This window comes from Cucumis melo, chromosome 2 (assembly GCF_025177605.1).
Source record: "Cucumis melo cultivar AY chromosome 2, USDA_Cmelo_AY_1.0, whole genome shotgun sequence".
Lineage (NCBI taxonomy): Eukaryota > Viridiplantae > Streptophyta > Magnoliopsida > Cucurbitales > Cucurbitaceae > Cucumis > Cucumis melo.
Window position 1 is genome coordinate 15,144,958 of NC_066858.1, and position 72,089 is coordinate 15,217,046.

General features: G+C 34.2%; 3 protein-coding genes and 1 non-coding gene across 11 annotated transcripts; 2 read left to right on the forward strand and 2 right to left on the reverse strand.

The window, feature by feature from the left end:
* The first annotated feature begins 1,640 nt into the window (after positions 1 to 1,640).
* LOC103487429 (uncharacterized) lies at positions 1,641 to 6,735 on the forward strand. Of its 6 annotated transcripts, XM_008445749.3 has the most exons (6): positions 1,641 to 1,809; positions 3,118 to 3,225; positions 3,315 to 3,390; positions 3,864 to 3,960; positions 4,533 to 4,645; positions 5,105 to 6,735. In XM_008445749.3, exon 6 carries the CDS (start codon positions 5,195 to 5,197, stop codon positions 6,314 to 6,316), a length of 1,122 nt encoding a protein of 373 aa, XP_008443971.1. In that variant the 5' UTR covers positions 1,641 to 1,809; positions 3,118 to 3,225; positions 3,315 to 3,390; positions 3,864 to 3,960; positions 4,533 to 4,645; positions 5,105 to 5,194; the 3' UTR covers positions 6,317 to 6,735. The 6 variants fall into 6 exon arrangements, with proteins under 6 accessions (XP_008443971.1, XP_008443970.1, XP_050937573.1 ...); XM_008445748.3 differs by lacking the exon at positions 4,533 to 4,645; XM_051081616.1 differs by lacking the exon at positions 3,315 to 3,390.
* A 742-nt stretch (positions 6,736 to 7,477) lies between these two features.
* Positions 7,478 to 7,551, forward strand: TRNAN-GUU (transfer RNA asparagine (anticodon GUU)). Its single transcript has one exon. It is a non-coding gene; the product is annotated as a tRNA-Asn (tRNA).
* A 2,376-nt stretch (positions 7,552 to 9,927) lies between these two features.
* LOC103487430 (uncharacterized) lies at positions 9,928 to 35,131 on the reverse strand. 3 transcript variants are annotated; one of them, XM_008445751.3, is made up of 20 exons: positions 33,848 to 35,130; positions 32,626 to 33,130; positions 30,665 to 30,752; positions 30,299 to 30,480; positions 29,928 to 30,064; positions 29,617 to 29,683; positions 28,671 to 28,803; positions 28,131 to 28,239; positions 23,541 to 23,616; positions 23,265 to 23,447; positions 22,487 to 22,647; positions 21,731 to 21,830; positions 21,180 to 21,363; positions 20,765 to 21,051; positions 20,437 to 20,558; positions 11,761 to 11,905; positions 11,594 to 11,686; positions 11,227 to 11,300; positions 10,916 to 10,969; positions 9,928 to 10,830 (listed from the first exon to the last, which is right to left on the reverse strand). In XM_008445751.3, exons 1-20 carry the CDS (start codon positions 34,843 to 34,845, stop codon positions 10,527 to 10,529), a joined length of 4,002 nt encoding a protein of 1,333 aa, XP_008443973.1. In that variant the 5' UTR covers positions 34,846 to 35,130; the 3' UTR covers positions 9,928 to 10,526. The 3 variants fall into 3 exon arrangements, with proteins under 3 accessions (XP_008443973.1, XP_050937575.1, XP_016899808.1); XM_051081618.1 differs by lacking the exons at positions 9,928 to 10,830; positions 10,916 to 10,969; positions 11,227 to 11,300; positions 11,594 to 11,686; positions 11,761 to 11,905 and adding an exon at positions 15,995 to 16,194 and having other exon boundaries at positions 33,848 to 35,131; XM_017044319.2 differs by lacking the exons at positions 9,928 to 10,830; positions 10,916 to 10,969; positions 11,227 to 11,300; positions 11,594 to 11,686; positions 11,761 to 11,905 and adding an exon at positions 17,304 to 19,966 and having other exon boundaries at positions 33,848 to 35,131.
* A 29,827-nt stretch (positions 35,132 to 64,958) lies between these two features.
* LOC103487432 (umecyanin-like) lies at positions 64,959 to 66,413 on the reverse strand. The gene is made up of 2 exons (XM_008445753.3): positions 66,122 to 66,413; positions 64,959 to 65,418 (listed from the first exon to the last, which is right to left on the reverse strand). Exons 1-2 carry the CDS (start codon positions 66,300 to 66,302, stop codon positions 65,114 to 65,116), a joined length of 486 nt encoding a protein of 161 aa, XP_008443975.1. The 5' UTR covers positions 66,303 to 66,413; the 3' UTR covers positions 64,959 to 65,113.
* Between the last annotated feature and the right edge of the window lie 5,676 nt (positions 66,414 to 72,089).

Genomic DNA, 72,089 nt, shown 5'->3' on the forward strand with positions numbered 1-72,089 from the left:
TGAATATTTTTATTAGGTATGTCATCTTGCACATTAACATATGCAAGCTTGCTAGTTCCCTTTTTGTTTTGAATGTACTATATGGGGGTAAGACTTATCATCATACCTTCATACCCACGAGGTATAAGATATTAAAGCTTGTTGTCTCTTATTACTTATAGTCGTATAATGTCATTTCTTTTCTCAAGCATTCATTCAAAAGTTTGCTAAAACCTTTTCCTCTAAACTCGTTTTCTAAAATCTTTTCTCAAGAATGGGGTGGAGGTTACGAAAAATGTCCATTGTACCACCAACTGTTTAAATTTAGATTGGCTAACTTGTTCTCAAGTGGGAACATGCGCGACATGATCACCTTGTAACACTTCTAAAAGTGCAACTATGACACTTTTGGAAGTGGCGCTGTAAAAAAATGTCAATTTTGTATTTTAGTGCTCTCCTTCAATGACAGTTTTATAATTTTTGGCTATTTGTGCCTAATTGTTTCGTTAGAGATCCGAATTGGTCCATTTTAGCTCCATTTTCTCCCTAATGCTTCATTCTACCTCTTTGTTACTCAAAACCTATAAAATAATCGGGTAAACACATAAAATATAAGAACAACCTCAAATTAAGTGAAATTAGATCGTTTTTGCCATAAGTCCCGCATATCACAAAGAAAGGATAGACAAAATTTCTCCCCAAGTTTTTCTTTTATTATAAATATGCTCCTCTTTATCACGTGAGAGTCAAATGTTTAATCCTATGAATAATAATAAATTAAAAAAAGGGGCTGACCTACAAGGATTCAATTGAGCAAATTGAAAGTTCATATATGTTATTGTAACTACCTTGTAGTTTTAAGACGACTGTTTTGTGCAATTTTCTCTTTCTAAATTTCACACTATAGATAAAATTTCAAATAAAACCTTTTTTGTTTATTATATATTATGTTGTTAACTAACCATTCAAATGTAAGAAATGATTTCAAAACAAAGTCATTAGGAAAAAGAAAAAAATAAAAATAAAAAACGACAACGGTTATATTAATATTTTCACAAAAAGATCCCTTAGTTCTAACTTAAAACTATTTTTAATATAAACAACTCGATTAGTTAAATCATCGCTAATTTTCTTTAGTTAGATATTTAAATTCTAGATCGCTCGTTTTTTTGTTAGCTATCTAAATCTCTGATTTTTTTTTTAATCGAAAAAAAAAGAGAGATTCAAAATTTCAAGAGAGACAATAATACATGATTTTATTTATTTTTTAATTTTTGTTACAAATTTTGAATTAAACAATTCAACATTCTCACATTAAAAAAGAAGTAGATTATTAATATGTAATAATTTAGTTTCATGTAATTGGCTAATTAGTCATGAAAATGAAAAAAGGCCAACAAACAAAAATATAAACACAACTACACAAAGGAAAACTTATAGCAACCCACTTTCTTTAACACTCATAAGTTAAATGATTAAATTACACCTTTTTATGGTATCTAAATAGAACACATAGAGAGTACAATGTCGGACTGTTTGAAGAAAAAACAGATCTTACACATTTGTTCGCTCTACAATGTCGGTCTTCGTCTGACATTGTAGCTGACCTTATTTCGAAAACTTTCCTACATTTTCGCGTGTATCGCAGACACTAATTTTATATTGTCCGTTTGACTTTTTTTTCTCCAATCAACCTAAACCCCTTTTCCTCCTCACACAGCACCCTCTCTCTCTCCAACCCACGATCTACAAAAAGATCCACGCCCACCGTCGTCTCTCTCCGACCAGCGCTAGAGTTTCCGGCTATCGATCTCCGTCCGCTGCTGCTCGGTACTTTTCCATCTCCATATTTTTCCCGTTTTCTCTCTCCACAGCACCCTTTTTTCTGCGGTCTTTGGATATTATAAAATTTTCGTTGGATATTAGGAAATGATTTTCTCAATTATTCTGTTTTTCTTCCTTTTGGTTTTTTTTTTCTTTCCTTGCCGGAGATTTCAAGACAAGGGTTGACCATTTTCTTGCCCACCAAAGAAAACCCAGATAATTCGATTCTAAGTTGTGCCTGTCTTATGGGTTTTTTTATTCGCTAAGGAAAAAAGGGATCATTTCACTTAATCTCTGAAATGGGGTTGTGATTCAAGTATATCTTTTTCCTCTTCGGTTTGTGAATAATCGATTTTTTCTTTATGTTTGCTGGTTTGAGTGGAAATATGGCCTTCAGGTGCTTGTTTAATGTCTATCTCTTTGTTTTTTCCTGTTTTATAACGTTGGTTGCTGTGTTGATTGACCATTTAAATGGAATGTCATTGGACCTGATCTGGGTTGTGCTCTGTTTTCAATTTAAGATTAATGTATTGGAATTGTAAGGTATTGGGAATGTCTTCATTATTATGGGTTGATTTGTCAGCTTTTTTCTTGTTTCTTCTCAAACTTTTTTAAGTTTGTCTGGGAAGTAGTAAGATTTTTTTGCCCTTGTGCGAGCTTGTCTGTTTGCAGCATTGCCTGTTCCATTTGTTTTCCGTCCTCCATTTTTTAGTTTCTTGTTCTTTCTTATCTCCCGTCGGTTTTTCTATACTTGTTCAATTAGGTTGCTTGTTGAAATTCATCTTAGTGATCTTAGTGTAGTGATTGGTTTTTTTCTTGATAATGGCGCATTCTTGATGTTTTCGATTGATGAATGTGATGCAATGGAGCTAGTCTGAAGATCTCGGTATTGGTTTTTGAAACTGGCTCAAATTTGATATCTACGCTTTATAAGGCTTTGGAATGACACTATTGTAGAGCCACCACACAATGTTCATGGGGACACATATTAGGCTCCAATGTCAAACCTATTATGACATGAATGAAATATTAAATTGCCTACATAATGTCCAGTTGATTATTGTCTATATTTATAGAAAAAATAGTACACAACAAAGTATGATTGAAGAAGTCAATTAGTTGATTGATCATTTTAGCACTTTTTTTGTGGAAGATCATAATTCATTCCATGTTTTTTACTGGAGTTAAAAGCTGCACTCTCCCCCATTCTTTCGGCGAAACACCTCTAAATGTTAACCCATGTTGTTGTTATCTTTGGTTTGAATCTATTGGTTGTATTTGCCAAGCATTTGGATATTAAAATTAAATTTACAGGTGAGGCATGCCCAGGTACTTTATAATGTGGCAGGGGACAAGAATGCGAACGAATATCAATTTTTTGATTGTTTCGATGCTTAACTTACCTCTTTAGGATGGATACAGGTAAGCGTTTTTTCTTTTTCTTTTTACTTTTTGAATTTCTATTATTATTATTATTATTGTTATTATTATTTTACTGGGAATTGAAACAGGTTGGCAACTACAGAAACATGTATTATTATGTGGGCTTTAAGAGAATTGAATTAGTCATTACATCCCCTTGTTCAGGTATCTCAAAAACGAATATATCTTTTTGAGAAATAGGTTTAGATATGAGTTATGGGGTAGATATAACTCTTGGAACTCATTTGATGGTTAGGTAAATTTCTATGCATTCGATTAATATCAAGATGTAGAGACTTAAACTTGGTCAATATCAACAATGGGTTTTCAATTCATCCCCTATTCTTAATTTACTTTTCTGGTTGGATTTCAGGACACCTCCTAATAAGAACACACTCAAGAACATATATAGAAATATGCTATGATATCATTAGAAACTTAACAAGCTAACCACTAACCATTCGAGAGGGCTAGACTCTCAAATTCTCCGATGGAAACTCCATAATATTCTTCACACTCTTGCTCCTAACCCATTCACTCTATTTATAATTAAAAGCCCTAACCAACTTACTATCTAATTACTAATATGGCCCTTCTAATTAATATTCTACTACTAAACCTGCTATCTCCTTAACTAGGGGTCTTACATTGGAGCACGAAGGTATTTTTGAGTTATGAGGGAAGTATTTTGAGAGATCAAGAACTTCTTGCAGAAGAGTTCCATTAATGGATAAGGTAAACACCCCCCCCCCCCCCCCCCCCCCCTCTTTACTTCTTTGGATTGTTCATGTACTTGAGTTTTGTATTATCTTATGAGTAGAAAAGGAAAGAAAGGCCATAAACTATATTATTGGTTGCAGCAGAATACTATGAGTAGAAAAGGAAAGAATGGTCATAAACTATAACATTGGTTGCAGCAAATCAAGTTTCATTATTATTTTACATCACAAGGTTTGGAATATGTACATTAGTCTATATGCTTTTAGGGTATGAAATTTATTTTCTAACTTGCTTTTCCATTTTCTCATATTGGATTCTCAATCTAACATGTATCTTATTTATCTGCTTGCTTTTGTTTTACTGTTCTTGATTTCTAATGTCATCTATGAGATGTAGAATTATTATGTTGGTCTTAAGTGCTTGTTATTTCTTAAAGAAGAGTGTTCTTCTTATTCTTCTTTATATATATATATATATATATTGTTTTTTTTTTTCTTTTTCACTATTTTCATTCTTCTCTAAAATATTATTTGACATAAAAGTCGGATGAAGTCGTTTTCTCATTTGTATGATTTACATGGGGAAAGATTGGACTGAGGCTGTATACTTCAAAAACGAAGAAAAAGGGACCAAGGGTTTAAACTGAACTGAACCGACCAAAACTGGCCAAGAGTGGTTCGGTTAAAAATCTGAAACCGAGGTACATTTGGTGTTAGTTGTTTCATCATGCCTTAAAACTGACCAGTTCAGTTTGATTTATGGTTCTGTCCAAAATCGAATTGTGAACACTCCGAGTTTCTACTACTTTTTTCACATCTTGTATCTGACAAGATTTTTACATAAACACTGTATTTGTTGGGTCTTTTCCATCTTATCTCATTATTTCGTTAGTCATTTTTCATTAGTTTTTCTTTTTCTTTTTGGTACTAATTTTTCACCCTGGATTTGTCCTTTCCCTAGCTAAGTTTGCGACAATGCTATCAACTAATGCCCTAATACTACTGAAATGGAACATGAAATTCAACATTAATATTTTATTTCAACATTAATATTTTTCCCACTTGGCATCTCCATTTATAAATGTTGTGCCCCATCTATTTTTGTTTAATATCCCTATCCCTTTCCTTCTGGTATGTAATATGGTGGTCAATTTTCTCAGGTAACCAACGGTGGTGAGACCATGACTCTATCATCTGTACCCAAAACACTCTGTCATTAGCTTCCTTCCCATAGTATTCTCCCTTAAGAGATGGCTACACGATCTCTTCGGGTCAATTCTAGACGATTACGGCCTAAATATCTTCTTTTTATGCTTCTTATGCTTGTCCCGATCAGTGTTATTACCATTTTCAATTATGGGCAAAAAATTTCTTATTTCTTCCGCCCACTTTGGGACAAACCTCCCCGCCCTTTTGTGCGCCTACCACACTATTATGCAGAAAATGTGTCTATGGAACATCTTTGTCGCCTCCATGGCTGGTCTTTGCGATCTGAACCTCGTCGTGTTTTCGATGCCATCATCTTCAGCAATGAGTTAGATTTGCTTGAAATTCGATGGCGGGAGCTTTACCCATATGTTTGGAAGTTTGTAATCCTGGAGTCACATACCACTTTTACAGGCATACAGAAGCCATTACTATTTGATGCAAATAGAGCTAGATTTGCCTTTGCAGAGAATAAGACTGTCCATGATGTGTTTTCTGGAAGAATTGCACCTCGTGGTTCGCATAGAAACCCATTTGACCTTGAATCCCACCAACGTGTAGCTATGAATGGATTACTTAAGCGTGCAGGGATTTCAAATGGTGATCTTTTGATCATGTCCGATACTGATGAGATACCGAGCCCACATACAGTGAAACTACTGCAATGGTGTGATGACGTGCCTCCTATAGTCCATCTTGAAATGAGGAACTACATGTATTCTTTCGAGTTCCCCGTGGACTACAGCAGTTGGCGAGCCACAATTCACATTTATGGCCCACATACTCACTATAGACATTCGCGCCAAAGCGAACTTATATTCTCCGATGCAGGATGGCATTGTAGCTTTTGCTTTAGGAATATTCAAGATTTTGCATTCAAGATGACAGCTTATAGTCATGCAGACCGCGTAAGGCGGCGAGACTTCTTAAATTACTCCAGGATACAAAAGCTCATCTGTCAGGGAGATGACCTCTTCGATATGCTTCCTGAAGAGTACACCTTCCAGGAGTTGATTAAGAAGATGGGATCAATTCCGCGCTCTTCATCGGCTGTTCATCTTCCTGCATACTTAATAGAGAATGCAGACAAGTTCAGATTCCTACTTCCTGGAGGCTGTGTAAGAACCTCTGAAGAAAACATCCCAGGGTTGAATAGGCAACCGTAGGGTCCACGGTCAGTAGTTTGCTAATTTCTAATCTTGTCTAGCTCATTTTCGAAGTTCAGCTCTGCCAGAGAATGTGAATAGCACTGCAGGCTTCTATTTTTAGCTTACTCGCAACAGTAATAGATAGGAGTAGACTGATAATTGATAGTTGGTGGATATAGACACTTGTTTTTGCTATTAGGAAAGTGAAAATTGTTAGCAAGAGCGAGTGATGTTGTGGCGGTTGATTAATTGTTTCGTGTATTGAATTTTGCATTAGATTGCCAGACAGCGGTAGATTGTTGTGCTGTAATGGCCTGTACCTCTTCATTGTTTATCAAAAAATGATATACATTTCATTGTAATGGTATTGAATCCACTTTTACAGGATATGTTATGAGATCTTCCTACTGTTAGTAGATGAAGATATTTGTGTTCAACTTTATGACAAACTTTCGCTTATCATATTCACGACGAATAATAATCTTTTCTGACTAAATATTAGACCATTCTGATAGAGAACATGCTTTTTAAAACTTAATATATATGTATATAAACAAGAAGGAAATTCAATGAATGAATTTTTATATTAATATGCTTGAAGATTTATTTTGATGTCACTCTTAAATATTGTTATTTTTATTACCTCACATATGTGTCGGTCATTTCATTAAGTTAAGGCTATGACTATTTTGCAATGGGTCAGCCATCCTTGACGTGAGAAGAAGTTCTAGATAGTAGAGTGCTCTATAGAATAAGGAGAAACTTTTCACTAATTTTTAATATTGAGTCATTCTATGCTAATCTTCAAGATAAGTTAATTTTACAAATTTTTTTAAAATTTTACTATCTTTTTAAAAAATAGAAATAGAAAAAAAAAATTATTGACATAAAACTTGTTATATTTATTTTGTGGTTAGAAGTCCTCGCCCTAAATTAATTAATTTAGAGAAACAAAACTTTGATCATATTGGAAGTCAAATATTTTTAATAAAATGGGGAAAAATTTATATTGATATTTAATTATAAAATGGTTGCCAACACAGGAAGTGAAGAAAAACATTTGTGAAAATATCAGTGCCTAAATTCTAAGTTTCATTGATCAAAAATTTGATGTAATTAGTGAGTTAACAATTGATATTAATATTACTTTCAATTAAAAAGCATTTCTATATCATGAAAGCTGGAATAGCTCAGTTGGTTAGAGCGTGTGGCTGTTAACCACAAGGTCGGAGGTTCAAGCCCTCCTTCTAGCGTTTTAGTTCTTTTTTTTTTTTTTTGCAGTCGTCATGTCCCGCTATCCTTTTATTTATAAATAAATGGCATGCACCACTAAAAGCAAATTTTTAACAGAGAAAATGAAAAAACTCCTCTACTTTTTTTGGAAAGTGTTATGGAATGTGAAGAGTGTAATAAGTATGCATAGCATAGCGAAAAAATCAGTAGAGTTTAGGAATTTGTTTAGGTAATTAGGCTTAGATTAACAATTTACTGTACTGCAGAACATGGATCTTTCCTTCTTTGTTTGGTAGAGGTAGGTTGCGTTTTTTTTTTCTTTTTCAAATGGTAAGCTTCTTCTGCATTTCTTCGTTCACTTAAGTATTTTTTGTCCTGTTGTTGACTCCATTTCTTAGTTTTGCAATCATATATTTCATACGCACTCTGATATATTCTCTAGTGTATTTGATATTTCAAAAAATGTGCTATCTAGTCTAAGGTTGTTTCTATATTTTATATGTTTGATTATTTTAAGTAGAATTGAGCATTGCGAAGAAAATGGAACTGCCACTTAAAGGAGTGTAAAATCGTCTTTTTCGTGATAGCTCCGCAACCCGTTGTGCGGATACAAATCCATAGCTTCGGTTTTTAGGTTTTTAATCCGGGTGGCCGTTTTGAACGTATGACTTCTTTTCTTCACTTTTTCACCCTTTATTCATTTGCAACATTAGTGTTTATGGTTTTCTTTTGTTGATTTTGGAGGAATCCATTGTATTTCTGGGAATATTTTGATAGTATGATTGATATTCTTTTGACTTGTAGGCTTGTGATTTGTGGTTGACAACAAAGAATATTGTTCTATTGAGTTGGGAAAAACCATATTAAATTTCTAATTAGGCTTTTCCTATTAGAAAGTTATTCTAACTTCTCATCTTCTCATCTTCTCATCTAATTAAATTTGATATTTAGGAATGTTGGTTAGTTTTTCTAATCAATTGGACTAACAATAGGTAAAAAGTTAAAATATCAAAATTATACTGTGATTCCATTCCTCTATGCTATAATGTTTTAATTGTTTGCATTTCTATCTTTATTTTTCTTACACTATTCATTTGAATCTCAAACCACACCAAACTCCCTCATTTGTAACTTTAACTAAATAATTAACTTTTGAGAAACTAATCTTTTCGATCAAGTCAGTCTTGCCACTTATACTACTAAGTAGTACAAGTAGTATTTGATTTGTATAATGTAAATTTCATTTGATTGGTCATTTACTGATGACAGTAAAAAGACCACATCAATATTCAATTGACAGATAGAATATTTATAATGTTGTTTTTCAATAAATATCGTACTATTTTACCTTTTCAGTTAATGTATCATGATATGTAACGTGTTTTTTCGTGTATACTATGTTTTCTTTTTCAATATTTTCATATGTAATTAGTTTTTGTAGTATAATTTTCATATGTAACTACTCTTTAGTAGTATATTTCCCAATTCACGATAATCTTTTTTAATTATATAATTTTTAATCTTATATATAACTTTTTTCGATATATATTGTGCTATATCCGCAATAAACCCTCAAGCTTCTCTTTTCATGTAGTTGAACATCTTCCTTAGTCATCTATTTGAAAATAGAACTGTTAAGTAAAAAATAAATTCTAAGTGAATGATTTTACCTTTCTCTAAGAGTGTGTTTTCATTTTTTTCCCCTTTTTTTAAACCCTCATAATTATGATAGAAGTCTATAAGACACTCGAGCATGATATTTATGAAAAGTCTTCACAGATTAAGTCATTTATGAAAAAAAGTAGATTTAAACTATTAGTTAACAGATTAATCTATTTATGAAAAAGAAAATAGTTGGTTTAAACCATTAGTGTAATAAGGTGTATTAAATTAGGTTATTATCGTACAAACCCAACTATTAATTAGCATACAATCCACTTTTAAAGTCTCATACTCCAACTTTCTTATGAAAAAAAATGAAAAAGGAAACCACTTTTAAAGCTGTTCTTTTCATTGTTTTTTCCAAACTGAGTATAATAATGATAATTGACATAACACTCATTTTTACAACATTTCTTTTTTGGAAGTTTGATAAGAGAGGTAAGGATATAATATCAAAATACTGCCCACTTGTTGAAGTGAACAAAAATTACATATCCAATAGGAAATACGCATACACATTATTGTATCACATTTTTACTTGGAGAGCATTACTCCCACAAATTAAAACAGGGTTCTCTTCCTTTTGAAAACCACACAAGAGCCATTAATCAAAATTTAGATGTATGCAATAAAATATCATTTTTAACATCAACGATAGAAGAAAAATTGCGAAGCGAAAACATCATAATGGATGGAAAACCACATGATGAAATAACTCTGAAATCCATAATAAATTGTGAAGAAAAGAAAAAGGAATAATCAATTGAAATAATTTGAATGGACATTCTAGGATGTCCGATCATCAAAGAACACTTCTTTTACAATCCTACATTTCTGCAAAACCAACACAAAAATCTGTTTGGTATGTCCAATTCTCATGGAAATACAAGATTCCTATCAAACTGATTTCAAGCCATTCAATCCTCCCCATGAATTGTTTCTGTTATCAGCATCTTTTATATACAACAAAAGGGATAAAATATATTTTTTTTTCTTTTTTCTTTTTTGTTTTTCTAAGTGAGGAAATATAAGCAAAACCTCCTCTATTGAATAAAGTAAAAATGTTATTGACAACTCCTCTATAAAGATTTCTAGATGATACAGCCACACTGGAACCCTTATTCTTCGAAGATTTAGCTTTAAGCTCGCCGGAAAAATGATTACTCCCGTGATTTGCTCATTGCAAAAAACCTCCTATCCAAGGAAGCCATTTATGTTCTCATTTCAGCGTACGGCTTTGTGGTTTCATTTCGGGGATGCAACTCAAGAAAATATAAATCCCTGGCGAATTGATTAATCATATCAGACTCGAAGAGAAGTAATTCCACACTCTTCAATCAGAATACGGCAAGGAGTCCATGCAGAGGTGCACAAGTTTTCTCTGGTATTGTCCATAATATTCACCAACTGCGACAACGTCATCGTTTTCGGGGTCCAACCCAGGCAACTTAAGGAGTTTGTTTTTCAAAGCATTTGAGTCTGATTCGTCATCTGAAATTTCTAAATTGGAGATAAATTCTGCATGTATCTCTCGACATGCCAGGATGAACATAGCTGCAGTGTCAGGTTGTTGCGACTCACGAAGTGCTGCCAGTGCCTCTTGTAGTGCACCAGCTGCAACGTACAATATCAGTGCCCTGTAAAGATGCCATTTCAGAACCACCCATGCTAAAGGAAAACCTCTATACAAGTAAAAAGAAATAAAAAGAAAAACGGTGATACCTCCAGATGTTATGTTCGCTATGGAATACATGATTGGCCCACCTTAGCAGCACCCTTAAGAACACATTAAGTCACCAATCAGAGAAACTCACAAGAATAATAGAATAATAAGGTTTGAGATATCCTATTAAAAGCAACAACGTTTCACTAAAACTGTGTTAATTATCATTTAAGACATCTCAAGCAACGAGTCTTTGATAATAATGTGGTGCAGGCGAGATCAGTCATCAAGACAACAGAAAATGTTATAGAAACAGACGTGCAACGTACATGCGAAAAAGCTAACATGAAAATCTTTTAGCAATAAGTACCTAGCATAATCAGACCCTTTTAAATGTGTGGCAGCTAAAGTTGCAGCATCCGTCCAGCATCCGGCATCTTGAAGCTGTATGAGCACGTCATTATAGAAATTGTATTCAGCCCCCCCTCAAAAAAACCAAAGTAACAATATAACCATGATAGAAACATCTATTTAAAGAAACAATGTCCTGGCATCTATTAAGTTCACCCAAAAAATGACATTAAGAGATTCAATCATGGACCACGCAGCCATATGATAAAGAATATGCCATAACATCCTATGAAACAATTCAATCATGGTCCACACGTAATATACATCTGAATTGGAAGAGAATGCGATCAGGATCAATTATGAAAAACATCTTGATATATCCACACCTGAGAACAAGCTTCTTGATATCTTCCTACAGCGCAGAGAAGATGAGTTCCAGACAATGACCGATCAGTTCTCACCATGTTGGCTGCAACAACCTAACAGGAGAAGGGTATTTCTGATCATGTCGAGTTCTTAAACATCCAAAATGCATATTTTTTATCAAACATACCTTGACAGCCAGTTCTAGAAGCGATCTTGACACAGCTGAAGAAAGTGCAACAGCACGTAGAGCATTTGCATAGAAGTAAGAACTCTCTGGAGAAGTGGAAAGCAGTAAACTAACAGCAGCTTCTAAGTTTCCAACAGATACAAGCCTAACGACAAAGATAGTTAGATAAACAAGGGTAATGCAGATTGATTTCTTCAAAAGGAATAAGTAAATTGCGTGAGGACATTGAACAATACAACTCAATTGCAATGAAAGAGCTCCCAAGGCTGAAACCAACAATAAGTGATTATTCCCGATAGTCCCAGTTGACAAGAAGACTGATGAAGAGGACAGTTTGGCCAAGAAATTGTTCAAGCGAATAGAGGCATAAAAAGAAAGCTTCATTTGAGCTAAAAAAATATATAGCCAAGTAATAAAGCACCGTTTGAAGATCAACATAGAAAGAGCAACTTCTTGATAAACTAAACAAAGAAAATAATATAACGAAAATCAACTCAGGAAGAAAGTATACAGGTACATGGGACAACAAAACAGTAATCACTGCATGAAACCTAAATGCTAGCCAGATTGGAGGGTTAACCAATGTATACCGATGACAGATGACGTAATAATTGGTACATATTTTGCAACATTTAGTTTGAGGCCGTTCTAGTTTCTTAGTTGTTGATTGATTAATAGTCGAGTTGTTAAGTAGTTTGTTAGTTTATGTGTGTGAGTATTAGGATTAGAGGGTGGAATCATGGGGGATAATCTCAAGTATTAGCCTACTTTTGAATAGTTGTAAAGATAATAAGACTCTTGCCAAGTATTCTTAGTTTTTTATTCTTTCAATGCAACGTCCAACATATTTAATTTATCTAGATTTGAGGGTCACCAAGAAAGATGGGAGTTCTACTAGTAAGGGATATGTTTTTTTCCTATGAAAACAAGTTTCATCGAGAGAAAAATGAAATAATACAAGGGCATACAAAAAAACCAGCCCACCAAAACCACTCCACTAACAAAAATGGACTAAGTAAAATATTGCCTATAGAATAGTTACAAAAGTTCTTCGAAATCGAAACCCAAAGAGACACATGAAATCTAACTATTGAAAGCAATTAACAACAACCCGAGACTTACGTGGAAACCCGAGAACCGGGAGAAAAACCACGATACTTTAGTTTTTATTATTTTTCTTATGAACAAAAACAATAGGTACAAAGGGAGTATAAATAGAGTACAATAGGAATAAGAAAGGAAAAGATTTAGGAAATATTTAGGAAATAAAATCTTATATTTTATTTTTTCCAAAAGTATATTTTATTCTTTCCAAAAGTACTAATTCTAACACTCCCCCTCAAGTTGGGAGGTAAATATCAATGAGTCCCAACTTGCTAACGCAAAGGTCGAAGTGTGGTCGGAGAAGCCCCTTGGTAAGAACATCAGCAATCTGTTGGCTTGAAGGAATGTACGGAATGCATATGCTTCCACTGTCAAGTCTTTCTTTGATGAAATGCCGATCAATCTCAACATGTTTAGTTCTATCATGTTGCACTGGGTTGTTAGCAATACTAATAGCGGCTTTATTATCACAAAAAAGCTTCAATGGTGTCTCACATTCCTGATGAAGATCTGACAAGACTTTCTGGAGCCAAATTTCCTCACATATTCCCAGACTCATAGCTCTGTATTCAGCCTCAGCACTGCTCCTGGCCACAACACTTTGCTTCTTACTCCTCCAAGTTACAAGATTGCCCCAAACAAAGGTACAATAACCGGATGTAGACTTTCTATCAATAACAGATCCTGCCCAATCTGAGTCAGTATATGCCTCAATGGTCTTTCTATTTGTTTTTCTAAACATCAACCCTTTACCAGGTGTATTTTTCAAGTATCTCAGGATTCTGTTAACAGCTTCCATATGTTTCTCATAGGGAGCCTGCATAAACTGGCTGACAACACTCACAGCAAAGGAAATATCCGGACGAGTATGGGATAAGTAAATTAATTTACCTACAAGGCGTGATATTGTTCTTTATCAACTGGAACTTGATCATCAGAGTTTCCTAGTTTACAGTTGAATTCAATAGGAGTATCAGCAGGACGACATCCCAACATACCTGTCTCAGTTAGCAAATCAAGGGTGTATTTTCTCTGAGACACGGAAATACCTTCTTTTGATCTAGCCACCTCCATTCCAAGGAAATATTTCAGATTTCCCAAGTCTTTGATTTCAAATTCATCACCCATTCTTTGCTTTAGTTGACTGATTTCTGTTTGATCATCTCCAGTCAAAACAATGTCATCCACATAAACAATTAGAATAGCTATCTTTCCTGTTTTGGAAGCCTTTGTAAATAAAGTATGGTCAGAGTGCCCTTGATTGTACCCTTGGGACTTGACAAAGGTAGTGAATCTGTCAAACCATGCTCTCGGAGACTGTTTCAGACCATATAGAGATTTTTGGAGTTTACACACCTCCTGACCAAATTGGGCTTCAAATCCTGGTGGGGGGCTCATGTAGACTTCCTCCACAAGGTCTCCATTCAAAAAAGCATTCTTAACATCCAGCTGGTATAGAGGCCAATCTTTGTTCACAGCAACAGATAGCAGGACTCTAACAATATTCAATTTAGCAACTGGAGAAAAAGTTTCCGAATAGTCAATACCATAGGTTTGAGTGAACCCTTTGCAACTAACCTTGCCTTGTGTCTATCAAGCGTACCATCTGCTTTGTATTTGAGAGAGAATACCCATTTGCATCCTACAGTTTTATGTCCCTTGGGTAGAGCACAGATCTCCCAAGTTCTATTCTTTTCGAGAGCCTTCATCTCTTCCATAACAGCATTCTTCCATTCAGGACACTCTAGAGCAGTGTAGATATTTTTCGGTATTATGGTAGAGTCAAGGTTTGCTGTAAACGCTCTAAACTGTGGAGAGAGATTATCATAGGAAACATAGTTGCAAATGGGATGTTTAGTGCATGATCTGGTACCTTTTCTCAATGCAATTGGAATGTCAAGAGAGGGATCATACTCATCAAGTTTTCTTGTATGACCCTGTTCAGCTTCATCGTTACTGGTTTCTATTCTAACCTCAGTCTCATCATCACGGTTCTTTTCTTCCATATTTTCAAGAACAGCAACATCAGACTTGTCATTCTCACTCATTGTATTATTAGTACAAGGTTTTGTAGGGTTTTCCATACCTTGGTCTCGAGGAGGTTCGAAATTTTGGACTGGAGCCGGCGGTTGACTAGTAGGGGACCCAACTTCCTTTCTGAGATTCCTCCTGTAATATGTTTTCCAGGGAACTTGGTTTGTGGGTAAGATTATGGGATGAGGATCAATGTCAGACACGGTAATAAGAGTAGGTTCAACAAATTCAAAGGTGTTGTTAGACTCTTCACTCACATTCTCCCCCTGAAGATGGCTAACAGGAAAGTAGGGTCGGTTTTCACAGAAAGTAACGTCCATAGTGACAATATTTCCTAGACGGCGGGTGAAAACATTTATAACCGTGTTGGTGAAGGGGATACCCAACAAACACACAGGCCTGAGCCCGAGGGGTAAATTTGGTCTGATTAGGGCCGAAATTATGGACATAGGCGGTGCACCCAAACACACGAAGAGGAACCTCAGAAACAAGACGAGTAGAGGGGTAAGACTCCTTAAGACAATCTAAGGGAGTCTGAAGGTGGAGGATACGAGAAGGCATTCTATTGATTAAGTGAGCAGCTGTAAGAATAGCATCTCCCCACAGGTATGATGGAAGGGAAGTGAAAAGCATAAGTGAGCGGGCTACTTCCACAAGGTGTCGGTTTTTTCGTTCGGCCACTCCATTTTGTTGAGGAGTGTAGGCACATGAGGTTTGGTGAACAATCCCCTTGGAGGCTAGAAATTCACTAAGGTTATGGTTTTGGAATTCCCGACCATTATCACTTCGAAGAATTGCAATTTTTGTATGAAATTGTGTTTTGATAGTATGATAGAAGTTTTGGAAAATGGATGGAACCTCAGATTTATCTGAGATAAGGTAGACCCAGGTGAGACGGGTATGGTTATCAATGAAAGTTACAAACCACCGCTTTCCCGAGGAGGTGGTGACCTTGGAAGGACCCCAAACGTCACTATGGATGAGGTTAAACGGTTGTGTAGGTTTATATGGTTGTGAGGGAAAAGAGACTCGATGTTGTTTTGCCCGGATACACACATCACAAGATAGATAAGAGACATCAACTTTAGAAAAAAGGTGGGGAAATAAATGTTGCATATATGTAAAGTTTGGGTGGCCCAGTCGAAAATGCCACAACATACAGTCTTGTTCAGAAGTGCTAAAGTAGGATGACAGTAAACTAACCCTAGACAAACTACTACATGAGGTATCATCATCAAGGATGTAAAGTCCCCTGCTATGCCGGGCAGTGCCAATCGTCCTCCCCGAGCTCATGTCCTGAAAATAAACCAATTCAGGTAAGAAGATAGCTTTACAATGCAACTCACGAGTGATCTTGCTTATAGATAACAAATTGTAAGACAGTTTAGGGACATGCAAAACATTCTGGAGAGCAAAACCGTCAAAGGGAACTATTTGTCCTTTGCCAGCGATCGGAGCTAGAGAGCCATCGGCTATTCGGATTTTTTCATTACCGGCACACGGGGCATATGAGATAAAGTGTTCTGAAGAACCTGTCAAGTGATCTGTAGCCCCCGAGTCTAAGATCCAGGGATTCTTCCCATCAACGCTAATAAGCCCAAGGGACTGAGGCATACCTGACTGAGCAATGGCACCCAGAGTCGCAGTCTTGGTCTGGCTCACAGTAGGATCAGTTGATTGAGAAGTGCTAGCAGGTGTAGTCTCACTAATGTAGGCACGTCCTGAGTTCTGTTTCTCGTTGGAGGACCGTTTCTTACCTCCTGGGGGACGACCGTGGAGTTTCCAACACTGATCCTTGGTGTGCCATTGTTTCTTGCAGTGCTCACACACAGGAATTGACTTCCCATTATTCTTGTCACTGTCATGATTTGAGGACCGAGCGCTAAAGGCTGCGGAGTCAATGGTAGGGGTAGTCAATACACCCATGGCATTAGTGCGATCCTCTTCCAGGCGGACTTCAAAACAAACTTCCATTAGCGAGGGAAGAGGTCTTTGTCCGAGTATACGACCACAAACATTATCAAATTTGGGATTAAGTCCTGCAAGGAAGTCATAAACACGGTCAGCCTCTTCAAGTTTAGCATATTGTGTACTGTCATTTGGTGTGTCCCAAACTGTCTCTCTGCACAAATCCATCTCTTGCCAGAGGAGAGAGAGCTTGTTAAAATAGGTAGTTACGTCCAGGGTCCCTTGTTTGCAATTATGGACCTGTTTTCGCAGTGTATATAACCGAGAGGCATTCTGTCGTTTCGAGTAAAGGGTCTGAGTTGTATCCCACAAATCTTTTGCTGTGGCTGCATATAGTAAAGGCTTGCCGATCTGTGGTTCCATACTATTAATCAGCATGGACCGAATAAGTGAGTCCTCTCCTTTCCAGAGTCGTTCCAAGGCGTCTCCTGGTGGAGGACGTACAGTCTCTCCAGTTAAGAATCCGAACTGGTATCGACCTTCGAGGAACATCTTTATTGATTGGGACCAAGAAAAATAATTTTGACCATTTAATTTTTCGCCTGAAAAATTCCCTGTAGACGAACCCAAAGAGCCAGTTATATAATTTGACTGTGAATTAGGGAACGAAGTTACCGGGTTCTTGGAATACATCGGCAACTCGGTTGGTTTGGAATGCGTTGAAGATTCGCCCGCTTCAATGTCCGATCTGTTTTGGGGTTGATCAATTCCGTTACCAGAAAACAGCGGTTGCTGTAAAGGGTCAACGTACAGCTGCTGCTTACTGTACTGATTTGACAAATTTACGGTTGAGGGATGCTGTCCGGAGCTCGTAGACGGCGCATGAGGATGCGGATGGCCGGAAGGGTTTGACGGCTGGACATCCGACGGCGCGTAGAAGGGAACGGGATGGGCGGTGACGTGAAACGGCGGCGGCGCGTACGGCTGCGGAACCATTCCCGTTGGGTAGATCGGCGGTTTCTGTAGGTTCTGGAGCAGTTTCTCCATGGCGGCGGCGACGGCGGCGACGATTCCGGCGGCGGCGGCGGCGGCGGTGACGGGTTCAGTTTCGATCTGGGTTTCTCCTAGGTTATTTTCTAGGGTTTCGTTATTGCTTTGCTCTGATACCATATTGAAAGCAATTAACAACCCGAGACTTACGTGGAAACCCGAGAACCGGGAGAAAAACCACGATACTTTAGTTTTTATTATTTTTCTTATGAACAAAAACAATAGGTACAAAGGGAGTATAAATAGAGTACAATAGGAATAAGAAAGGAAAAGATTTAGGAAATATTTAGGAAATAAAATCTTATATTTTATTTTTTCCAAAAGTATATTTTATTCTTTCCAAAAGTACTAATTCTAACACTAACCAAGAACCAAATCTCACTAAGGCTCCCCTCTCTAACCCGGAACACCATCATTCCTCTTACCCCATATGTCTCAAGTAATCGCACACAACTGGCAAGCCATAAAAAACCCTCCTTTATCTTTCAAAGGCGGATGGAGGAGGAACTCCTCGACCGTCGCTACAAACCAACAAAGCTAACGCTGAACTCCTGAAAGAAGGAGCACCACTAGCAATCCCAGAACAGATGATCAGGATCTTCCTACACTTTCGACACATCATGCAACAAAAAGGCTCGACAAGCGAAGTCCTCCTAACAAGCCTATCAACAGTAGTAACCCGACCAAGCAAGACTTGAAAGATAAAGAACTTAACTTTCTTAGGAACCTTCGTCCTCCACACCACATCAAAAACCAAGTCTTTGGGGGGGATCGGGATCTAACAATAGACTAACATAGACTTACAGAAGAAACCCTGACTAGGATTAGGATTCCAAACACGATCATCCCTTCTCCACATTCTAAAAGAGCATCCATCAAGCAAGGAAAGAAGAGAAGCCCACCTCCACCGTTTTCCTATAAGTCAAATTACGACGGAACCCGAAAGAGAGTCACAAAATTCTTACATCTCACCAAAAGATCCGAGACAGTACAATTTTTGGAGAGTATAAATGATACAGATGTGGAAAAATCGAATAGAGGGAATTATCCCCCATCCACCGATCCTCCCAAAAGTAAATGTCCTTGCCATCCCCCATAAAACAACAAGAAAACCGAGAAAAAGAAGGGAGCTCGAAAGAAATATCCTTCCAAGGATTTCGGAAAGTGTCAATAACCCTAATGTCGTCCACTCAAAAGGATGGGGGCCATGTTTGTTCACAATAATCCTACGCCAAAGAGAATCAGATTCAAGATAGAAGCACAAAAGCCACTTTGCCAACAAAACTCCGTTACGAATTCTAAGTTTACCAATCCCTAATACCCTCTACTCACGGGTTGCCTCACCAACTCCCAATTAACCAGATGGGAGCCATAACCCTCCCCTACCCCCTCCTACAAGAAATCTCTCATGTACTTTTTAATACTCTTACACACCAAGCTATAGGCCCTAAGCAACAAAAGATAATACACCGAAATATCACTTAACACGGATTTAATCAGAGTTAATTTGTCAGCTTTCTAGAAGAACCCTTTCTTACACACCGCCAATCTCTTGTGGATTTTCTCACATATTGGGTTCCAAAAGGACTCAAATCTTAGATTATCCCTAAAGGAAACCCAAGGTAAGAAGATGAGAAAGAACCCGCCTCACAATCAAAAACCTCAACCCACCTCTAAATCCTAGTTAGATCAAAATTAATACAAAAAATAGTGTACTCGCTTCTATTGATTTTCAGCTCCAACATCTCTTCAAATAACTGAACCATATGATTGAGAGTGTGGAAAGACTCCTCCTTTCTGGAACAAAATAACATTGTATCACCAGCAAATTGAAGGTGCAGTAAGACCACTCCATCTCTACCAATCTTAAAAGGCTCAATAATGTTTCCCTTGACCTCTTTGCTTATCATCCGGCTTAAAACACCCACCACAAGTAAGAACAGAAACGGGGACAGTGGATCCCCTTGTATTAGACACCTAGAAGCTTGAATAGACCCTTTTGGGGTTCCATTGATGAGAATGGAATACTTAACATTTCTAACACACCCCCACATCCACATTCTCCATTCATAACCAAAGCTTACTAGTAAGGGATATGTTTTTTTTCCTCCTGAAAAGAGTAAAGGATGTGTTAAAATAAGCTTGCAGTTCACTTGTGTCCATTATAAAGATATTTATTTTTCCTAAACGTATTTTCTAGAATTTGAAACATAGTTATTTACTCTATAGTAAAACACCTTATGCATATATGTGTGTGCATGTGTGTGTACACACACAACTCCAAGGGAGACGTTGAAATGCACAATACTATTGACCCCTAATACACCCTCAATACTTCCTCCCAAGAGATGCACATAAACCCAGAATCCTAAAATTTACCTGTGTAATTTAAACTATCAAATATCAGATGATACAATTTCCTTTACAACCAAGCTGTGGGCAAAATATTGCGTGCCCATGTAAATTAAAAACAGTGACCGAATTGTTCACAAATTGTGCAGTCAAGTAAGTTTTCACGCCCATGCAAATGCAAAATACTATTAAGTACAAATAAACAGAACTGAGTTGAGCCAAGCTTACTCATGTACACGGTTTTGAATGACCTCTTCCCCATCCAATTTTTCATGCCAAGGAATGCGTTCATTTGCACTTTCCCACAACTCTTCTTGTTTGAAAGCCATTGCCATAAGTTGGCCTTGACCCTGCAACAAGGAGAGTCACATCATCGGCAATAATGAAATAATAGAAAATCTTGAGACAGCTTATAAAAACTTCTGTAAGCTTCAAAAGAGACGAGTAAGAATAATAGATGGTTCTTAATTTGCAAAACGTATTTGCTCTTTAAGAAGTCTAGCAATGAAACTTGACTTTTTCTTAGAATAAAGAACCAAACGAAAAAGAGATTTACAAGTGCTTCTTTCTTCCCAGTTCTTGGCATTGATTTTCCCTTTGAGGTTATCCTATTCAGCATAGAAGCTTCATCAAGATCCACATTAGACGTTGAGGATTGGCCTCTCTGGGGAGACTTATTTGCTAACTTATTCATGAGATGACTGAGAGCACTAGGCAACTGTAGCCAAAAGAGGGCTTCAGATGATTCACCAAAAATTGCAGCAGCAAAGGCAAACCTCAAAGCAGAGCCTTTATGTACTAACTTGGAATATAATTTTGCCCTTGCATCATCAAGTATGCAACCTTTAACGTTGAAACATTGAGAGTAGGTGAGAAGAATGAATTTCAATGTATCATCACGTGTTTAGAAAGAAGAGACTAGAAAGTTTTCACGGCCATTGGTCATGAAAACATGTGAGACAGAATACAACCTTCTATACGATAAGGTTCAAGCACTTTGAGAAGCATTTCTGGCACCACCGAGTCACCAACAGGTGGTAAGTCAATCATGTGACTCCGAAGGTCATGGCCACCTCTTGAAACTCCAGACACGAGTTGAGGCTTCTTCTTTAACCAGGAGGGCTTTACACCTAACTGCAAGATCATCCGTAATGCCTGCGGAGAATAAAATTAACATAAATTTCTGTTAGATATGTGTGTGTGTGTGTGTGTTCCAAAATTAGCATTTTGATATGGGATCTTTGATTTGTCTACTTCAAATCTGCACCTCTGTTCTCTACAAAAGTTTCTCACATGGAAAAAACTAGAATCTGTTTAAATGCAATGGATAAGAATTGACTGAAGAAAAAATGTAAATAAGAATTGACACTTCCATCTACATCTCTACTCCCAACAAATGCTTCCAACATTGCAAAAACTAGAACCCGACCAAAATGTAATGAAAAAAATTGACTGAACAAAAAATGGAAATAAGTTTCAGTTTTCATCTAACAACCAATGAGAACAGATGAAAAATATTTACCAATGCATGTGGAGTAGGAAGTAACAAAGGCGAACATATAGGCATTGGCCGAAATCTTTCCTTGGCCGTCTTGTGTCCATAGCCATGCTTTTTTTCATTACTGCATAAAGTGAGCCATGCTTTTTTTCATTACTGCACAAAATAAGGGTTACAGAAGCGCAAACTCAAGCATTGAAACCATAGACATTTGAAAGATAGAAAACAGAGCAGCATGCTTGCAACACCCAAGAGGCCAAGCAACTTTTTAAACAGCTGCATATACCAGATACCATATTGTTTAATACTTAAGTCTATGGTTTATGCCCTGAAGAATCAAAGATTGGCTGAGTTTTTCTATTTGCAGTAACCCATATACCATACATCAGAAGAATACAGTAACTATTGTCCTGCCCGGAAAAAAAAGAAGTCCATCGAGTGCATGTGGAATAAGAACCCAAATAGCATGACAGGACAATAACAATGTGACTGGGGACTAATGCACTTCTTTTCAGTTTACGGTCAACATTCAACCTACTTTAGTAGTCTACACGTCTTCATCTGGTTTCCTTGTTAACTACAAAAAATCTTACAAATGTGTACCATTTCAAATATATATGTATATCTCCTTTTAACTTTTAATCTCAATATTTCATTAGGCATTGATGCAAGTAGCAATAACATTTTTAAATAAAATCCTGTACGGAAAGTACCAACAACAATAAACCAAATAATTTAAAAACTAAATTTCTGAAATTCAAAGGGAATTCCAGTACTTACATTATGATCTCAACAAGGCGAAAGCTACTATCAGCTCCTGCAATACATAATACTAGAGGATCTTTTCTATCTGTTCGTAAAGGCAACCAATCAAGTTCCAATACAAGGGTCCCTGGAAATTGATGTTGTAAAATGGAATTAGCCAAGGGATCCTGTGAATCCTGCCAGCAAAAAGTATACATGGATTTATAATCAACAACAAAAACCCCTTCAAATTATCCATGGAATTACGTAATCTGGGAGAAGACAGGCATGCAATCCCTCAAACCTAATATTCAAAGAATCAGCACTCTTTGGATGTCTTATTTTCTTTTAAACTTTTTTTTAAAGAATAGCAGCTTTCATTGAGAAAAAATGAAAGAATGCACGGGGTATCTTGTACCCCGCCCCCTACCGGAAGGGGCTCTAACCAGCACTCTTTGGATGATAAAGGGCCTAATATTAATCTACAATTTTACCAAATGCAGCAAAGGGGGCAAAAATTCGACTAACTTGAAAATTCCAAAAACTTATAATCTACAGAGCAAATATTAAAATGAATATACACACAAACACACACTCATACACATATATCGTATATAAATAAAAAAAAAATACTTTATCCATGTGTTCAAGGGCCTAATATTAAAAACCTCATAAGTTTCTTCTTTGGTACGGAAAGAAATAATATTTAGCATGAACAACTGTAAAGTGCAATAAAATCAGAAATACACGGAAAATGGAGACTGCTTAGTTTAGACCTACATTCACAACATCAAATATATAAAATTAAACTTACGAGATCAAATATGGAAAATGTATTATCATAAAAGAGAACAGCTATACGTCCTCTACTATGGTCTCCAGGAACTACAGGGGAAAATTTGATTCGCCTGATTCCCTCTCTGTGGGTGTTAAAAGATGAAGAATGCCCCGTTGTTACATCCCACCAACGAATGTTGCCTGATCTATCACCCATGACCTGAAAATTGTCAAAGTCAGCGTAATCAGCCCATTGAGCTGAAAGGGACCAAAAATCATAATTTTATTTTACTAAATTCTAAGAGAAACATACCACATGTGGCAAGCGGTAGGCCATGGCTGTAATTAATCCATCAGATGAAACGAAAGAAGATGATGGCCATTTGGGTCTACAGGCATATCAAGAGAAATATTTATGAGATTTTTATCATTTGGATGGTAAACAATTTCGTTCTAGAATCAAGAAAACTTTTACCATGCAGACCTCCCAGTTCAGATATACATCATAAAAACGGCAATAAAACTTTTCAGAAAATTCCATACCAGTTATTAAAATTGTGAACGAGCCTATAGGTCAAATTGAATAAATCTTCTAAATTTTCATCCAAGCCTTTGATTTAAAAATAAATAATAAACCAATTTCTAAATTATCTGCTCATGTAGATGTTTACGTGACTTAACAGCGTACCGCAATCTCTATTGTTAAAAACCAAGAAAGAAAGCAGTATAATTCAATGTAATTAGCAGAAGCTTACTTTGTACGAAAGTGTATGATTGAACGAATAGCAACATTGGATATTAGTTTATTTTGGTTTATGGTCATACTATTATGAAATGAAATCCTAGTATGGCACGTTCTATGTTGTATCCATCAATATCATCAACTTATTTGGCCATTTCATCAAGGTGCTGTTCATTGTGCAAGGCTGAGGATAATTGTACTTTTGCTTGCAACTATTGGAACAGAATTCTCAACATTTTTGTATGGTCTTTGGCGATACCCAAGGATGTGATGGATATCCTAACTCATCTTTTCGGGCTGCTCTTTCAAGGATGCCAAAGCTTTGCTGTGGGGAAGTCTAAGTTGAAACGTTGAAGAGCAAGCTAAACGAGAGTCACTGTCGAAGGAGTCTGTCAAATAAGTACTCCTATTGTAATTGTTAAACTCTTTATATGGTAAAGTTTCATTCCATCAAACACACTACCCCCAAACGTAGGTGATTCTGCACCAAACTGGGTTATCAATTTCTATGTTATTATTTTTCTGCTTGCTTTCGTAACGATCCTATGATGGAAACCATAAGAGGGTGTTATTCCCTTTCAATAAAATGTGAAACTTTGTGAAAGAAGTGTTGTTGGGTTACCAATGTTTATGGTCCGTGTGGTTATAGAGAGAGGAAACATTGGCCAAATCTTAAAGAAAGTTTCAAGAGATTGTTTGATGACTTCCAATGGTAAGCTTAATGCTTGTATTCAAGAAAACTTCATTTGCATAATTCAGAAGAAAGAAGATGCAATCCATGTTAGAGACTTTAGACCCATTAGTCTCGCAACCATCACTTACAAGGTGGTCTGCCAAGGTGCTAGCAGATAGGCTCAAAGGGGTTATGGATTCAATAACCAGCCCTTTTCAAAATGTGTTCATTGAAGGTAGACAGATTTTAGATCCCATTTTTATAGCTAATGAAGCTGTAGAAGATTATCGTGCCAAAAAGAAAAAAGGGTGGATTTTGAAACTAGACCTCGAAAAAGCCTTTGATAGGGTTGATTGGGGCTTCCTTGAAAAGGTTTTGCACTGCAAGAAGTTTAGCCAAAAATGGATTTCTTGGATTATGGGCTGTATCAAAAACACCAGGTTCTCCATATTCATCAACGGTAAACCGAGAGGAAGGATAGTGGGGATTCAAGGTGAATTCGTCAAGGTGATCCTCTCTCTCCTTTCCTTTTTCTGCTAGTAAGTGAAGTACTAGTAGGTTAATGAATAAGCTGCATTTAAATGGTCATTTTGAGGGTTTTTTGGTGGGAAAAGACAGAACACACATCCCCATACTTCAGTACGCTGATGACACCATTTTGTTCTGTAAAGATGATGAAAGCATGCTAATTAAGCTCAAGGAAACCATCAATCGGTTTGAATGGTGCTCGGGTCAGAAAGTGAATTGGAAAAAATCAGCATTAAGTAGAATAAATTTGGGGGATGATGAGCTTTCTCTCATGGCAGGAAAGTTGGGCTGTAAAATGCAAAAACTTCCATTTTTGTACCTGGGTCTTCCATTGGGAGGATATCCTAGGCAGAAATTGTTTTGGCAGCCGGTTGTAGATAGAGTTTACAAAAAACTGGATAGATGAAAAAGGTTCAATATTTCAAGAGGTGGAAGACAAATTATTTGCAACTCAGTATTGGCCAGCCTCCCTACTTACTACCTATCCATCTTTGCCATTCCAGAAAAGGTAATTTCTGATTTTGAAAAGTTAATTCAAAAAATTTTTTGGGAGGGGAATTTGGGCAGCAAGATTAATCATTTGGCTTCCTGGAAAAAGGTCAAGCCTTCTCAATTAGATGGGGTGCTAGGTTTGGGCGGTTTAAAAATCAAAAACAAGGCCCTCCTTGCTAAATGGGGCTAGAAGTTTTTGAAAGAAGACTCTGCGTTGTGGCGTCAAGTAGTTAAAAGTATACATGGCTGCAAAAAATTTGATTGACAGACTTTAAACAAACCAGGAAACAGCCTTAGAAGTCTGTGGATCAGTATCTCTAGAGAATGGGAAAAGCTGGTTGAGTTGGTAACTTTCAAAACAGGGAACGGAAGGAGAGTAGCTTTCTGGACAGATTTGTGGGTTGGTGATCTCCCACTTAAATATCAGTTTCCAAATCTATTCAGATTAGCTCAGCGGCCCAATGATTCAGTTGCTGCCCGCTGGGATTATGTCACTAATTCTTGGTCATTTGTATTTCGAAGATTGCTAAAAGATGAAGAAATTCAAGATTTCCAAAAGGCTATTAACTCTCATATCTCATAAAGGTCTAACAGACTCGGATGATACGAGAGTTTGGTCATTAGAATCCTCGGGCCATTTTTCAGTTAAGTCCCTTTTGAAGCACCTCTCTCCCTCTTCACCTTTGGAAAAGATTACTTTAAAGCACTTTGGAAAACCAGCAGTCCAAGGAGAATAATCCTGGTTTGGATTATGGCAGTGAGTTCTCTAAACTGTTCTGAGACTATGCAAAGGAAGCTTCCCAATATGTGTTTGTTGCCTTCAGTGTGCCCCCTTTGCTTAAAAAGCAGTAAGCTCCTAATACACATTCATTTTCTGTCCCTTCTCATCGAACTGTTGGACTAGCATATTTTCTATGCTAAAAACAGCTTGGGTCTTTGATGGTTCGATAAGCGCCAATATGTTCCAATTATTGAGGGGCCCTATTTATCAAAAAAGTCCTTTCTAATTTGGGTTAATTTGATAAAAAGCACTTCTAGTCGAGATTGGTTTGATCGTAACCGACGCATCTTCCATGACAAAAAAAAGGGATTGGGTTCACATCGTAGACAGTTCTAAAGGACACGCTGCAGCTTGGTGTTCTTCAAATGCAGAATTCAAAGATTACTCCATACAAGATATCTGCCTCAATTGGACTGCCTTCATCTGAAGAGATACAAGGCATTTTCCCCAGATTGCTAGTTCAAAATTAGTTCTTTTGTAGTTTTGAAGGGCTTTAATATGTATTTCTACCGTTAAGTTTTTACTTTTCATCTTTGCTTCTGTCTTACGTAGGTAGATTACATTGTTATTTTGGGTGTTTACTTTGGTCTTTTCATGACCTTAGTATTGTTCTTGTTTTTTGGAGATGATGAGGGTGCTACGGGGGTGTCAACCTAGTTAAGATATCCAGGTGCACCTACTGATCCTCTCTCTCTCCCCCATTTCTAGGCTTCTCTACTATTCTCATTGTATATCTCTCTTGTACTTTGAGTTTATTATTAATAATATAGAAGCTTGTCTCCTTTTCAAGAAACAATCCTATTGTTGGATATATTGTCAGGGACATTGTGCTTGACATTGTGTCTCTGTTAGATCCACCGGTTTTTTTCAATTTACATGAACAGGGCATTTTATGGGTTATTTTGAAAGAGCAAAATCAAAGACGGGTTTTTGTATAAAGAGCACACCTTTGAATTTTTATTTGACCACATCATATATATGCTAGTTCTTGGTGGTGTAAATGGTCTAATCTCTTTGCTTCGCAGTTATGCTTCCTTTCTTCTAATTGAGAAAGGCTTTTGTAACCATCATGGATTAACTACCTCGTTCGTAAATTTCATACAACAATGAAATTGTTTCTTATAAAAGAAACTACATATTATGTAAAAAATAAAGTCCCACTTGACACAAATTTAGTGTTTGGATAAGAACTTTTATTATTTATATATTATATAAATAAATAAATAAATAAAATGTTGTTTTGATAAAAAAGCAACAATACTTGGTTGGATTCGAAACTTGCCATGTACTAAATATGTAGTGAAATATATGAAATGAAATCTACACAGCCATTTGGGACAAGGACTAAGACTATAATAACCACCTCTTGCTACAGTAAATACTATTTAAAAATCCTCAATTAGCTATAGTAAACGCTATTTCAAAACCCCTCATTTGCTACAATTTTTACTACTTTCATTCATCATTTTTTTAATTCTTTGCTACAATGTTTAATATTTCCTTATCAAACTAAAATAGTCTACACACAAAACACTAAAATAATCTACACTCCAAACACAAACTATTACAATCCAACTATAATGACCCAAAACTATAATAACTCACTTCTTGCCTTAAATGCCCCTAAGTATTTTTCTCAACCTAGATTCCTTTTCTGGTAAACTCCATGTAATGAGAAGAACATTACCTGAAATCCCGAATTCTTCGCCCATGAACTTCAAACACTCCAAGCGCACCATTTACCAGTGCGAATGCAAAACTTTCAGAAGTCTCCTCCTGATTTCCTTCTTGTGCCTCTGATACAAAACATAGTTTCACTTAAAGCATGCATAAGGCGAAATATAGAATTACTAGTGTAGGTTTAACCATTCAAAAGCATAAACATGGGTATCAGTTGGGGTGCAAGAAACAAGAGAGCTTTTAGAGGTTTTGAGAAGGACCCTTTGGAGATTTGGACCTTAGTAACATTCCATGTTTCTCTTTGGGCTTCGATTTTGAAGTTTTTCTTTTTTTAAATTATTCCTTTGGTAACATTTTGCTAAGTTGAAAGCCTTTCTCGTACTAGGCTTGTTTTTTGGTAGGCTTGTTTTTTTGTATGCCTCTGTATTTTTTTCATTCTTTCTCCATTTTCATCCAAAAAATAATAATAAATGGTGATAAAGCAACTCATTCTTTTGATGATGAACCAATGGGGAGATGCAAATTACAATGTAGATGACGAGCTTACTAGTATCAGATAATGATGCCTTAGTTGGTGAAGATACAGTATCCGGTGTCATGGTTGTACGCTCTTTAACAGGCCGTGGAACTGTTGGAAGTGTCCATTCCAAAACGGTAAATGGAAGAGCTAATGATCTAAGCTACATGGAGATAGAAAATATCATGAGTAGGTGCATCATGGATCTAAAGATATTAGCAAAATGCTAATTATATTTCAGTCGGATAATAAATTTCTGTTAACCAGAACAATCCAATTACACAAATTGACCAAAATAATTTATATGCCTTTTTTATAAAATAATTCTTAAACTTTGTGCAACACAATATAGTGATGGAAAAACATTACGTCCTCGGACAATTTCAACTAGTTCTTTTGAAAATGTAAGCAGTGAAAAGTCGTAAAATTTCATCTTGATAGTCCATGCAAATCAACACCAAGCACGGAAAAAAGATTATAGAATGAAAGACAAGAAATTCTGTCTACTGCTAGAGAGGTGCCTGGAAGATGAAGCTGGACATTAAGAAAGGAAGGCTATAATATTTCTGAATATTGGTTTTTTTAAAAAAAAAATCCACAATTGATACAAATGGTTTTCTTTTCTTTTTTTTCCTTCTTTTCTTCTTTTCTTCTTTTCTTTTCTTTTCTTTTTTTTTTTATTTTTTTTATTTTTTTTATTTTTTTTTTTATAAGAAAGAAATCGTTCAAATAAAATTAGTTGCAAATCAGGATAAGTAGTCTCCCCACACTAATGTAGAACAAGATTACAAAAAAATATCTGATTGCTTGAATCAAAATATTAGGATAATTAGATAGCTAAGCAACTGAATAAGAAACTATTGTTCCCTCAACATCAAAATGTGAGATTGTTACTAATAGTAAAAATTATTAAACATAATAGTAAAAACTATTGAACATAAATGAAAATGGGCAGTATTTGTAAATGTAGATTTACCATGATAGGAGTCTTTGTCATTGCCCAAACTTCAACAGGAGCATCACGAAACAGGATAAGAAGATACCTAGAATTAAATAGCAGAAGAAAAGAAAGAAGATTCATTACTACAGTCTAGAATAGAGCAAGTATGTGGGGAGTTTAATTCATTATATATCCCTACTCCTACATAACACTATCTGAACTAGCATTGAAGAATGTATGACGGACAGAAGCAAGAGTTTCTTGCCCCAATATTCAAGGAAAAGAATTAGAAGAAAAGACACTATATTAAAAAAATTATAGACACAAAATCTGAGAACAAGGACAACCTTCCAGATGAAGAAGCTCTTAAAGCTCTGATGGGAGCACGTTCAGGCTTTTGCAAAACACGGAAGGTTCTATTAAAGCCACTTCTAAGACAGGTCACAACAAGACGATTAAGGTAACCTCCAGATTTTTCATTCACCTGAGTTCACAAGAGTAGTGCATGTTTGAATGGTATAATAAAATTAAAAATGTAAACAGGTATAAGAAAATTCAGTAAATTTGTTTTTAAACTAGAATCCAGTGTGCTTAGGTACCTAATAGGATAGCGCAAACATACGAGCAGAAAAACATTGAACGTAAAATGAATTGTATCATAAATCTGGAAAGGAACATATTAAAGCATACAATATTAACAAAATGCTAAATTATATACCTGACTGTAAGAAAACGACACCAATCTGGAATTCCCTAGCCACCGTAAACCTCTAACAACACTATTATGTACAGAAAAGGAAGATGAAACAGAATTGGCAGAAATGTCAATGACATCAATGGTTCCACTTTGAGTCCCTAAAGCAACCAATGGTACAGCAACAGCAGGATAGTTTCCTCCACCTTAAATAAGAAAACAGGATAATTTAATTTTTCAAACTAAGAACATCCAGCTCATTCAAATGAATTGAACCACCTCAAATCCCATAAAAGATGGTATTACAACTGCATAACATGTATTTCTCGTGTACAAAGCTTTTTTTTCTTTTCAGTACCCTCATGTACAAAGCTTAGTCATGAAACTTACGAGCTAATGTAGCTATTAAGGATGGAGATGGCACTGCCAACATCGTTACTGCAGAAGAAAGAAGCTGAAGCTGACCAACTAAACTGATCTGCATCAATGATTTCACAGTTATCAGGCATAAATTTCCTGATTGAATGGAGAAAGAGGCAGCAGATAAACCATTTTTTTATGAGAAACCAAACTTTCAATGAATGAAACAAAAATGCTACATGTTACACTTCAATTTGGTGCATCAGTGTAGTTCTGACAGAAGAACAAAAATAAAGAATAATATTAGGGGACCATAAACTATGAAACTATTGACAAGGACTTGAATCCAACAAAATCAAAACTAAGATCATAATTACAAAACATCTAGTTACCAAAGCTCACAGGGAGGTACTAAAACCTCACCTCACCACCTCCCTAACCTCATCGCAATCTTACCACCTCTCTAAAAATCAGAGTTTCTCTCCAGCCAAACTCTCAACAAAATTTAAAAAAAAAAAAAAAAAAAAAAAAAAAAAAAAAAAAAAGGCCTAGTGTACGTGACAAATTTCCTTTCTCCCAAAACAGCTGAGCCCCTCCTCAAAACTAAATAATAATATATCATTTACCATAAACACCACTATGAGAGCAAAACACATAAAAATAGTAAAATCCTAGACAGATCTACAACTTCTAGCCTAATTCAGCATAAATGAAAATCCAATAAGCCACATGAAACATTTGAAAAACTGAAGTTCATTCAATTAAACACAATCTCCATCCATGTTAACAAGTTTCCTGCAAGCAACACTCTCATTCTTGTATTAAGCACAACATTTTGCATTTCCTAAAGCCTTATAAGTAATTATTCTTTTAATGAGGCAAGTTAGGAACTGTAGAAGTCAATTTTTTCCAGATGCTTTAGATAAAAAGCACAACGAAAGCTCGATTTCTTAAGAAAGAAAAATTGAGAAAAGAAGAAGATCAAGAACAAGAGCCACCGGTGAAGGTTTTCAGTGAGACCCGACAACTAAGAAGACAATTCCCTTCATGATGAGAAAGAAATTTCCAGACAGGTAAAATCTAGTAGGGTTTTGAAAGTTCCAACAGGCAACAGCTTTGAAGTTTGGATGGCCCTTCCTTGGGATTCTTAGAAAGATGTTGTAATGCAGCATCAAATTTGATCACCTTGTAATTTTCCAAGTTTTTCTTTGGAAGGAAAGGCATTTGAACTCACCTTTAAAAGACATTTTCATCTACCTAATCTGGAAAGAAGTTGCAGTTTCTAATGTTAAGAAAATGGGTATTGTTGGCTGATTGATCAAAAAGGTTTCTTCCTAGCTTTATTTTTATGTTCCTGCTTGAACTTTTCAACAATAGAGGGATCACTTACTCCATTCTTATCACGAATGAGATTGTGGACGAGTTTTGAGCTTTCAGAATTAAGGCTTGAAACCTAAAAGTCAAATCTTGAAAGGACAAATTAGCCATAGTTGAATGGGATATCATTCCTGTGGCTATGGTGAAAAAAGGTTTTAGTAATACTGTGAGGAACAGATGTATAAGTATCTCTTCAACATTAGATCATTAGATTTTTCCTTTTTGGTATTCACTAGTGGAAAACCAAGAGGGATAATCTTACAACCAAGAGTTTTATCTAAGACAGCAGATCCTTTTTCCTCCTTTCTCCTTGTTTTGCTTTTGGAATTAAAGCCATCCTCTAGGCTCCTTTTGGTTTGATACTCCTTACTCTGAATGCAATGTTCAAGAACGTTTTATTATTCTTAAAAAGATCCCTTTTTTCCTCTCGCTAGTTAAGAGTTTTGTTATTACCTTGTGCACATGAAGCAAATAGCTCAGGGTTGCGGAATGAAGAACACATAAGATATTGTACAAGTTATGTAGCAACCAATATTTGAACCGGTAACCAAAATAAAAATTAAATGACAAGCACAAGCTAAGAATGGGGAGGAATTGTAGAAACATAGACAGACCTTAAATGACAAGTCCGGTTCACTGATTTCAGAGGGTGGACGGCCACTACTGGTATTGGCGTAGTCTAGTTGCTTGCCTGCTTCTGAAGCAAGTGTATTAGTAGAAGAAACCATTTGGTCAGTGTTGCTGTCTGAGGTTCGCAAGCCACCGATGTCAGTGCTCATACTCACACATGTGTCATCCTTCTGAGTGTCTTCGGCAGTTACAAGCCAGTTCCATACTTTTCCATCATCAGAGATGGATATCAAGTGTGTTGAAGAATTAGGATGGCATTCGTCAAAAGAATCAAATGGAGAAACAATATCTGCTTCTGCTTCTGCTTCTGCATCTGCATGAGGAGAAGGAGAATGAGAATGACGTACATCAGAACAAAGCTTGGCAACATTTTGGAGGATGGAATCCGACTGGCAGATGACAACAGCAAGAACTGAAGGAGATGGAACAGATGTGCCAATTGACGGCAGCAACTCTTCCATTGCAGACATTACGTGGACTTGTTCACCTCTGTAAGTATAAATATATAAGTTTGTCTCCTAGAAGTCAAAAAATAAGCAAGATATTTGTGTGTATTACCATTCTTGGAAGTAAAGAATTATATACATCAACAACATTCGTTTATGCAAACTTGTACGTCTAGTTCCTATCTTCGCATGCACAAAGAAATTATTAATACTTATGATAGAAAGAACATTAGACATAGCACATAAATTTTAGTACAATGGAAAACCTTTTCCCCTACTCTGCAACTCAGAATTCAAAATTAAACCTGAATAAATTTATGAAGTTAAACAGATAAAAATGGTCTGGATGTACCTAAAACTTTCTCTATCCTTGAGAACATCCAAGACTTAACAAGTCCATTCACGCAACCTTCCGTAGTTCCCTCCCCAAACCCATCCCAACCACAATGTGACCTCCCACGTAAGTACAATTTTTCATACAATCACAACTTTGCAGCCAATCTTATAAACGGTCACAATCTAAGCATCTTTGGCAGCCATCTGGGATAGTAGTTAGATTCTTCAAAACTCGTTTATACATTTAGCAAATTCTCAAGCAATGATTCAAGCTAAGGTTTCCACGTAACTTTTGTAAAAGGGTAGACAATTGATCCTGAACATACTAATAACATTTACATTTACATGAAACAACCCAGGAACCGTTAATGCTATCCAACCATTTCATAATAAGACCTTGCAGATATCCAACGAGATAACTTACTCTTTTCGGCGCCAGGTACTGAGCCTTCCATCCAGGTGAGGGCAGTAGAGCAACTCACTGTCCGGATCGGGTAGCACATCAAGGAATTTACCACACCCACGAGGCAATGAGGTACTAAAAAGCGTCGCCTCATACTGCAAGTCAAAAACCACCAACTCCCTGGGAAACGTTACAAAGAGAATATGCCTCCATTTAGGCGAAAATGCAAATTTCGCATTATAAAGAGGAAACATGGCAGAGGCCGGCGACGATGATCCGGCAGCTGCATCCCTTTCTAGCTTCAACAATTCGGTGCAGTCGGTTCCAATCCGTAGCTCCTTAATGACAACATCACTTTCCTTCTCCCCAAGAACCTGAACCGAGAGAAGAAACCCTTTGAGACCAATTACGCAAAAATGGCGCGAATCGAAGGGATCGTAACGAATGCAAGACAGATATTCAGGGGAAGCATCATATTTCCAGACACATCGAGCAGTGGAAACACTATAAAGGGAGAGAGCCGAGGCGCCATGAATTGCAGCAAGAAGGTACGAATCGGGTCCAGACCGCACCCAACACAGATCCTGAACACCGAACTTGTAGTCGCTAGTATCGAACCAGATGGTAGGGGACTTCAAACGGAAATCAAGAAGAGCAATGCGACCTTGGCGATCAGCAGCAGCGAGATGAAGGTGAGAGGTGGAGGGCTCTGTAGAAAGGAGGTCACGGTGGAGAGGGAGAGGAGTCCACCGAACAGAGGTGACGAAAGGGGAGAGAGAAGAAGCAGTAGTCGACGGCGGAGGCATGGGAATGGCGGTGATGAGCTGCATAGAACGAGAATCAACGATGGAGACGGAGCTGCCGGAGGGGAAAGCGAGGAGACCGGCGGGGCTGATGTCGGCGGATCCGAAGTTGTTGCGACTGGGAGGGCCTGGAAGCATGCAGTCCCAGGAGTCATGGTGTTGTGTCGGGGAGTGAATCGGAAGAGGCGGCGGCCCCGACGACCGGGGGCTAGTCATTCCGGTCAAAGTAGGATGAGAGAAGAGAATTAGAGGGTGATTGTGGCCAGAGAGAAACTACCAACCGGGAGAGAAGGGATGAGAAAGGAGGAGCATTGAGGGGGTGAGAATCTAGGAAATGGATCTTTGATGAATTAGAGAAATGAGTGAAGATGGCCGGAGCTGACTTATGAGCATCAACTCGGTGAGACTCAGACAGCGGCGCGAACGCAATGTGGTCACCGTTGAGATCTTATTCTTGTTTGTTGTAATTACACAGTAACGTCAGTTTGTCTAAAATTCTTTGAAATATTCCAAATTATGAATAATGGATTTTATTGAGTTATTCAATTTTAATGCATTTAATATAGTCTACGAAAAATAATTAAAATTAAAATTAAACTCCTTCCTTCAATTCCATCAAACTCACTCATTCATTTTTGTACTTCAAAATATGAAAAATTAAAAATAAAATAACTGTCCTTCAATTTTATAAAATTGTCGAAAATAAAATAAAAAATATATATTTCAATAAAAGAAATTGTAATGTCCTGGTTAATTTGAGAATATTTGTAAAATTAGAGGAAGATAGTGAATTTTACAAATACAAAAGATAAAGTTAAAGGGTGTTTTTTTACTAAAATTGAAATTTTTTATCTCAAATTTGATTATGCAAAATTGGAGATCTATCCTTATTTATTATTACATATCTCATCTCTTTTAAAATATATTTATTCATTGACATTCTCCCTAAACTTTATTTTTACGAACTTTATCTTTCGAAAAGTAAAAATAAACGTAACAAAGTTTAACTTTACAATGAGTATGTAATATTAATTTTGATATCAAAAGTTTAGTTAAATTGACATTTGAGTATACTAATCATCACAAAATATGTGGTTCAAATTTACTTACCAATGATTATTGTGTTAAGAAAATTGATGTCTAAAGTTCAATATTCTACAATATATATTGTTTAAAAGTTGTTATGATCAATAAAAATGGTTTAACTGTAAAATGTTTATCGATACTATATATAAAAAGGCCTATAGGAAGAAATCTTTCTTCTAATTTTGTCTCTTTCATTTTAGTAATTAAAACTATAACATTAGTAGTAATTTTGTCAATTTTAAAATTTGTTATACAAAAATTCAAAATAAAATTGTAAAGTCACATAACTTATTAAATTAATTAACAATTAAGAGATAAATATTAATTACATTTAAAATAAATTACCGCTAAATACATTTATTAGATGATACACTTTTTTTTTAATTCCAAAAACCTTTTAGCTTTCCAAATTTTCATTCGTTCTTTTAGAAAATTATTTTCATTATTTTTTTTATTGTTACAAAACCATCCACTAACTATATTAATTAGTCAATTCACACCAATAATAAATAAATAAATTTTTGCATCTAAGGTCTCTTCTCGTTCTACAAATTTAATTTACTATATAAAGCTCCTAATTGAAAAACATCATTCTCTCAAGTATGAAAAAGTTTGAGGCCACACCATTGGAGCATCAAGTCATGTAGAAATCAATCCATTGAGACAAAAACCAAAACAGAGGAATGAGGTACCAAAAATCACTAGCTAGTAAAATTAATAGAGATTTATTTTCATATTGGAGTATTGTTGATTAAGGTAAATATACACAACAATCAATAGAGTAATATCAAGAATAGTTTATTTAAAATTTCTTATTCGACAAATAGTGAGCACAAATTTTTTGTCATGGCGATGCCAATTAATTGCTACTCATGGTAATTTCATTTTGACTACTTATAACGGTTTGATTTGGAAATTGTTTTTGCACTTGTTTTATTATGCAAAGATGAATAAATGATTCTAGGATTTATTTTTATTGTATTTCATAATCATGGGTTGTCTTTAAAAAAAAAAAGATAATTAATAACTTATAATTATTAGTATAAAAAAGATTATTAGCATATGTGAAAAAAAAACACACACTTCCAACAAAAAACACATACACATACACATACTTCCAACAATTTTTTTTCATTTAAAAATTTATTGTTCTAATAATGTACTTTACTTTATATTTGTACTACGTAGAAAATATTATTGTATTTGTATTATGTAGAAAATATTTTATGAAAAATTATACTTTAATAAGAAAATAATGAAAAATATAATACATGTATTTGAAAATATCATTAAAAATGTTTGATTTATTGTGTATATTACGATACTTAATATGTCTATTAAATAAATAATTTATTAGCACAATTTCTATGATACTTTTTTAACTCTAAACAAGTTTATAAAATTAAAAGTAGGTTATAAATAAATAAATAAATAAATATATATATATATATATATATATATATATATATATTATTTTTTAAAAAAGTATATTTTAATTTTTTAATAAAACCTTGCATATGCACATGTTGTTACTAGTACAAAAAAAACGTGTAATCAATGCAAATTTATCTAAATTTAGTGTTTAATTCAATAAAATTAATGGTGTATTTGGATTATATCTTGAAGTGTTTAATTTAAAAATTAAGTTATTTTGAAGAAAAAAATAGAATTTTTTGGAAGTTAATCAAAATAGATTTTTAAGTGTATGTTAAACAAATTTAAAAAAAAAAAAAAGTTCAAGTAAATTCTTGGAAAACAACTTTTTTTTTTTTTAAGTCAATTCAAACAAACCTTAAAAATGTCACACCATGTTTCATTGGAAACCAATTCTATTGCTTTTGTGTTCAAATAAAACTTAGTTCATTGATACGATTAACGGTTATAATCTCATTTTCTCAGTCTTTTATGTTTCCAAATAATTTGATTGATAAAAAATTAAGTATGTCTTATAATTTAATAAAAAAGAACCTACCTTTAAATCATAGGACACCTTAAATTTAAGATTAGAAAAACAATTCTTTTTTATTTCAAATGGCACTTTAATTTAAAAAAAAACTAAAAGAATTTATCTCTACTCTAAAAAGAACAAAATATCCTCTTTATCAAAAAACAAAAATATATATATATATAATCTTCAATTTATGTGTTAATTAAATTATAAGAATTCTCATTTTTCATTAGGAAACTAATTCCCTTTTTCCAAAACCTATAAATTCCAAAATTACTCTCTTTAAATTTAATCAAATTCATAGAATTAATTTCAACGTAAATTCTAATTAATAAAATAACATTGTATAAAATGTCATCTCCAATTCTTTTACCGTCCCTCTTGCCCTTGCCACCATCATCGCTGCCGTAGTTGCACTCACCGATCGTACTTCCTCGCTTCATTGAGGATTTGCTGACACTCTCCATGTTTCTTCTCTTTGTACTTCTTTTAATCATTGTCATTTTATGTGGCAAACAATCCGCCAAATCTGACGGGAAAGAGTCGTTGTCGGAGAATCTGGACATTAAAGCACCGATTTTTCATTACGGTGGAGATCATGAAGACGATGAACAAGAATGTGCGATTTGCCTTTGCGAAATGGAAGAAGGAGAGAAGTGTAGAAAGATGAAGACATGTGGTCACGTGTTTCACAAAGACTGCATTGATCGGTGGTTTACGGTGGAACTCCATTGTCCACTTTGTCGGACGTCCATTTGTGTGGTAGTTGATCGAGATGGAAATGTCATGGCTTCTTGTTCATCCTTTTCAACTCTTTTGAATTGAATTTAATTTCGAGACTGATCAACTTTGTTATCACAACGAAGCAAGCGAGTAGTAAATACTAAAGTCCTTTTGGTCTGTTTTTCTAAATGTTTTGTTTAATGAATTTGTAGCTAATATTGAGTTGAATTAAATAGAATGATGGATTAAAATAGTAGGGGAAATCAACCACCTTGCTTAGCTCATGTCTTACATACACAATATAAGACATAATCCAATATACTACATTAGAGTCTATTTGAATTTATTAATAAAAAGATTTACTAAACAATATACTTCTACTTTGAGTTTATCAATAAATGAGTCTACTAAAAACACTTGACAAGATGAGCTTATAGCTCAACTAGTTTAAGACCAAAAGGATCAAAGTTCGAATTTTTCTTCCATCTTCATATTTGTTTTCGGACGAAAAAGGATATGGATTTTCTTTCTAAATTATTTTTACCAAAATATTTGAGACAAAAAAGGAACGAAAACACTATTGAAAAATCAAACACAAACAAGATCAAAATTTGTAAGTTTTATGTTTATGAAATAAGTTTTTATGATGTCACAATTTAGAACCTAAGAATAGATTGTTTGGTTCAAATACATGTTCTCTCAATTAAGAAGTCGAGGACAAATCTCATACTTCATTTATTGAACAAACAAACAAAATTAAAAAGCAAGACAAATAGTTATCTATAATTAAAACATAGAAATTAATTGTTTCTTTTTTTTTTTTTTTTTTGAAAAACAAAAAATTGATGGTTTAATATTACATATATTTGTTTTTTTTAAATAGATGAGATGATATTGATGTTTGGAGTCCTTGTTTAGTTAAGATTTAAATATTTTTGAAGTCATTGTATTTTTAGTTTTATTAAAGACAAAACTTGCATCATATTGGACAACATGTCAAAAGACAAACATTGTTACGGTCATCGATGGTAACTTTAGCAAAATATTTTTTCCATATATAATGTTGTGATTTGTAGTTTTCGTGGATCCTTTTATTCTTATGCATTATATGACTTTCTTTATTCTTTCAAATAATAATTAGAGAAATTTTCCTAAATATAACAAACTATTGAAATATTTACGACGTAGGTAACAAAAATCATAAACTTAGCCATTTTTTAAATATTTCAGGTTTACCCTTCCATCTTTTTCTTCTCCCTACGATTTTTTAATCATCTTCCTCTGCACTCTTGTTTTTTAGCTGCGATTTTTTCCTTTTTTTTTTTTTTTTAAGATTTGGGTAACCAAATCTATGTCTTTCTATTGTCTTTCTTGTTTTTCTCTATTTTTTAGATGCATGCATGTCTCTCTTTCTTTTTCTTCTTTTTCTTTTTCTTTCATTCACTGCATGCATTGTATCGTCTTTATTCTTTTCCTTTTTTACGTTTAGATTAGGTAACCAAATTTGATGCTGTATAAGAATCTTGAAAAAATTGGTTAGGCATTCAAAAAAATTGTTTATACCAAATTTTGAAAACAAAAAAAAAAGATTTGAGGTAGCCAAATCTAAACGATCGTATATCAAATTTTGAAAGTGTAGCCAAATCTAAACGATCGTGTAGCCAAATCTAAACGATCGTATACCAAATTTTGAAAAAAAAAATCTTTAAAATTTGGAACCCTAAATCTAAACGATCGTGTAACCAAATCTAAACGATCGTGGAGCCAAATCTAAACAATCATGTAACCTAATTAATTAAACGATCGTGTAACAAATTAGTCAAATCTAAACGATCGTGTACCAAATCATGTTACTAAATATATTACGCACATTGTTGACGGGGCATTTTTGGTATTTTACACGTTAAACCTCGAGGCTTTTTACATTTTCGAAATTGTTCTATACAGTGTAAATATTTTGCCGCTTTTTTATATTTTTGAAAAGACCCCTAATAATTACTCTCTTCAAAATATATTTTGAAGGCTAATCATATTTCTATGATGATCTATCTTACTCAATTTTAGGGTTAGTCATTGTAGATACCATATTTTGACCATTTATTTTTATTTTTTATATTTACTTTATTTTTTATTAAATTAAGTTGATTTGAATTTGAATTTATTTTTTTTAAAAAAGAAAAAACGCAAGAAAACAAAGAGTAAATCTCACGTCTCCTCCCTATTTTCTCTCAACCACTCCCTACACAACTCCCACGATTTTTCCCTCTCCCTCTTCACGTTTCTCCCTCTTCACGATTCTCCCCACCTTCTCCACTCTCACAAACACGATCCTACTTTCTTCTCAGTAGTTTAAAAAACTACCATCTCAGTACCCTGTAAAAACAAAGGAGGAGATTTCCTTTAGGAAATGAGGAGAAAAGGAAAAAGATTTTCTTGGAAGAAGGGGAGATCAATTGAGAGGGTTAAAAGAAAAGCGAATAAACTATTCTGCCAATTTGTTCTTCTAAGGTAAGTCTTTTTTTCTTTCCTTCTTTTTTCTTTTGATTATAATGTAGATTTTTTTTCAAATTTGTTTTTGTTTTTTAATTCGTTGAGTTGATTTTATAGTGCCTTTAATTTTGTTAGGTTAGACCAATTGAACGTATTCTTTCATTAAATTTTCTACTTATGCTTTACTTTTTTATTGTGTTTTAATACTTTTTTAATGTGTTTTAATTTTGTTAGGTTTATGGTGTTTTAATTTTATTAGGTTTAGGTCATTTAAATGTTGTTGCATCAAATTATATTTATGCTTTGTGTTTTTAATTTTGTTAGGTCTAGGCTAATTGAATGTTTTTGCATCAAATTATGCCTATGCTTTGTGTTTTAATTTTGTTAGGTTTATGCTAATTGAATATTGTTATATCAAATTTTGCATTGTTTTAACCTGTATTGTGCATCAAATTGATTTAGGCCAACTGATTTCGATGTGCTCTAAATTTGTTAGGTTTAAGCCATTTAATTTAATTTTGGGTTTAATTTGGTTGTAATTTTTGTTTACTGTTTATTAAATATATTGATATTAATTGATTAGACTTGTTGAAAGGTAGAATATTTATTTCACCATCTGCATATTATTTATTTCCCAAACATTATTTCTCAATCTGTATATCATTTCCAATATAATATATTATTTCCAATATTTTATTTCTCAACATGTGTATCTTATTTCCAACCTGTATTATTTGGTAACCTATATTATTTGTTGTATTATTTGCTTACCTATATTGTTTGTTGTATTATTTGCCAAATCTTTTGCCAATTGGCTTATATGTCTATGCCAATGTATTATTTCCCAACATGTATTTTTTCCTATTTCCTAATATTATTATTATTATTATATAAATTTGAGACGAAAAATAAGTAATGTTCATTTATAGATTTTATGGTTAAAATTCCTCAAATACATGAAATTTCTCATTTCTTTAAAAGAATTAATTAGTAAATTATCTTTAAACAAAATATATAACATTTTTATATTTTAAAATGGGACTGAGTAGTGTTTTCTTATGAATTCATTAATTCTTTAGATACATGAAATTTTCCATTAAATGCCTATGATGGAATCAAAATATCAAAGTTTGATATTTTAATATTCTCGAGATAAATAAAAAAAAAATCATCTTTTTAAACAAAAATTAAATTCCATTTTTCTAATGGCTCTAATGCCACCCATATAATCATCCATTCATGCTTAGTTTTTTTCTTAGATATGAATTAATAATCATGGGACATTTAAAAAACACCAGATAAAAAACTTTGTTTTGTGAACTTGGGTATTGTAGGGTGCTAACACCTTCCCTACACACAACTAACTCCCGAACTTTAAATCTGAATTTATGTAGACCAATATTTTTTTTTGTGATCAGTCACACCATAATATGATTGATGGCGACTTCGAATCTTTTATTTATTAAAGATTAAATGAATGAGGATGTTGGTCGCTCCACGTCGCGATCATGTCGCGACAGCTTGGCGACTCCACTGGGGACATTTGAAAAATGTGTAAGAGAGTCGAGTCGTTACATTTTATCTTTTATAATTATTCTATTATAATTCATTGGTTCACTTAATTATTTATTTATTTATATTTAATTTATATAGAATATTTGTACTATGTTATTAGTACATTTATTTTAAATTTGTCATCATGCATTTTTACACATACTCACAAACCCCTCTACCCGGGCTACAATCTTTTAGGATTAGAATTGAGGATGGAGTAGTGCTGACCTTCGAGGGGTTTCGACTCCCATGCAGACACATAAAAAATCCTCGCTCAGATTAATTTTTTTGTTATTTCTTAAAATAACATTGGAATAAATTTGAGGGTCTTTCCCTTCTAGAGTTTAGATGATACCAACACCATGATATTGTCTTTTTGGCATATTTTTTATCTGAAATTTAAAGTATCCAAATTATCTTTATTTTTATTTTTTCTAAACAAAGTTTTGCATTTTTCTAAAATTTTTAAAACATACATATTTCTTTGTTAAAAAAAAAAAGGATTCAATCACAATATTGTTTTGTTAGGAAAGTTTGATTTAAATCATTATTTATCCTGATTGTTGAGTCGTTGGCTTTAATCATATATCCTTTAAAGGAGAGTAGTGTTTATCTTGTAAAGGTACATGAAAACATTTACATTTTCTAAAATTAAATAAATATTTTTTTCTAAAAAATAATAATAAGGAGAGTAGTGCTTACTTTTCATTACAACCCTCGTACAAATGCATGAAAACCTTATTTATTTTTATTTATTTTTATTTTTTTTATTTTTTTTATTTATGTTCACATGAGATTTCAAAAGAAATTTAGTTCGTGGAGTTGAACTTGTGTTGATGTTGTATTTACGTTCATTTAATGCGATGTGGTCCGATCTCTAGAATTTGATCGTTTGCTTCTCTCTCGACTAGATGCTTATGCTTGATTTGAGGAAGTGAAGCACGTGATGTTCTTGGAGTTTGAGTCTTGGAAGAAAACTTGGATTTTCAAAGGAGCTTCAATCTTTGAGGGTGTTCTTGAAGTTGGAGTCTTCGAAGAAAGCTTGTATCTTCAAAGGAGCTTCAATATTTGAGGGTGTTCTTGAAGTGGGAGTCTTGGAAGAAAGTTTGTATCTTCAAAGGAGCTTCAATCTTCGAGGGTGTTCTTGAAGTTAGAGTCTTGGAAAAAAGCTTGTATCTTCAAAGGAGATTCAATCTTCGAGGGTATTCTTGAAGTTAGAGCCTTGGAAGAATGCTTGTATCTTCAAAGGAGATTCAATCTTCGAGGGTATTCTTGAAGTTGGAGTCTTGGAAGAAAGCTTGTATCTTCAAAGGAGCTTCAATCTTCGAGGGTGTTTTCGAAGTTCGAAGTTGGTGTCTTGGAAGAAAGTTTGTATCTTCAAAGAAGCTTCAATCTTTGAGGGTGTTCTTGAAGTTTGAGTCTTGGAAGAAAGCTTGTATCTTCAAAGGAGCTTCAATCTTCAAGGATGTTCGACTTCAGAAGTTGAGGAGTTTTCATCTCTTGGGAGAATTCTCTTTAGAAATTTTTCTTTAGAGCTTCTAAAGTTCAAAATTCTCCTATTTCACAAATGAAGAGAACTCCTATATTTAAGAGTTCTCTGTGGGCTTTTATGGACTTGAGTCTGGTCTGGTCCATGGACTATACCCATGGGCTCAATTACATGGATTGAGTCATATTTTGTTTTGGGTTAAATTAAGGTTATTTTTTTGCCTCAATTGAATTTTAGGCCAAGTAAATAATATTTAATTGAATCAAAATAATTAATTTGATCCAATTGGCATAATAAAGACACGTGAGATTATTATAATTGTCAAATTTGTAAGTTTAATTTGGGACACATGCCAATTTTTAGTTAATCCCAAATACAATTATTTTAGTAAATGATGTGGATAGGTTCCAAAATTTCTTATTCAACAAATGCCCCATTTCGAGATTTATGCACGTGTATGAGTGGGTGAATCTTGAAAAGATAAATTTAAAATTCAAATACGAGCATTTTTTTTGCTCAATTTGACATAAGGGTTGGGATATGGCCAATCCTTAATTTGAGAAAAGTTTAAGGTTTTATCCTGAATTTACTTTAATTCAAGGATAAAAATTTAAATTTGATGATGATTTGATTTTTTTTTAGATAAAATTTTGTAACCATATTTTAGTTTAAGATAAGAATGAGGTTTCTATCATACACTAATTTCTCTTGAGTATGGACAAGAATTTGGAATGATCAATTTTAATATTGGGATAAAATGACCAAATTTAATTTTGAGATAAATATGAAATCTCAATCTTGGGATAAAGTTGGATTTATGGCTCCAATTTAAATTTGAGATAAAACAAATAGAGATAAAATCTAAATTTTAATTTTAATTTTGGGGTAAAATCTAAATTTTGAAATATTCAAATATGTTTAATTATCTCAAAAAGTGGAACTCGAGATTTTATTCCAAGAATAACATAAGATAATTGAATTTTAATTTTATTTTAAAAAATTAAAATTATTAAAATATGTTTAAATATCTCAAAAGTGAAATCCGAGATTTTATTCCAAAATAAAATAACACAAGATAATTGAACTTTAATTTTATTTGAAAAAAATTAAATTATTAAAATATGTTTAAATATCTCAAAAGTGAAATCTTAGGGTTTGTTCATGATAGCCGATGCAACTCTATCATGACGCCCTCCTCTGTCTACTTTGCTTTCATATATTCTTTGCTCCAAGATCATGTCATCAGCACTAACTTGCTTCTGGTGAACTTCATTTGCAGAACGATGATTTACTTCACAGAACGATGCTTGTTTGGAGTCCGACACCTCGTAGTACTTTCAGATATAAATCAACCAAGAGAGAGATGGACTTGACTGCGCTGCATTGAAGATGAAGATCAATTGGGCCGCATTGAAGATGATCATCGTGTATGCTGCATTGAAGAGGATGATCGTCTGCGCTGCATTGAAGATGATGATCGTCTGCGCCACATTCAAGATGATGATCGCTTGGACTGCATCGTATTGAAGATGAAGATGACGATCACCTCTGTTGCGCGGTATTGATGATGATCATCTATACTGTGTTGCATTGAAGATGAAGATGACGACCACATTTAAGATGAAGATGATTATCGTTTCTACTGTGCCCGTATTGAAGATAGATATGATGATCCATGAAGATGATGATCGTTTCTACTACACCGCATTAAAAATGAAGATGATGGTCATCACGGCTGCGCCACCTTGAAAATGATGATCGTCAACACTGCGTTATTGAAAATGATGATCGTTTGCGTTGCGTTGCATTGAAGATGATGATCGCCTACGTTGTTCTACATTGAAGATGATGATCGCGCGTGCCGCATTAAAGATGATGATCGCCTGTGTCGCATTGAAGATGATGATTGCTTGCGCCGCATGATGATGAAGATGTTGATCGCCTCGGCTACAACACATGTGAGGAAATGAAGATGATGCTCTTCTCGATTGCAACATATTTAAGACGATGATCTTTTCTGTTGTAACATATTTGAGATGACGACCGTCTCGGCTACAACATATTTGAAATAACGACATTCTTGGCTACAACATATTTGAGACGACGATCTTCTCTGCTGCAATATATTTAAGAACGACGATCTTCTCAGCTGCAACATATTTGAGACGACGACATTCTCAGCTGCAATATATTTGAGACGACGATCTTCTTGGCTGCAACATATTTGAGACGACGACATTCTCGGCTGCAATATACTTGAGACGATGATCTTCTTGACTGCAACATATTTGAGACGACGATCTTCTCGGTTGTAACATATTTGAGATGATCATCCTCTTGATGCAACCTATTGGAGATGAAGATCTTCTTAGTGCAACATATTTAAGATGACAATCTTCTCGACTGCAACACATGTGAGAAGATGAAGATGAAGATCCTCTCGGCTGCAACACATGGAAAGATCCTCGTCTGCAACATATCGGAGAGGAGTAGAGCTCGCTGGTCAACATTTTGAAGAGAGGCGAAGCTGCACCTGCAACGATGAAGTTTAAAGCCTTTGAACTTGAACTTGAAGAAGCAACGACGGAGTTTCTTGAGGAAGACGAAGCTAGCTATCTTAAGAAGGTAGATAATTAAACATCTCTATTGTCACCAAAGAAGCTACCGAGGCCTAGCTACGATCCATAAGAGTTTGGAGGCTACACGCAAAGATTTTAAGAACTTCAAGGGGAAGCTCTAACTTTTGCCCCCATTCTTTTTTTTTTCCGTTGTATTCTTGTAAATGCAATTTTTTTGTTGAATGGTAATGAAATTGTTCTTATTCCGGTGTGTATGCTCCTGAATTTCATTGTGTATTGTTTATGCATCCTTTACTATGCACTTACATCATCACAACGAAGAATAATATATATATATATTTGCGTGTGACTGAACTTAAAGTGAATTTTAAGCTGCCTACGTACCCTTTTTATAACATAGGGATCAAGTCATAACGTAGTTCAACTTTTTTTTTCTACCATTCAACTTTTAAGCTCTTGTGGGCTAGGAGCACTATGCAGTTTAGGCTCTTGCGATAAGGAGTTTTGCATGTTTAGTAGCTCATATTTTCATCATGGATTTGTTCACCTTCTTCGTTTGTAGAATTGGTGTATATAATAAGTCTTGGCTTTATTATCAAGGAGCCTTCTGTACTTATGTCAATAGATAGCTTCCTCTTCATGCGTGATGGGACACGACTGTGAATCTTTCCGTCATCATTGTTTTCTTCATGAAATATCTTTGTCTTCAAAATTTTCATCTCTCTTTGTGGATCGTTTGTCATCTTTAGACGATAAAAAACATATGTCGAAGGTTGATCTTTCTTTGATGTGGAGATACTTAGCCTTTTGAAAGCTGAAGTTCGAGTGGAAGTAGACGTTGGACATTGGTTTTCTTCTTCTTTCGTGGCCATACTCAATCTTTGAAAGACTGAAGATCGAGTAGTTGAAGGCTTGATACGATCAAAGACAGAAGTCTTTTGCTTAATTTCATTTGAATTGTCGACTTCTTTAGAAGACACATAGTTGTTGTCGACTTCTACTATGCTGACAGTATGACATGTAGTGACTTCTAATATTTCTTTTGGATGATCCTCAAGGAAGCTTCTTGGAAAGAATTCTGTCAAAGTTATCAACCATCGAGGTCGAAGGAAGTCCTCATCTTTTCCTTTAATAGGCCTAGGCTTCGACATCTTCTTGTTTCTTTTTCCCTTATTTTTATGAGAGATGCTTCCTTTTGAATGCTTTTGATGGAAGTGCAACTTCGTTTGAATGGAATTTGTTTGTCTCCCTTTTTGACGAGCCATGACTATCCATTCTTCGTGCTCATCCTCAATAGGCTCTTCTTTGTTTCGAGAGTTTGACGTCATGATCTTTTGTTGGAATCGAACAAGTATAGGTTCGAAAGTCCCAAATTGAATCAAACTTTCCCTTTGATCATAAAGCAGTATTGATGGTGGAACACTTGAAGTCATATTGACTACAACATGATTTGTTTGAGCTACTTCATCAATATCCAGCTCAATCTTATTTTCACGAGCCAACTTTAGACTTAGCTCCTTCAACACGAATCACTTTTCAACAGGGTGACTAATGACCCGATGATACTTGTAGTAGTTCGAATCATCTACTTTTCCTACTTGCTCCGGTCGTTTACATTCTGGCAACTGAATAAGTTGTTTCTCTATTAATTGCTCCAACATGTCTACAACATCAGAGTCAGGAAAGGGATAAACTTTTTTCTGTATTTCTCTAAGAGTTGGGCGTGCTTTTCATCGCCATCATGATTTCTTTCATGTTTTGTTTCTTTCTTTTAGAGAAAGATTTCAATGGAGTCTCTTGAACAACCATAGACTCGTTTAGGACACTATTTGCAATCTTTTTAGTGTCATTGATTTCATTCTTGTCACTCCCCGTTCTTTGAACCAAGAAATCTATTGGCTCCCATTTCCATCGAATTGCTAGAATTTTGGAGGTTGGTACCCAAGTGACATTCTCAAGTTGTCGATTCTCTTGGTATACGACTTAGAATACATGAAAGAAGTTTACGGCGGTCCTCGATACTGAGCTCTAATAGAATTCCCGATCATATCCTGTAGCTGCTGAACTGAGAGAGAAGCAATAGAAAGTAATTGTTGTTGTGGTTGGTTTTCTTGCACCACATTCTTCCCTTTATCACTAGCTTTGACAACAGGAGTTTGACTTGACTCAATAGTTTCACGAGTCTGCATCTACTCTCTCAAAGCTGTGATTTCATGATCTCGTTCCTCCACAACCTTCATCAAGAAGTTAACTTTTCTCTCCATCTCTGTCATGGCAGCCTCGACCGTTATTTCAGCCATCATGACAGACATCACGTCAGGTTGTGCTTCTTTCTTTGACTTGCTAGAGGCAGAATCAGAATTATCATACAAAAGATTTTCTTTTAGGACAATCCCAGCTTTAGGAGACTCCATCAATTGCTTGAGAATGCTTTGAGCGACATTAGAACCTTGATCCTGCTCTTGAGTGATTCCTTAAGAACGACTACGGGTGATGGGTCCTGTGTATGATGGGAAAAAAACATCAGAGAAGCATGCAGCGGAAGACTAATGATCATGCTTTACTCTATATGCATCTAAACGATTTAGAAAATAACATGCAACTACTACACAATAGACCTAAACGAAGAGTATAAAAGGTAAACGATGAGCTTACCTTTGTAGTTCACAACTTCTTCTTTGTTCCAAAAAACTTATCTTCCTGAAGATCACGAGCAACAGACAACCACTAAGTTGACCTACTAATCTCAGAACCAAGAACCGAGTTGTGGGACTCGTTTTTGTAAAGGAAATCATTTAGAGAGAAGGAAGGCTGTAGGTGAATCGTTTAGAGTTTTTTATATGAGAATCATCATCCTTTCTCATTCTGAAATGAGAAATTTAAATAGAAAAATTACATGAAATTTGCATGCAATTTATTTCATATAAACTCAGCACCTAATTAATTCATTAACTATTAATGGAATTAGTGGCTTCTAATTGCATTACAATCTGCCACATTTCTCACTAACATTTACTAGAAAATATATTTAGTCAAAGGGCAATTTAGTCATTTTGACCAATTTAAGTCAAAGTCAAAATTTGACTTTTCTTAGTCAAAAGTCAACTTTTGACTTTTTGCTATTTTACCCGTCTTGACTAATTTTAACCTCTCGAGTATGAATCCGCATTCATTTTTCTAAAATTCAAATCATATTTGAATATAAATCCGGTTAAAGTTTTGTTTTTCAAAGTCAAAAATCAACATATTGACTTTTACAATTTTGACCGTTTCAAAACTTTCTAAGCTTTTAAATATGAATCTACATTCATATTTATTTAAATCATATTTAAACACAAAATTTAAAGTTTATATCTACCGACTTATATCTTATATACTTGTCGGTTTCTCTCTCTTTTCCTAATTCAAACAATTCGAATTATTCGAACATATTGTTTTTAGTTGAATCCATATGAGCTAGTAAGGGAACCTAATGGACCTATAGATCATGGGCTCCAACGATTCGAGATTAACTGGCTAAACTCTTTTAGACCAAGCTTAATCAACATTCGTTAATTAATGAGTCATTCCATTAAAGATTCATAGTTGCATTCCCCTCACTATAGATATATTTCTGTCCACCTGATATAACCATGATGAGTAAGTTAACCCTTCACAGGTTGTTCATAATCTTAGCTGGGTCAAAATATCATTTTACCCCCGAGATTACATCTTGCTCCTTAAGACCCATTGATCCACTATTGAACAATTGGTTTAAGCTCAAACCTATAAACCTGAATCCTTCTCGGGCCAATGAGAAGGTGTGGCCTCTTGTTCAAGACTTGGATTCAGTCCTTAAGGGAACAACTTATCTACTATCCCAAAAGTGGGTAGGAGTGAATTCTGTCTTGCACCCTATGTCCCTAGCTATCCACTCGGTCTTATTCCTGAAATGAGAGGCTTATTGGGCCAGCGATAATGGGCTGCCCTCACCTATGCAGATCTAAGGATACTACCGAATAAACAGAAGTTCATAGTTAGCTGAGGATTAAGATCAAGTTACCTAGGTCATCATAATTGAAATAGTCAGTTTATAGTTTACAGTGTTATAACTAAAAGTGACTATTATGTGGTTCTAGTCTTATGCAAGCCATTTACATAGGATGCCCCCACTCCCATGTCTTTACATGAATGATTCAGGATTACATCGTTTGTACTAATTACAGAGCGGGCCGCATCCATAGTGTTTTTCCAGAATAAGGCGCCCAATCTTATTCATACACTATAAACTATTTGTGTTATTAACTCGAACTTAATCTATGTTTATGTCTTTACATAAAGTTCAAGTATATTGACAAACTCAGTAAAATAGCCTCAGGACCTTAATACTTATTGGTTTTAAGATCATAGCATTCAATAATAAACTTTATCAAATCAAATAACAAAGTATAAGTTTTAGGACATAAATTCCAACAGTGTAAGCATCGCTTGCAACAGAAGATTTGGTTGCAGCCTTCTTTGATGCCATTGATTTTCTTGTAGATTTAAATGACGAGAGAGAGATGAGAGGTAGAGAAGTCCCACTGGGCGTGCCAATTTGTTCACACGAGATTTCAAAAGAAATTTAGTTCGTGGAGTTGAACTTGTGTTAATGTTGTATTTACGTTGATTTAATGCGATGTGGTCCGATCTCTAGAATTTGATCCTCTGATTATTTCTTGGCTGGATGCTTATGCTTGATTTGAAGAAGCGAAGCACATGATGTTCTTGGAGTTGGAGTCTTGGAAAGAAAGCTTGGATTTTCAAAAGAGCTTCAATCTTTGAGGGTGTTCTTGAAGTTGGAGTCTTTGAAGAAAGCTCATATCTTCGAAGAAGCTTCAATCTTCGAGGGTGTTCTCGAAGTTGGAGTCTGGGAAGAAAGTTTGTAACTTTAAAGAAGCTTTAATCTTTGAGGGTGTTTTTGAAGTTGGAGTCTTGGAAGAAAGCTTGTATCTTCAAAGTAGTTTCAAACTTCGAGGGTGTTCTTGAAGTTAGAGTCTTGAAAGAAAGCTTGTATCTTCAAAGGAGCTTCAATCTTCGAGGGTGTTCTTGAAGTTGGAGTCTTGGAAGAAAGCTTGTATCTTTAAAGGAGCTTCAATCATCGAGGGTGTTCTTGAAGTTAGAGTCTTGGAAGAAAGTTTGTATCTTCAAAGGAGCTTTAATATTCGAGGGTGTTCTTGAAGTTGGAGTCTTGGAAGAAAGCTTGTATCTTCAAAGGAGCTTCAATCTTCGAGGGTGTTCTTGAAGTTGGAGTCTTGGAAGAAAGCTTGTATCTTTAAAGGAGTTTCAATCTTCAAGTTGGAAGAAAGTTTGTATCTTCAAAGGAGCTTTAATTTTCGAGGGTGTTCTTGAAGTTGAGTCTTGGAAGAAAGCTTTGTATCTTCAAAGGAGCTTCAATCTTCAAGGGTGTTCGACTTCAGGAGTTGAGGAGTTTTCTATCTCTTGGGAGAATTCTCTTTAGACCTTCTGAAGTCAAAAATTTTCCTTTAGAGCTCATGAAGTTCAAAATTCTCCTCTTTCACAAATGAAGAGAACTCCTCTATTTATAGAGTTTCCTGGTGGGCTTTTATGGACTTGAGCCTGGTCTGGTCCATGGACCATACCATGAGCTCAATTACATGGATTTGAGTCATATTTTATTTTGGGCTAAATTAAGCTTATTTTTGGGCTCAATTGAATTTTAGCCAAAGTAAATAATATTTAATTGAACCAAAATAATTAATTTTGCCGTAATAAAGACACGTGACATCATTAGAATTGTCCAATTTGTTTTTAAATTTAATTTGAGACACATGCCAATTTTTAGTTAATCCTAAATACAATTATTTTAGTAAATGATGTGACAATTTCTGATTGGTTCCAAAATTTCTTATTCAACAATTTATTTATTTATTTTTTCTTATTATTTTTATTGTTTTTATTTTTGTCTTTACTTATCCTATTTTATTTTATGCAAGGTGAAATGACAATTTTTTTCTTTTTCTTTTTGTCTTTCTCTTTATCATAATTGTGCAAAAAAGAAAGAGTAAACACTAAGATGTCCTATATGTCGATGCATTCATCTTTTGAGTCTAAGTTTGATGAGTCAAGTGATGTTTTTAAATGGGCTGAAGAGATGCAACAAAAATTTGAGGACAATATAAACAGTTTTTCTCAAGTATCAGTACTATCAAGATGCTAACTCTCTTTTACACAAAATGATTTAGCGAATCTAAAGATGATCTGGGAAGTATTGACACCTCCGCGTAGATGCATGTTTTCGAAGAAGTATGGACATATAGTAAAGTTGATGTACATACCGGTGAATTATTTTGTCTTAAAAGCCATAATTAATTTTTGGGATCCAGCATATGGTTGTTTCACGTTTGGGTCATGTGATTTACAGCCAACCATAGAAGAATATCAAGCTATGCTTAACATGCCTGAAAAAAAAAGGGAAATTGTTTATTTCTTTAACCCTAAACAAACAACAAAATGAATTTGTCAAAATTTCTAGAAACCGTACATGCCACAGAAATTGAAAAGCATATAAAAATTAAGGGTGGGGAAAAGAGAATGTGTCATTTGATTATCTAATAAAGATGACGCAATCATACATTGATGAAGGCAAAGGTCTTACACTCTTGGCATTATGCATTTACGGAGCGGTGATTTTTCCTAAGGTTGAGGGTTATGTTGATGGGCTTTGATCGTATTTTGCTTATATTTTTCAATTCCTAGATATACTCGGTTTGATACTGTACTTGAGCACTCGTCTTGCCTCTAGTCAAGAATGTTTCCCTATGGTTGTTGGTTAATATGTTGTACCAGTGACGGAAATTTAGAGTTCTTTTTGGGGAGTATCTTTTTTTGATCGTAAAGACTCTCTGTTGGGTTCTGTTTCAAATTAGTTTGTCCTTTTTGTGCTTTTTCAAGAGGTTGGCTTTCATTTCTTTTCAGATATGCCCTATTTGTTTTAAAAGCGTGGGAGAGAATATGGTTGGACATAGTACGCACCTTTGGTTGAAAATTTACATATTCAAGTAGACGTTCGAATAGAAAATCAGGCTGTGAATACACATATTTGTAGGCTGGACAACAACCTTTTACCAAGCAATAGCAAACGAAACTGTCAAATCCTAGGATAGCTTATTGGTAGGAATTAAAGACATCTATAGGAAAGATAGACACTTAAGTTTTGTTAAGGTGCCCATAATTGATGTCATGAGGTATTTTGTGGGTTCTGTTGGGTGTTAAAAGCCATAATTGTGTGGTAAAATGCTTGTAGAGCTTTTTGCTAGAATAGTTTATTGGTAGGAATTAAAGACACCTAAGTTGTTTTTGTGTTATAGATTTGTTAAGATGGAAATGATGTTAATTTTTTCTGAGCTGGTAAATGTGGCAAGTGTTATCTAAAATTAGGTACATAGGAGTGGTAAGTGGATTTCTAATATGATATTGTATTTTGTAGTAGAAGGCGTGGTGCCGATAGTGATGTTGAGTCATCAAAGGAAACAAGCAGCGATGGAAGCAGTAATTCTGGGGCAGAAAAGAAAACGAAAACTAGTATTATTAACTCCAATCTTTGTTGTATTAGCAGAGTACTTATTTAAATAGTTTTTTGGTACCAAAACATGTATGTTTATTCTATTATTGTACAAACCCTTTACCAACAATTGTACAAATATTACAAAGTGTATGTTAACGTATATATATTAAAGTGTTGATGGTTTTTTTTTTTCATTTGGGTTTGTTGTATAGTACTTTGTGTTTGAATTGGTCGATTAATGACAGGGCAACAAGAAAAACAGTGATTGAAAAAAAAATAGGGCAAGAAAAACAGGGATTGAAAAAAAATTATGACATTTGAATTTTAAAAAAACTGTCATGGAAAATGTATTCTTGACAGTTAATTAAAGTCATCGTAGGTGAATAATGACAGTTATTATCTGTCATAAAATATAAATAATGACATTTATTATATGTCATAAAAGATAAATAATGACATTTATTATATGTCATAAAAGATAAATAATGACAGTTATTATCTGTCATAAAATATAAATAATGACAGTTATTATTTGTCATAAATATAAGTAATGACAGTTATTATCTGTCATAAAATCTAAATAATGACAGTTATTATCTGTCATAAAATAAGAGATTCGTGACATTTATTTTTTGTCATGAAAAACGCCTTTCATGACAGTTTTTTGAACTGTCATAAAATACTTTCCATGGGTGCCGCATCAATGACTGCAAATAACTGTCACAAAACCTTTCTATGACAGCATTTAACTGTCATCGTAGGCCCTTTTTCTACTAGAGGGGAAAGTGATCAGATTGTTTTTTGAAATAGAACGAGGAGTCAATCCTATTATACATACCTATACTGGCTGAAACTTTTCGATCTCTTAACTATTGTAGAAATAAAGGGGAAGGAAAATTGAATTATTGTGTTCGTTTATTATATATTTGGATATATAGCCATATCAAATTTCTCGCAGAGTTTAGGTGTCCAAGGTTAGATTTCAAGTAGCCCATGGAACTTAATGCGCAACACAATCAGTGAGTTTGGTATGACAATTTGGGATCCAACATATCCAAGGAAGGAGGCTTGGTTGTCTTTCTTTGCAAAACTGACTTCTGAAAATGTCATATAGAAGGCTCAATGGATGCCTTTGAAGGCGGTGATATATAGATGTGGAGATTTTCACAATGTGCCTTTGTTGGGACCATGAGGAGGTGTTAACTATACACCATTGTTAGTTTTGCGTCAGGTGTGGCTCAAACAGTCTATACCACAAACTCATAATCTACAAGAGTCTAACTTTTCGTATGATTTTGAAGATTGTCAAGGAAAAAAACGTCGAGCAGTATGCGCATGGAAATCTGTAAGGAAGATAAAAGACAATGGACATTACAAAGGAGTTACTAGTGGGTACGAGGCATGGCATGCAAACAGAAGGAAGAATATAATAGTTATCTCAAGGGAGGTAGTTGAAAAGGGAAAAGAGACAAGCTTCAAACAACCAAATCAGTGGATTGAGAAGAGCATAGAACTAGAAGAGAAAAATCGACTGTTAGAGCAAGAGAACGAGAAACTTCGTAAAGAGACAAACCAATGGATGGATCATTAGACTTATTTGCAGAAAGAACTTAAAAAGAGCAAGAGTTTCTTAAAAAATCAAGATAAGTTAGAAAAGAATCTTAGGACGTTAGATAAGGAGATGAGACGAATGAATAAAGCAAATAGAAGTTTGAAAAATGAAAAGACAACATTACAAGTAACAGTTGGATCCCAAGATGAATATATTAAAGATTTAGAAAGTGAGAAGGAATATTTTTTCGAGCTTGTCAATGATTTGAATACATCAATTGGAAAACGAGAAACACAAATAATGGATTTGGAAGCACACAATCATTCTTTGCATCAAGCTGTTGATAGCCTACATCTGAAGATGGCCAAGTGCTCTGAAGAGTATGAGATACTGAAAAATTATGCCGATTCCTTACACTATCAACTTACTGAATTTCAAAATTCAAGTGAGAGGATAATATAGGAATATGAGTCATTGAAAACGAATTACGTGCAAATGAAAGTTAATTATGATCTGCAAACGAGAGATTTTCAAGTGCTAGTGGAACGTGTAGATCAGACGATTGAATTTCTCATAATGGTATCCAAAAGAACAAATGGTTTGGCAGAATGGGTAGCTGATTTGAGGGTTAATTTTTTCTCAATGCAACCTCATGCAGATGATCTAAATAGATTCTTGAAGATGATATACAGAGAACTCGGGTATTTTGGTTGTTTTCATTAATTGTTCATTTGGCTATTGACAATTAGAGTGATTTATGATCCTCTTTAATCTTTAAAAATGATCTTTTCAATCGAGCTAAAGGTCTTCTAGCTGTAGGTGTGATTACACCGAATTAGGTTATCAACGTGTTGGTGTTCTATTATGTCTTTTCGTACTATTACTCATGTTGTTCCTTCAATTATTAACTTGAGCATTAACTAAAGCCGTTAAGTAATTAATTGTGACTTCTTTTTCAAAAAGTTGTTTCATTAATTTAATTATATAATACAAATTGTTTTATTGTTCATCATAGTTTACATTATGCTCTATTTTTTTCCATAAACATAGCTCAATAATGAGTGATTAATAAGCAAGATTATTGTTAATTGCCCTTGTTCAAATCTCTAATTTTGATCTAGGATTTAAAGCATGACAAAGTTCTGTGTTGTTTCACAAAGAAACCCGCAAACTCATAACTTTGTTAACTTACACGAATTCTTGAAAACAAAGAAACACATTATGAAGTTCGCAAAGAAATCATTGCCAACCAACAATTGGAGCAACAATGTGAAACATAATTATGAAACTTTCGATAAAGATTTCGTTATTGAAGAATACCACGGTTCGATTTGGATCGTTAATTGTCTCTTTCTCAAAACTAGATCTACCCTTATTTTCTTAGCTAAGAATATAGCACCCACAAAACCCAAATCCTAATCTCCCAAATGAGTTTGTCATCAAATCTTGTTTATGGAATCTCTCTTCTTCAGTAGAACATGAGAAGGAAGTGTTATGCAATCTAGCACCATGCACTAATCTAGTGCCTTGTTATGGAGATGAAATAACGACGAGAAAATCAGACAAAAATATTTATAATGTGTCTTGTTTGAGTAATGCTCTAAGTCTAGCTTGTACGATCACATTCTCAAATTTGGACCTAATGGATTGCTAGAACATGAAGTTCGTAGATATACAAGAGATACTGTATATGGACTTTAATATGTATCGCAATGCTCCATACATTCATGGTGACATAAAAACAAGAAACATTAATAATGATCCAGTTTCATTTTTACAAGCCGTTAAAGATGATAATTCTACCAAATGGTATATGTCATGAGAGTGGAGTAGAAATGTCTAAAATAACTAAAAGAGTTGGGTGTAAATGGGGCTTTAAGACCAAATGTGACTCAAATGGCAATATCAAAAAATACAAGGTTGACTAATTGTAAAAGGTTATACTAAAAAAGATGACATAGACTATAAACATACTTTTTTCTCTTGTCTCGAAAAAAGATTAATAAATAACTATTATGGCTTTAGTAGCTCATTATGATTTAGAGCTTCATCAATTGGATGTGAAAACTGTTTTTTTAAATGGAAATTTAGGTGAAGAAGTGTTCATGCATCAACCATTGTTCAAGATTTTATGGTTGATGGAAAGGAATATGTGGTGTGAACTAAAAAGGTCAATACATGCACTTAGATAAGCTTTTCAATAATGGTATCTTAAGTTTAATGATACCATCACATCTTTTGATTTTAAAGAGAACATCATTGGTCGATGTATATATGTAAAGAATAGTGGTAATAATTAGTTTATAATTATTGTTCTATATGTTGATGACATCTTGCTTGCTACTAATGACTTTGGTTTATTATGTCAAACCAAAGATTTTCTCTCTTAAAGACCTTGAAATTGAAATCTTCCATGCTCGAGCACATGAATTGTCATGATTGTCTTAAAAAGTATATTTTGAACTTTAAACTTTAGATATTTTAGAGTTGTAGAGAGATTTAAAATAAATAAATTCTTTTCATATAGTTCCAATTCACAATGGAGATAAGTTTAGCATACGACAATATCTAAAGAATGAATTTGAACAAAATCAAATGAAAATCATTTTCATATGTTTCTATTAATGTATGCACAGTTTGGTACATCTTGGTTTTTTTTTTCTATGGTTAGTATGCTAGACAAGTTTCAAAGTAAATCATGAATAAATTTTTTAAAAGCTGCAAATAAAGTGTTTAGGTATCTGTTCACAAGGAATGAAGGATTATATGCTTAATTAAGATATGATCTTTTTGAGGTGATAGAATATTCAGATTTAGATTATGCCATATGTATGGATGTATGAAAATTCACATTTAGCTATTTATTCCTATTACATGGATGAGCAATTTCATGAAAAAGTGTGAAACATTTTATCATTGTTGCGTCCACTATGAAAGTTGAATTAGTAGCGTACTTTGAGGCTATAGTTCATGTATAGTTTATGGTTTTGGAACTTTAGTTCTGAACTTAAAATTGTCGACACTATTGCCAAGCTACTGAAAATTATGATGATATTCTACAACAATCTTTTTCTCTAAAAGCACCAAGTATTGAAAGGGGGCTAAATACATGAAAAAGTAAACTACTTTGTTGTTAAACAAGAAGTTTAGAAGCAGAAGAGTGTCAATCTTACATTAGCTGTCATACCCCACCCCGAGCACCTTCTTGCTTGGCCCGAGATGTGGTAAGGAAGCCAACCAACATCGCCTACTTCAAGAACGACACCAACTGACCCTTAACTTAAACCTTTAAACTATGAACGACAATGGAAGCTTAACATATAACTTTTTAACAACAGTTGGGAAGAACACTTCTCATTAAGACAAACTTTTTATAAGATATACTTTTAACAAATCTATTCCTTTCATGATTTAAAACTAAATTGGCCTGGTAGCAGTATGTTCAGCATGCAGAGACTCACAATCTGTACCTGGAAAAAGGGAAAACATTTTGAAAGGATGAGCTAAATAACCCAGTGAGTGACGGTTTTATAAAACATACTTTAAAACAATTTAACTCTAAACTTTATCCTTGGCTTAAATATATCATAAAATATAACATTGAATTTTAAAATCTTTAAAACCTTTTTTCTTGACAAACTCTTTAAAACCTTTTTTCTTGACAAACTCATTTTATCTTTCAATTGCTATACCACATGAATCACAAGGATATAACACTCTGGTGGGCTCTCAACTTGTGATATGATATTTACAAGACAGAATCTAGGCATCGGTAGTTCCCTTGCTCGTATAGCTAGAATGAGATGGAGACTAGACGTTCATACAGGCCCTCATCTCTTAAGATGGAACTAAGCATCATCTGTAGAACACTCATCTCATTAATTTGTCCCAGTGATAGGATACTAGATATCTACTGAATACCATTATCAAAGGAACCTCTGTGCACAGGCAATATCCCCTAAAAAGTTGATATATATTAGATGATATAGTGTAAAACATTCTAAAATCATTCTTTAACTAAAATACTTATCATAAACATACTTGCTTTGTAAATATCATGAGTAAATTCATCAAGAAATACATGCTTGTTAAATATTTGTCATCCAAAAACATGACTCGACTTTGAACGCTTATAAATTTTAATCTATAACTATTTCGGAAAAATGTCCTGCTACAAAATTTCTCTATAATGTATTAACTTTTTTACATCAAACTTCCATAATCAAATTCCAACAAACGTGCTCTGTAACTCTATTGAACTGCACCTTGCTTAGATTCTCTTTTAAAAGGACCTTCTCGCCTTTCCTTGATCAAAATGTCTATCTTCTTGCCTCCAATTCTTATAGCAACCCTATTCTATAAACTAGACTCAAATATTAAACTTTTGAAAGTGCTTTAAGAGAAATTTCACGAATGAGTTGTGAGAAATCCTTAAGTGAAGTTGCCTATTTATAAGAAACCTTGCATGAAAATTATTTGACACCTAAACCTTGCTTAATCCACCCTTAATTTTCCTTAAGACACCTCTTACTTCCATTCCGCTCCACCTTGACCGCAAAAATGCATATAATTAGCAGAAACTTGGGTTAGCCTTGAACTGATTGCCATAAGCTAAGGTCATCTTATCTCATCTTGCCTAGATAACCTCTATAGTCCTTCTCACATAGCCTTGGCCGTCCAACCAAAACGCCCAATGTCATCTCATCTCGCCTACTAACCTCTTAGCCCATCATTTCGCCTAGTACAAGACCAACCCTTGCTAATTTCTCATTTCCTTCTTACCCATGTCGTTTCTAACCTCACAAGGTTTTCTTGCCTAGTACACTAACCTCTAAATCCTTTTACTCGCTTAGCATGTCCAAGATTACCAAGCCATCCTAAAACACATATACATGTTCTTGGAGGTTATTTTCTATGATTTTAGCCGCTCAATATATGTCTTAAACGCATAGCTTAGAGGTTCTCAACCTTCTTTAGGTTGCCTAATGAGTGTCATTTAGAGGTCTTTCATGTGTTTTTTTACCACCATCCTAATCTCTAAAAGCCTAACATTGTCTCCTTTGATACTTAACCAATTTTTCACAACTTTTCCTTCTTTGACATAGAACCTTAATGTCTTAACACTTAGTCAAATTTCCTATTTTTCCAACAACCATGACACACTTTTTATGACACTTTTATCCTTAACTTCATTTAACACCCAAACTTCCAACCACTTCAAAAAATTTAAGTTTTCCAATGGTCTTAGAAAAATTTAGGGTTTCACATTAGTACTAACCTTATGATTATAGATCCACTAACTAAAGGATTATCGCCATTAAATACATTTAATGAACATGTCAAATGTATGAGCATTAGTGGATACTGATATTGTGATTATGTTATTTGATATTTTGAGCTTTTTTATTTATTGTCCTGATTTTACCTTATGAACATGTTTTTTATGATTTAATTTGATATATATATATATATATATAAATGAATCAAGTAAATTAAACAAGACACTTATTTTTGGACCATTGTTGGTTATCTTTATTATAGATCATGTATCATGAAGAACTAAAATTTTGTGATACATGGAAGGGAGTACGTTAATGCAATTACGTATGAGCACCATGAGCTTTTAATAGTTTCTTTGACTTGACGTTGATATCATGATGTGAAGTTTAAAAAAATAATTCTTTGCGCATTATGTCTATGAACGTATATGGTAAATAATGTCAATAGGCCAAGTGGGAGAATGTTAGATTTATTTCGATGTAATAGTAATATTAATGTGGCCTATGTGCATTATCTGCTATTTCATCTTTTAGGCCTATTATTTTATTAGGTTTATTAAATAAAAAGATAATACCTTAATTAAACACTGTGTCTATATAAAGAACTCTAGGGATAGGTTCTCCTCGTTCAAGTAGTTATTCTTTTCTTCCTTACCAAGAAACTCAATTACCTTCTAAAGGAAGGTTAAGAGAGAGAAACACAATTCCTTATAAGACCATTCATGGATCAAGGTATGTTATTCTAACTAAAATTTATTGTACAAACACATCTAGTTCAAAGATCTTGATATTTATCGTTTTAATCACTATTAGGGTTTTATTGTATAATCATGAAAATAAAATTTATAGATAGTAGTTTATTAGTGTTTATCAACGATAAATTATAATAGTTTATCAATGTTTATTAGTGATAGGATGAAAATAGTCTATCAATATTTGCATTGTCTATTCATGATAATCAATGATATTTTGCTATAATTGAAATTAAAAATGTTTTCAGCTATTTCACCTTTTAAAATAATTATCCAATAGATAATATTTAAATTAACCTTCAAAATTCAGAACTTTTCTCCAAAAAATTCTTCAAACATTGTTTCTACAATTTTATCAAATTCCACTACCTAAGTAAGAAAAATTATTGACGTTAAAATTTTAAACACTTTTATTTTAAAAAAAAATTCTAAACACTTTTAAAGCTTGAGGTTAGGTTTAACACTACAATTTTTTTTTTCGGATCTCTTGATGTAGCAAATTGTCAGGAAATATGTCAAAATGTGTCGGGAAAAGGGATCTTTCTTGATGCATAAACATGCATTAGACGCCTGATCGAGTGAAATGCATCCAGAGAGGTCTTTGCGACGCCATAAAATTATGAAGTGTCAGGATTTTGTCGTATGTAGGTGTTGGAAGTTTACGACGTTGGAAGATCTTTGTAAAACTCGTAGTTTGTAGTTTAAATTACATTATATTCAATAAGAGGTTATTGAGTACTTATTAGTGAAAATTGATTACTATAATCTTGAATCCAATAAACAAGGGTCCCGAGGTTATCTTATGTAGACTTGAACTTTATGTAGAGACATAAACGTGGATCAAGTTTGAGTATATAGTCAAAACGGTCTATAGTGTATGAATAAGGTTAGGCGCCTTATTCTAGAAAACTATGGTGTGGCTCACTCTGTAGTTAGTACAAATGATGTGATCCTAAATCGTTCATGTAGAGACATGGGAGTGGGGGCATCCTATGTAAAGAGTTTACATAAGGCTGGAACTATGAAATAGTCACTTTTAAGTTATAACACCGTTGACTATATAAAACTGACTATTTCGATTATAATGACCTAGGTAACTTAATCTTAATCCTAAGCTAATTATAAACTTTTGTTCACATGGAATTATCCTTATATTTGCATATGGGTGAGGGCAGTTAGGGGTGTACATAAGCCGGGTTGAGCCGGGTTGGAGGAAAATTATGGACCAACCCAAAGTATCCGGGTTGGCAAAAAATGAACCCTATTGGTTCAATTCGTAAGGGTCAACCCAACCCAACCGAAAAAATTCGGGTTGGGTTGGCGGAGTTTTTTTTTTCATCTCTCCATAATTTATTTAGACAAATTTTCATATTATTTTTCAATATGCAAGGTGAACAAATTATTATTGAAGGTACAAGGTGACAAATATATATGTGTGTTATACATTCAAATTTCAAGTATAGAATGTTAATTCAAAATAAGGTTTACTTTTAGGTTTTAGGTGTATATATATGTATCTATATATGTATATATAATCGGGTTGGGCCGGGTCAACCCTATCCCTAACTTGCACAACCCCGACAACCCGACTCAACCTTTTTTCCTCCAATTTTCTAACCCAACCCAACCCAACATAAAATTTAACCCAACCCAACCCTTACGGTTTGAGTTGGGTAATCCGGGTTGGTCGGGTTACCGATTTTTTTGAACACCCCTAAGGGCAGCTCAACGACGCTGACCCAACAAGCCTCTCATTTCAGGGGTAAAAGCAGGTGGATAACTAGGGACATAGGGTGCAAGATAGATTTCGCTCCTACCCGCATTAGGGTAAGTAGAAAGATTGTTTCTTTAAGGACTAAATCCAAGTCTTGAATAAGGGGCCCCACACTCTCATTGGCTCGAGAGGGATTCAATTTATAAGTTGGACCTTAAACCAATTGTTCAATAATGGATCATTGGGATTTAAGGAACAAGATGTAGTCTTAGGGGTAAAACGGTATTTTGACCCAACCGAGGCTATGAACAACCTGTGAAAGATTAACTTATCGATCATGGTTATATCAGATGGACATAAATATATCTATAGTAAGGGGAGTGCAACTACGGGACTTAGTTCATGAATGTTGATTAGCTCAGTCTAGAAGGATTTAGCTAGTTAATTGCTGATCATTGGAACCCATAATCTATAGGTCTATTATAGGTTCCTCTACTAGCTCATACGGAATTAACTTAGAACAACATGTTGGAATAATTCGAATTGTTCAACTTATGTAAAGAGAGAAAAATCGACAAGTATATGTGATATAGTCGTCGATTATAGCTTTAAGATAGAACTTTAAGTTTTATGTGATTTAAACATTAAAAATATGAATACGGATTCATATTCGGAAGCTCAAAATTCATGGAAATGGTCAAAGTTGTTAAAAGTCAAAATGTTGACTTTTGACTTTGACTGACTTTATATTCAAATGTGATTTGAATTTAGGAAAAATGAATATGGATCCATGCTCGGGAGGTCGAAATTAGTCAAGACGGACAAAATGGTAAAAAGTCAAAATGTTGACTTTTGACTTTGACTTAAATGATTAAATGACCATATTGCCCTTGGACTAAAGTTAGTGGGAAAATCCAAAATTTTGTTGGATAATCCCACTAACTTACATGTAATTAGGTTATAAATAAGCTTCTATTCAAATTTAGCAAAATTTTTTTGGCAATTTGTTATTTTTTTAATTTACAAAATTAACCTAAAGTTTTTTCTCTCTCCCAAATCTTAAACCCTAAAATTCCCTCCAAATTTCCATATCCATCTCTAATTCCTCTACATTACCGGTCCCACAACCGGATTCTAAGTCTGGAGAATAGTGGGTCAATGCTAGTGGTGGTCCTGGTTCGAGTTCGTGAGGAGATTATCGAGAGGCTTCGAAGGTAAGTTTTTTCTTCGATCCTAATTTAATTTAATTAGGATAATAACAAATGCATGTTAATCAATAAATTTAGTTTAGTTGCAATTAGGGTAAAAATCCAATCTTAATTCTACTGCGTTTGTATGCTTTCCATCACATATGACGTCGGGAGATCTTTGGTAAAACTCTCGATGCCATACATACGGCGTCAAGAGTTTGATTTTTTTTTTAAAATACCTTCCATCTTAAAGGCCAAAATACCTTGCTTTTATCCTTCAACACAATTTCCTTTTGGTTCCCTCGAAAGTAATTTGATAATTCAACACAAGTGAACAAACGCAAAAGCTCAAGTACCTCTAGAGTTACTTCCCTATCACTCTCATCTTCAAGGCCAAAAATACAAATTTAAAAATCACTACAACAAATCAAACAAAACGTACATTATATTGAATTCTGGTGGAGAAAAATTGCTAGCTGTACAGTCATGCTACAATAGCAGTTATTAAAAGTAGAAAAATATCAAATACTCTAGAAAAATAGAACATTGAGATAACTAATTTGGAGATGCATAAATTATATCTCATATGAAGAACAAGAAATTGATGATGATGGTGATGAAGATCAGTAGTAACATAGGAAATGCATCAAGTTTGAGTGCAGCATTAGGTGGCATCGACCCAGGTATAGGCATAACATCAACAGCAAATTTCATGCCCAAATTGCAATGGTTACCAACTTCACATATAAAGTATTTACGACCAGGACGATCCAACACAGGATAAACACCCCCCATAAAAACTATTCCCGGCTTCACGCACCCATCAAGCTCTGCTTGAGACCCAGGCATTGCATAGTTGTGAGTTTCGTTCGCGCTAGAATTGAACCCTACACCAAAAAAAGAAAAAAAAAAAAGCCCCTTTAAAATATGTTTTGAAAATTACATCAAAGAGTTTTTGATGCATTGGAAAAAGTATTAGGTCAATTCTATAAACAAACAAAAGTGTTATCCCTTAAGATGAGAGATAATAAATATCTAAGGACGGAAATTCTATTTCAAATTGATGATCCAAAGCTTTCTATCACAGTTCTAAAGTGGTTATATATAACCTTTACAAGGAAATAGATAATTCAACTAATTAGTATTTTAAAATATAATTAATCAAAGTTAGCAACTAAACAAATATTAAATAAAAACGTACTAATTATCTTCCAATTATCATCTTTAATTAGTTTTCTTTTATTATGATTAAAAAAAAATCAAAATTGATGCAACAACTGCTATTAACGTTGTATACAACATTTAATCATGTAATTTGACACAATAGCGTAAAAATTGATTATGTAAATGATTATAATATAATACATTTTGAGACAATAAAAAAATGTTAATAATCTAAATATTATATATATATATATAATCGTAAATAATAACATGTCAAAGTGACGATAAGTTGACATGATGTTTCATTCTAGAGTTAAGAGGTTTAACTAATGTTTCATGTCAACTTTCAAAGTTGAGAATATAATGTTGAAACCTAATTGAAATTTATATACCAAAAGATAAAATAGAGTAAATATGATTACTTACGCAACGTATCGCCGACAAAGAAAGTCTTATTACTAGCCCATTCAGAGAAGAAGGTGGGAGTTGGCGGTAGGTTCCAACCGAAATCGCCTCCGACCTGATAGTCAATGGCAGCGACAGCAGGAAGGAGCACAGCAATGAAGAGGAAGGAAGCAAGGAAAGTCAGTTTTTGTGTTGAAACCATTTTTGAAGATTTTTGTTTCTGAAATGAGAAGAAGAAGAGAAGAGTATATATAGAGGAGTTTAGGGTTGTGTGAGATTTATATAGAAAAGTTGATGGGTGTGGGAAATGGATAATGTAGAGTAAAAGAGGAGACCATGAGTTGCCAATTTTGAATTAAATAATGAAACGTTCTGATCTTTAAGTGAAATGGGTCAATATTAATAGCCGTGGAGAATTCTAATTCTAATTATTGTTTTTGTGTCAACCAATTGAAATTTATTTATTTTAGTAAATAACTGATTCATTATCATTTTTAAATTGATATATTAATTCTTTTAACTCCACTATGGTTGAAATTATTTAGTTCCACGTTTCAACCAATCTAACAACTAAACTTGTAATCTTTTTAGTCAAAAGTTTTGATTTTCATTTTCGATATATATTAATTTTAATATTATTTTATTTTAATATTTAAACTTTTAAAATACTTTGTTTAAATTTGGAGAAAAATTAGTTTATATCTTTGTATCTTTTATATTCGTTCTGCAAGTTGAATCAATTAAAGGTCTTAAATTAATAATTTTACTAATTAACAATTTTAAATTGAGATCTTTTCAAAAATATAAAAAAGCGACAAAATATTTATACAGAACGATTCAAAAAAACAGAAAAAACTTAGAGGTCCACCGTATAAAATATCAAAAATGCCTCATCAACCATGCTGTCAATAATGCGCGCAATATATTTGCAATTTATACGCGATCGTTTAGATATGTCTACTACGCGATCGTTTAGATATGATTATAATTTATACACGATCATTTAAATATGACTACAATTTATAAGCGATCGTTTAGATATATGATTACAATTTATAAGCGATCGTTTAGATATGACTACAATTTATACGCGATCCTTTAGATATGGCTACAATTTATCTTTTCAATTCCATCGTTTAATTTTGTTACACGATCGTTTAGATTTGGGAACCCAAATCCAAATGATTTTTTTTCAAGATTTTTTATACACTATCTTTTATTTTTTTTATAGGATCGTTTACTTTTTTAAACTATCGTTTACATTTGGCTACTCCAATCTAAATGATTTGGCTACTCTTTTATTCTTTTATTTTTTTAGAATTTGTTATTTTGTTGTACTGAGTCGTTTAGATTTGGTTATCCAAATGTAAACGCGTAAAAAAAAAAGACGATGGAAAGAAATCTCTGCGAGAAAAAGAAGAGGAAAAGTAGAAAGACGATGGAAATAAATCGAAGTGAAAAAAAATGAAGAGGAAAAGAGAAAAACGATGAAAAGATTAAACGACATAAATAAAGAATTGAAAAATAAGAAAGATTATGGAAAGAAATAGCAGAAAAGAAAAAGAGAAAAGAAGAAAGACGAAATTATGAAAGGACAAACCTGAAATATTTTAAAAATGGCTAACCTCGTGGGTTTGTTACACGGCCGCTAAATAGTTTACAGTGACAAAGTTTTCCTTTTAAATTTTTTTAAATAAATCAATTTAAATATAGTGAAATGAATTAAAAATAACTATGAATTGTTCCCTGTCTAAATTAAAACACTCAACGTTGGGAGTATTTTCACAAAGAATGTTCTTTTTGAAAATGATGACAAAAATGGACTATATAAAAATAAATTTGAGAAACGAACTATTGTAAAAAATAAGGTAGTCTGATCTATCTTATATCACAACTTTCGTTAATTTGTGTGATTCATATACAGTTTGATGCATGTGGTTGGACATGCATTAATCATTTGATAAAATAAGCTACCCTACCTCATAAAAAAAGTTGTATATTTTAGATTTTTGAAAAATTTTCTTACGACTTTCTTTAAAGGCGGGTGAAAATATGGCCATATGGGTTTAAACTTTAATTTTCAAAATCAGAAGAAAAAAAGGGTTATTAAAAATTTACATTTACAATTTTCAAAATTAAATGATTAAAAAAGGAAAAAAAAAAAAATTAAAATAGGGGAGAAGCAGAAATCAAAATAAAATAAGAAGGGAAAAGATAAAAAAGAATTGAGATGAGAGAGTCATTTTTTCTTTTAATTTTTAAATAGAGGAGGAGCATTTGATTTTTGTTTTTTCAAAAAGCATTTATTTTCAAAATAAAATATCCATCATTATTAAGCTTCTTTTGGAAAAGATACCTGACTTATATTTATAACATTTAATCATGTAATTTGACGCAGTAGTTGAAGTATAATAATTTTATAATGTAAATTATGATTATAATGATACACAGTTTGGGTTTTAGAAGATGCCACAAAAGATGTTATTTTTGGGAGCCTGATCTTTTCTCCTGCATATATTTTCCTTCTTTAACCCAGGGTTATGTTGATTCCAAATGAGTACATGCCTTTGCTACCTCTCACTATAATCCACTGTGTGAAATTATTGTTGAAGAGAGTATAAGATCAATAACACAAATACTATTTCATAGGGATCCTAAGCCATTTCTTATAAGAACGGGATTTTCGATCTTAAAAAAAATGTAATAGTTCGTTTGGATTGATTTAAGAAAAATTGATTTTGAAGAAGCTCATATTTGTTTAAACTCTTTTTGTGAAAATTGTTTTAAATACATGTTTAAAAACCATTTCGAGTCACTTCTAAACATTTATTATTTTTAAATTAAATACTTAAAAATATAATCGACACATACCATAAGACTTCGTTAATTTACACATATTTCAACATTTTAGAACGTAACTACAATAAATCATTGCATTGTGCTTGAATTTTTCTTTGAAACCTATTTCAAGTCTATCTTTGAATATTTCATAATTTTCAATTTGATTCTTAAACATTAAAATATTTATAACTATTCTGCTGACCACATCAGGTAGACATAATATTAAATTAGGATTAATTGGTTGCTTCAAATGTCTAATATGTTGACGTTGATGTTTGCTTTCCTGGTGGTCTTCAACTTTGAAGGGTCAAAGTCAAACAATCACAGTCATGAAAAATATCAACATCAGATATTTGACTGTAATTTTGGGAACTTATCCAAAGCGTTTTTTAATGCTTATTTTTGGGGTTTATAAGATTTTATTTTTATAGTTTTTGAAAACTCAATTCTTTTATCCAATAAATTGTAACCATATGAACCAACAATTAAACATGGTCAAAAAAAGAACAAGATTTGTTCCTTCCTTGTATTAGGAGATATTTCAAACACAATATTCTCCCATTATTTAGGTATTTATTGTAAATTGATTTGATATTTCAAGATCCACAATTCTCTCCCATTATTTAGGCATTTATTGTAAATTGATTCTATTGTAATTTTATCATATTCACTCATTTGTAATTTGTATAAATAGGTAACTTTATCATCAATAAAATGTAAGGCAATACAAAATACATTCAAAATCTTTCATAATATCAGAGCCTTCCTCAAAGTAATTTGCATACCTCACACATATTTCTTCAATGGCCACCCCTAGCTCCCAATCTCACCTTCCTGAAACCTCCAATCCCATTTCGGAATCCTCATCAAACCCACCTGTTCCCACCTCTACACTCTTTTTGTTATCCAACATCTACAACCTCGTACCCATCCGACTAGATTCTACAAATTACGTTCTCTAGAAATAGCAAGTTTCCTCCATCCTCAAAGCCCATTCTCTCTTTGGCCATATTGATGACACCCTTCCTTGTCCTCCAAAATATTTACCATCTTCAACTCTTGGAACCAATTCCTAAATCAACCCCGAGTATCTTCAATGACTATCTCGCGACCAAGCTCTCATTACCTTAATAAACGCCACTCTATCATCCTCTGCCCTTGCCCACGTTGTCGGTTCAGTCTCCTCTAAGGCATTGTGGCTTTCTCTAGAGAAACGTTACTCATCCAATACCCGTCCAATATTCTTGATTTAAGGTCAGCTCTCTATACCATAAAAAAAACCCCTTCCGAAAGCATTGATAAATACACCTCTCGCATTAAAGCCCTTGTCGATAAACTTGCTGCCACCTCTGTCTCTCTTGAAGATGAAGAAATCCTTGTTCACACTCTCAATGGCCTTCTCGCTGCCTTCAACGCATTTCGTACTTCTATTCGAACTCGCAACGACAACATCTCCCTTGAAGAACTTCACACCCTTTTCATTTCAGAAGAAACAACCATGGCCAAAACTTCAGCCATAGAAGCCATTCCAACAGCCATGGCGGCGTTTCACCCACCTCAGCATCACGACAGCCGAGGACGAGGACGCCGTTTCCACTCCACTGGTAACCCTAATTTTAATTCTTCCCCAAATTCTTCTAATCGTGGGACAAATTTTGCTTCAGGATCGCGTGGCTTAGGAAGCAATAATAATTTTGGTACACAGCCCAATCACTTTCGACCCAATTACAATAATCATGACCGATTTCTTCCACCATCCCACTTCACCTCAGTTCATCCCAATCAACGTGGTATTATTGGGTCTTCTCCTTCATATGGGCCTAGCTTTAGGCCTGAAACAAATTTTGGATATAATGGCCGCATCTTTTGTCAAATATGTCACAAACAAGGACATGGGGCTCTCGATTGCTACAATCGCATGAATTTCTCATATCAAGGCCGACACCCACCCTCCCAATTAGCGGCAATGACGGTAAACTCTATGAATTCTCAAATCTCTGGTGAAAATACTAACAATTTTTGGCTACCTGACAGTGGATGCAACGTTCACATGACAAATGAGTTAGCAAATCTCAATCTATCCAATAATTATAATGGTGAGGAAACTGTCACAGTGGAAAATAGTCAACCTTTAAATATTGAAAATACCGGCAGTGGTAAACTCTCAACTCCCTCTCATACCTTTAATCTTTCCAAAATACTCCATGGTCCTCAACTTGTTACAAATCTATTATCTATTCACAAATTTTGTCTTGACAATAATTGTATCTTTATTTTTTATACTGACTGGTTCCTCATTCAGAATAAATTCACTAGTCGAACTCTCTATACCGGTGAAAGCATCAATGATCTCTATCCTATTCCCAGTACTTCTACTCTATCCACATCCACCATGCATTCCAAATCTTTTAATTTTCATGCAAAACAAGAAGATTCATCACTATGGCATTTTCGTTTTGGTCATCCTACTCCCAAAATTCTTAATTCTATTTTATCTCGCATTGGTTTGTGTCTTCTTCTATTTCTACTTGCAATTGCATAAGTTGTTTAAAAGCAAAAATGACAAAATTACCTTTTCCTATGTCTTTATCAACTTCTCTTACACCACTTGAACTTGTTCACAGAGATGTATGGGGACCCTCTCCAATAATATCTTCTAATGGAAATCGATATTATGTTAGCTTTATTGACAACTTTAGCAAATTTACTTGGCTTTTTCCTATTGCTTACAAATCTGATGTTCCATCTATTGTTCAAAAATTTGTTCATCTCATTGAAAATCAAATATCTAAAAAATTTTTAAAAAATTCGATCAGATGGTGGTGGTGATTTTTGCAACACCACTGTACAATCCTTTTTTGATTCCAAAGGTATTTTTCACCAAAAATCATGTCCTTACACTCCTGAACAAAACGGTATAACCGAACGTAAACATCGTCACATAGTTGAAACTGCAATGTCTCTAATTTTTCATTCCTCTGTTCCTCTTGAATTTTGGCCTTATGCCTTCTCCACTACAGTCTTTCTTATTAATCGAATGTCCTCTTCCTCACTTAAAATGTTATCACCATTTGAAATGTTTTTTTTGTTATACTCCTGATTTGCATCATTTAAAAGTTTTTGGATGTGCATGTTACCCCCTTCTCAA

What these genes read in the sequence shown, in the direction of transcription:
- LOC103487429 (XM_008445749.3), top strand. Translation starts at nt 5,195, where the DNA reads ATGGCTACACGATCTCTTCGGGTCAATTCTAGACGATTACGGCCTAAA.
- LOC103487432 (XM_008445753.3), bottom strand. Translation starts at nt 66,302, where the DNA reads ATGGTTTCAACACAAAAACTGACTTTCCTTGCTTCCTTCCTCTTCATT. An exon ending in CTTTGTCGGCGATACGTTGC is followed by an intron (nt 65,419 to 66,121) that starts GTAAGTAATCAT and finishes TTTTTGGTGTAG; the next exon opens with GGTTCAATTCTAGCGCGAAC.
- LOC103487430 (XM_008445751.3), bottom strand. Translation starts at nt 34,845, where the DNA reads ATGACTAGCCCCCGGTCGTCGGGGCCGCCGCCTCTTCCGATTCACTCC. An exon ending in AGAGCTTCTTCATCTGGAAG is followed by an intron (nt 29,684 to 29,927) that starts GTTGTCCTTGTT and finishes ATTTAATTCTAG; the next exon opens with GTATCTTCTTATCCTGTTTC. An exon ending in TTCTAGAACTGGCTGTCAAG is followed by an intron (nt 11,687 to 11,760) that starts GTATGTTTGATA and finishes TTCTCCTGTTAG; the next exon opens with GTTGTTGCAGCCAACATGGT.